Source organism: Lontra canadensis, unplaced genomic scaffold, assembly GCF_010015895.1.
Source record: "Lontra canadensis isolate GAN:19392208 unplaced genomic scaffold, GSC_riverotter_1.0 scaffold197, whole genome shotgun sequence".
NCBI classification, from domain to species: Eukaryota; Metazoa; Chordata; class Mammalia; order Carnivora; family Mustelidae; genus Lontra; species Lontra canadensis.
In genome coordinates, this window is record NW_022631191.1 from 1 (window position 1) to 72,089 (window position 72,089).

Genomic DNA, 72,089 nt, shown 5'->3' on the forward strand with positions numbered 1-72,089 from the left:
GTATGTTTTAGACTGAGCCACCCAGGTACTCCATCTTTTTTTTTTTTATTGTGTTATGTTAGTCACCATACTATTAGTTTTTGATGTAATGTTCAAAACGAGGCTGGCAGCCAGGACAGTTCTCTGGCCTAGAGAGCCTGAGATGGTATCCTCAAGGGCAGCCTGCACTTCACACTGTTTTCCCATTGCCCTTGCATTCTCAGTGGTCATTTGAGGAATGTAGTTGTGGCTTCTGCCACCCTTAGTGGTATAAATATCAAAGGTTATAGATCAACCTATTCTGTCATTCCCTCATACACACTTACTTACTGATTCATTCATCATTTATTCATGTTACATCATCCACTCCAGCCTTTACTCAGACATTCATACTTTCCATTTTCATTCACATTCTCTCTGTGTCAATCAGAATGCTATAAAAAAAAACAGATGGCACACTCAGTGGTAACTGAGGATAAATTAGTGAAGACATAATTCAGAGGTGGGTAGCATTAAGGGAACGTACAAGGGATGGCCAGATACCCAAGGACTAATCAGCTAAAAGTCATTTCCACTCCAAAAAATTGAAGGATCAAGGGAATAGGTTATAAGAAAGAGGTGAATTTTATAAATGGGGACATGGGCTGCCCACAGGAGTTTATGGCCGTTGTTAGGGGGGACTCAGACAAGTCAAGAGACAACCCAGTGGGTAGGAATACGTGAGAATAAATACTTTAAATTCTCTGATCATCCTCCATCTCATGCCAATGTGTCTTCTTTGCAGAACAAGGGAGCCGGAAGGATCAATCAAGAAAAGTCATTATCCTAGGGCACAGAATGGGATAGACATGGTTCAAGAGGAGCAAATGGGAAATAATGAAGAGAGCCCAGTACCATAATCTCCTGAGCTGCCTTTGTTCCTGATTAGGGAGGTCCAGTAATCTGTTCTACATCAAGATCTTCTAGTGAGCTCACATTACCTGGTGAACTGAGTGCAGGATCACATCCAGTGCCACAAAGTCTACTATATTAGGAACACCCAAGTTACACGGACTCCATCAACTTATGCCAGCATGGTAAGAGTGAGGTCAACTTCAGAGTTCACGTCAGAGGTGACTCTGGCCTCTCAGCTCAGAGCAAGCAGGTAGGAAGGACCACATGCACCACAAGGCATTGGCTGAGCTGGCCCAGGTAGGCTGTGGGTGGGTGGTACAGCCACTGCCTAAGGATGGGAGGACCCAGTGACAGGGTAAAATCAGGTTCTGGTCTCACCTGCTTTTCCACCTAATCAGTCGCTCTATCTTGATCTATCCTTGAAAGGCTCCCATGTGCTAACAGCATCTGCACTTCTGTTTAGCTTGGTGTTGGCACTTCAGGTTGCCCAGGTCTGGCTGCTCCTCCAGCCCCATTACAGTGAGCACCCCTCACCCCTGCCTGACTGGTTCCCCTCCTCTGTCTCTCACAATTCTGTGCCTTTTCTTGTGCAATTTCCCCCACCTAGGCTGCCCTCCTCTGTCAGCTAGTGACCATCACATGCCCTGACAGCTGCCCTGATATGCCCCATCCTTGAATCTATTTTCTCCCTTACTCAGGGCTGATGTCACAGCCCCCACTCCCACTTCAGGCCGTCCCACTGTCAGCACTTGTCACCCACCAGTTACTGCTCTTTTCCTGCCCTCTCTCCCTTACCCCCTTCTATGGCCCAGCTCCTGCATGGTTTGGTCTAGGAAGCTTTCCCCTGTCCTCTTTTGCCTTCCCAGACCGGTCACTGTGCCTTGTGCTCCATCTTTCCCAGTTCTGGCCCATCTCTGACTATGGCATGAATCTCTTCTTTCCAGCCAAGCATAGTAACCTGAACATTATGGTTATAAAATAAAATAAGGCACACATTTTCCTTAGTGTTGTCCCTGTGCCTGGGCTTGTCAACACAGGTATTGTTCTTGCTGGGAGGATGGCTTGGGTAGAACCAATGGGAAATGGGGTGCAGGAAGAAGGGAGCACTCTCTTTTATTGGGCAAATGTGCACAGTCACAGCACCATCTGCTTCCACAAGTGTGGCCTCACTCAATCTTCACAACAGCTTTGTGGGGTGGGCATTACCATTAACGGTTTATGAAACCTGAGGAAGCTGAGGCCCAGGGAGGAGAAAAGAGCAGCCCCAGGTCATGTAACCAGTAAAAAAGAGCTAGGATTGAAAACCAGGCTTTCCTGCCTGCCCCTCATCATCCCCCACTGCAGAAGTGGTAGTGTCTTAAGCAAGGCACTGCACTGGAAGGCCTGGTACTCATGGCTCCCTTTCTCTTACCTTCAGACTGGCAGGCTCCCCTTAAGGTGGACTCAGACCTTTGACTCCCACCCGTCTTACTCCTCAGAGCAGAATAGAGGGTACTGGTGACATCACCCTTTCCCTATGACACCACCTGTTGCCAGGGGTCTCTTGGTTGGGGCCAGCTATGGCTTTGCCCACACAGCTCAATACCCAGTTTGGACACATGGCCATCTCCACAATGCATACTGCCCTTGCACACAAATGTGTGCATGTACAGGTAAATGCCTGGCACCAACCTTCATACTTATGTGCACAGTGCACAATGCAGCTTACAAAACACTTTCCCATTGAGTGTCACCAATAATTAATCACAGAAGATATCACCCAGTGTGGATCAGGGAGCACTCTAGGTGCTTCTTTTCATCCACTATCCAACTTCTCATCCACTATCACACAGGACCAGGCTGTGTGAGCTAATGTTGTTTACACCTTACAGGTAGGAGATCCAAGCTGAGAGAGAAGAAGGGATGTGTCTTAGGTACATAGGGACCATGTAAGGAAGCTAGAACAGTTTAACCCCTGTTGCCTACTTCCCAATCAAGGGCTCGACCCACCAGAGGACACTGACTGCTGACTCATAATCAGAACATGTGTACATAATACCCATATTTAAACATGTATGCTTATGTCTATGCATTTGTGCTGATGTTCATCACACACCATCTGTGACTAATAATAACATGCCTTTGCAAAAGAAGAGTGAATCACTTGCTCATTTGGACTCATAGCTCTTCATGGTTTCTTTTGGTGCTGTCATTTTTTCCCTCACTGGACTGGTTGTGTGTTGAAAATGGGACGCTCTGAGACCCATGAATACTGTAGTCTCTAATGCATGTTTGTTTAATAAACAAGTAAATGTCTGAGTGAGTTGAGTGGGTGTCTGTGACAGATTGGGATGCTATATGGAGCCTCTGACAAACCCCAACAGGAAAATCAAAGCACAAGCCTCTAGAGTGTTGAAGCAAAAGTCATGCACTTTGTCAAATAATACTCTCCATTTAAGAAACAACTCCTAGCACCTGATGACTAATTTAGCAAAGTTAAATTACTGGTCCTGGTAGAGCTTGAATACCTAACCTTGGGATCCCAAGTGACCATGCAAACTGAGCTGCCCATCTTGGGCGTGGTGCCATCTGATCCACCAAGCCAAAAATTTGGGCAGGCAATAACAACACTCCATCAGCAAAGGACAGTGGTATAAACAAAACCAGTCTGGAGGAGCACCTGAGTGGCTCAGTGGGTTAAAGCCTCTGCCTTCGGCTCAGGTCATGATCTCAGGGTCTTGGGATTGAGCCCCGCATCGGGCTCTCTGCTCAGCAGAAAGCCTGCTTCCCTTCCTCTCTCTCTCTCTGCCTGCCTCTCTGCCTACTTGTGATCTCTTTCTGTCAAATAAATAAAATCTTTAAAACAAACAAACAAACAAACAAACCAGTCTGGAGAAGGTCCTGAAAGAACAAATGAGTTACAGGAGGTTTGCACTCCCATAACACCGACTCCTGCCACACTGCTTGCTCTCTGTCAGTTCAGACCTAGATCTTTGTGGGTAGTTCCCAATAACCAGTTTACTGAAGAAGAAAAAATCCAAAAGCATGTGGTTTGCAGGTGCTGCTGCTGGTTAAGGAGGAACTAGGTGGAAGTTGACAGCTGTAGTGTTAATTGCTCCATTCAGGCATGACCCTAATGGGAAGTAAGGAAGATAAATCCTCTTAGAAGGCAAAATGATGTATCGTATGGTGACTAACATAACACAATAAAAAAAAAACTGCTTAAGAATAAATCTGGGGGAAAAAGACACTTAAAATTATGGATTATACTTGAAATCCTCATATTTGATAGACCCAATTTTGCATTTAACATCAAATAGATCTATTGACATCTTAATAAAAGCTGATTTTGTAAATGAAATGCTTTAAAGACATTAGACAGGATTCATTAATTGAAAATGTGTGCCATGTTTCTCTTGCATTGGGTTTCCTCCTTGGAATGATGGCATAAATTATAAGGAAATGTAGACAAATTATGTGAACACTCTTGATGTGCTAATAGGACCATTAAAGTGAGGAGTAAGGAAGACAAATGGCACATAGCATGTAACGGTCACATACCAGCACTCTAAACAAAGGGCCTTGTCAATTAAAACCTCTTTTTGTCAAATAATGCTAATCCATATTTCATAATAAAACTAAATAATACAAGATTTTAAAACTATAAGATTATAAATAAATTGTTCTTGTCAGAAGAAGAAGGAGGAAGAGGAGGAGGAGGGGGAGGGGAAGAATGTGGTGGTGGCAAAACTCGGAGCCATGCATCTGGTTGATCTCTTTATCCACAAAGTGACCTGGCCAGGCACACAATCAATACCAGTAACACTCTGGTCAGATGGTCCAAGACTGGGAAGGAACAAGACTAGAGAACTGATAGCAATAACAATAATGCAATAAAATACTTAGAGAGTACTGAAATTAGGCTAGTTTCAGTAACAAAGACTATAACCATCCTCTTTACTTCCTTTTTTGCTCTCTCTCTCTCTGTGTAATTTATTTCCATCCTCTTCATCTTTGCCCTATTGTAGAACATAGTGTGTGCATGGTGGCTCAACCTACAATTTAGTTCATAGCTTGTACCATATCTAGAAAGTGTTGCAAGGTAACTAGAATAGGAAAGGATATTATCCAAGATTACCGGACTTGGAGCTGGAGATAATGGGTGATAAGATTTGTGGTAATCTCCTTTTGGAGAAGGGGTGAGTGTTTATACATGATTTAGTAGCATTATGTTGAATAAAGGCATTTTTGAGAGTGTAAGTTTGGGGAAAAGTTTGCTATCCATTTTGTTCTCACAAATGCTTGATCTCTAGTAGATGTTTCTGGTTTTCTCTCTCTCAATCTCTCTCTCTCTCCCCCCAACCCCCCTTTCCTGGGTACCCAGAATTCATTCTACCTTGCTTTATTCATTCCAAAGGAAATATTACTCTAGGGCTTGCATTTTCAATGTGGGGGGGAGGGGGAGGGGTGGCGAGTCATCAGCCCCAAAGGGGTGAAAATTGGCTCTTGGGGAGGCAACAATAATCAACTATTGTAATAGTTTGTGACCCTCTAAAGCTCAAACCTACCGGATAAAAATCTTATTCCTCAGTTTTAAATTTCTCTTACTGGATTTTCTTGGCTATCACATGAGCAGCAATGCTGAAGTCATGAAAGATACACAAAACGTATGCAAGGTTAGCGTTACAAAATCTCAGGGAATAGATGGCTGTGACTGGAGGACTTTCAATCCATTGCTACTATGCAGTCATACAGTGAGAAGTGGCCTGGAATGCCTGTTGGCTGCCATTGACTGCCTTTGATCCTCAGGGCCCTTACGTTATTTGGGCTTTGAGAATTAAATTAGAATAGTTTCTATTTAATTCTACAAAAGTTATTCAAACCATCATTAATTATGTCAGGTACTGAAAAGAAAAACTGTTAATACCTGAGTGAATATCGAGCAGCTACTTATTTTCTCGTATCAAGCAACACTTAAAAATTAAGTTCACTAAAAATAGTTATAAATTAAATTTCCAATTGTTTTACTTTTGCTAGAAAAATAAGTTGTGAATAACTTTTTTAAAAAATGTATTACACTGCTATCATATCTGTTGTTAAAATGGCTGAAAAAAATAAAAATGAAAATGGCTAATATTCAGGGGTACCTGGCTGGCTCGGTTGGTAGAACGTGTGACTCTTGATCTCAAGGTCATGAGTTCAAACCTCACATTGGGTGTGGAGCCTACTTAAAATAAATGGCTTATTTTTAGATGTAATTTGATATGTTACCATGTAAATTACATTATAATGTAAAAAAAATTGCATTTAAAGTTTTTAGCAAATACAGATGACTAGGTGGCTCATTCTGTTAAGAGTCTGCCTTAGGCTCAGATCATGATCCCAGGGTCCTGGGATTGAATACTACATCAGGCTCTCTGCTCAGTGGGGAGCCTCCTTCTCCCTCTTCCTCTGCCTGCGGCTCCCCCTGCTTGTGCATGCTCTCTCTGGTTCTCTCTGACAAATAAATAAATAAAAATCTTTTAAAAAATATTTTAAAATATTTAAAACAACAAGAGTTGTTCGGCAAATAGTTATAAAGTTAAATGTTAATAGCTTTTATGATTTTTAAACTTTTAACTTACACATTTTAGTCACCACTAATCCTGTATTTAATAAAAATATTTTGTGTATAAAGCACAAGTATGAAATTATTAAATATATATACAATGTATCTGTGGTATTGAAATTTAATGAATTGCTATTCATGCAATAGCAATTAGGACAAAAATGTCTAAAAACCCTTCTTAAGGAGTGATAATGAAAAACAGGTAGAGAAACTGCTCTAGGAGGTCTTCCATCTCTTAGCCAAGGGGAAGACATACAATATAATCCAGACTTATTTGGAATTTAATATGTACTGAAACAAAGAATGAAAATTGTGGGAATTCATTCATTGCAGTAATGGCCTCCAAGCTGACAACTGGCAAAAATATGAACTGGAGTCTATCTCCATTTCCTCTTCCCTGCTCTGGCTACTCCCCACTTGCCTGGAACCAGACTTCATCTCTTCCCCCACCTGCCCTACATGCCTTCAGTCCTTACATTTGGGAAGGAATAAGCCAACCGCTTGTCCTCTCAAATTGTAGGCCTTGCATTGAGGGAGAAGAGATGGAGAGCCCTGCAAGCCCCAGTGATCTGCCCAGGGAAGTGGAAAGGGTGGAGTTCTCCCATGACTACGATATACCCTTATCTCTATCAAGCACTATTAACTTAATTATTAGAATTATAATCCCCAAGTTCCTTGCCAGCTCCCATCACTGCCCCATTCTATTTTCAAATGGACATTACCTGAGAATCTGAGGGGGGCCCTGGACACAGTATCCATCCACTAGAGTCCTTCCTAAGCCTAAGCTGTCCCTGACTTTGTCTACCTCTTCCAGGTACTACCCAGCCCCCGAGGAAACCAGGGTCTATGAACTCAATGGAAGAACCTCTGCTTCCTGTGAAGAACACCTCAAGAGCAAAAGCAAGTCTGGATTCATGGCCATAGGCAAGGAGCTGCCTTGCTTTAAATGGAAGTGGTGGTTTTTGTTTGTTTGTTTTTAGATCTTTTATTGCTTAGTCTATAGGAGGTAAGAGGCAGCTATTACTAGGTCCACCATAAGATTCTGTCCCAGTGATTAGGGGTCTGGTATTGGAGGATTAGATGCTGGGGGCTTCCTGGAGAGAAAGGTCCAGGGAAACACTCCCCAAAATAGGGTGAAGGTTAATCTCTGATCACCTGCAGGCCCTATGTCTTAGTGGGCAATGTAGCTGAGAGGACACCTTCAACCACACAAGTATACTTGGGCATCTGGTTCCAAATGTTCCTCTCTACCCCAACTCCTACCACCATCCTTAGTGATTTCACTGTCCACATGGATAACCCAACCAACACCCTGGCACCCCAGGCTATTGACCCTTCATCTCCAGAAAATGCCATCTTCTCTCCCCTTTACACACCCAATCCTTGGACCTTATACCACTCAGAGTTCTCTCCACTCTGTCTTCTTAAATACAATTGTCCCACTGTCTGACCATATGACTAGTCCCCCAGACCATCTTTCCAGTTTTCTCAATACCCCTTCCCAGATCCCTAGAACACTGCCAGACATAGAGCAGGTACTTGGTATATTTACTTAACATTTTGTCCTGTTCAGACTTCACTGAGACTCCTGCCCATAAACTTCTACAGTCTCCCAATTCATCACACAATTTCCTCATCTGCCTCCCCAAGCCTGCCTGGGTCCCATGATCTATCTCTTCCACTATTCTGTGTATCTACTATGTCAGATACTATGCACACAGTAATGAAGATGCAGACCCACATACTCAGTGCCCTCAATCTAATTTCCTTATTTCAGAACCAAAATCTTAGGATAAATTAATTCATCTTCTTGATTCCAAGATTGCTGGCACCTTACTATGGGGGAAAGGTCTCCCAAAAATCAAGAACTCCATCCTATATTGGAGCATCCCCTCTGCCTGACATCTTTCCACAGTCCTCTTTCCAAATCCTTTCTGGATAGTCTATTCTCCCAGGCCTTACCCTCCCACCTTCTCAGGGCTACCCGATTCAATCTTTGACATCTCCCTTTTTATTGGCTTCTGCCTGCTCAAGCCTTTCTCTCCTTTCCCAGGAAAATCATCATTTGTTCCTATATCTCCCATTAGCTACCTCTCTCTCCTCCCATTCTCATCCAAATTTCTCAAAACGAGAGTCTGTATTTGATGTCCAGTCTGCTTTCTGCTTGATTTGCCCACCTCAGGGCTCTTCAAAGTGTGTCCTCTGTGCTCAGAATCTTCATGACTCCCCACCCTACTGCAATGCTGCCTACATTGCAGACTAGAGATGTGGACCAAGCTATCCCAGAGAGATGCTAATCTTGCTCCCCTGAATCTAGTAAACACAGATTTATTTTTAAATGTGATACCAAAATATGACAGCCCACCAAAAAAAAAGAGCAATAAACTCAGAAATGGCAAATAGATTTAATGTAGAATATTAACTGCAATTGATTGATAGTGGCTGCCCAGAGGTGCTGTGTTGAGTAGGTTTCTGAGGATGCACCCTGGCTTGAAGAGAAGAACTGCTGGGATTAGGAATATCTGAAAACACAAGTAAAAGAAATGCAAAAAGTCAACTGAGAGTCACCAAAAGGGAAGGGACAAAATGCCAAGAGTGGGGTTTTCCCACATGCTCCATATGGTCCTGCAACCTTGGCCTTCCTATAACCAGCCAGCTCCTTACCCCAACCCTATAAGCCCCAGCTGTCCCAACCCAGTCTAAGTAGATACCTGAAATCTCACTTATAGGAGAAACCACAGGCACCAGAGCTGCCACTTGTGCTGGCACCCGCTCCGCTGAGGCCCGCAAAAAGCCCAAACGTGAGAGTGGCAGTCAGGCTGGCACTGGCACTGAAGCCACCGCTGGCACTAGTACTGGCAGTAGCCCCAGAGCTAGCACCACCACTCTCTTGGCCTTTGGCTTTAGCTTCAGCTCCTGCCTGGATCCGGGCTTTGGCCCAGGGTCCAATATCAGCTTCGTCCCAGTTGCAGGGCCCAGCAGCATTTTCAGAGCCAAGCCCAATGCCCATTCGAGCTCTGATCTCAGCTCTCGCCTTGGCTTCAGCTGCAGCCTCAGCAGCAGCCTTCATATCTGCTTCCATTGCCTCTCGGTACTGAGCTGCCCATTCTTTGGGATCCTTCTTTTGTACCTGAAACAGAAATAACCACCATCAGAGGGATCAGAATCCAAGAACTGAGCACCTAACTATGCCAGGCACCATGCTGCATGCTCTACACAATAGTAATGATATAATAAATACTACTAATAGTTATGTACTTTATTCCATCCCTGTTCTGACACTTATTAGCTCTGGGACCTTGGACACTTTACCTAACAACCTCTCTGAGCCTGATTGTTCTAATCTGGTCTAGGGAAAGGACGTGTTAGTTGTACAATCAGCTAAACATTTGGCCCAGAAGCAGAGGCTTCAGAATGTTCACATGTGAGCTGCAAGTGGCTCTATGCACAGCCTGCCCTAGCCAGCAGCACCCTATGCGCTTGCTATGCCAAGCTTGGGCAGCTATCCAATTACCTTGCAGGCAAACTTGAGGACTTTCATCTTGCTGGTCTCATAGTAAGAGCGTAGGCCCCAGAAGAACTCATACTCAGGTGGATTGCTATTAGGGACTCTGGCATAGTCCAAGTACCTTGAAAAGAGAAGTTAAAAGCCTTTATGTCTAAGACAACCATAGCTCACCCATGTATGGACTGGATAGGTTTTAAGTGGCAACCTCTCCCACTAAGTACTATAGCTTTTCTTCCAATATTGAGCCCTGTCCCATTGGTCCTGTCCAGAAGCCATTTGGAGGTGTGGGGTGGGACATGTGTAGGCTATATATTCATAAGAAGGCTACAAGTTTTGTGTCCCTTGTCACAATGGACCCAGATTCTTGTTGGGTGTGTTATAAACAGAAGACCCATTTGTTTAGGCCCCCTGCTCTAAGCACACCCTACCACTGGGGAGTGTCCATGACCTGATGAGCCCTGCGACAATCTACCATAGAAAATGACTGTAAAGGGAAGAAACAGTCCACCAAGAGTAGCGTACTTTGTGCATATTTCCGACTGCATGCATGTGAGCATGTGGCATGTGCTAAGGATAAAGGGTATGGTAGGCCCTGGCCAAAAAGCCAGGAGGGCTCCATGACCAAATTGGCCCCTTACCAGCCAGGGCCATAATCAGACTTCCACTCTCTGAGACCCAGGTCCCTCAACTAAAAGTGGGGATGGGATGGCAGTACCTATTCTACGGGATAGTTACAAAAATGAAATGAGATACACAAGTCAAGTCCCCAGCACAGTACCTGGCTGCCTAAATCTGTCACTCTACAGCGTTTCTTTATGGAGATTAATTTCTATAAAGCCCTGGTTGGCATGGTAAAAAAAAAAAAAAACCCTAGGCATTGGGGCCAGGATCTAAATATAACTCGCCCATTTGCTACCTATGTAGCAATTTACTTGAGCAAATTACTTCACTGCTCTGAACCTCAGTTTACTAATATGGACAACACTGGTGATGACAATTCCTACCTTGAAAAACTGCCCCAAAAGCATATATGAAAGTACATGTAGGTCAGGAAATGTGTCCTTCTGTTCCCTCTCACTATGTCAGGAATAAGCTACCTACCACCTGCGCATGCGCATGCACGTGCGCACGCGCATACACACACATACCCCATAGATTACTCAGTTCTGAAATAAGCAAAACATGTGGAACACACCATCATGACACATACTTACTTCTGCTTCACAAACTCATCAGTAATAAGCTTCTTCACATCCCCAAAAAGTGAGTGATGTATCCTGACAGCAGAGAAAGAAAAATCCATCAATCTATCAGTCAATCAATCAATCATATATGGCACTTCCCAGATGTATACAGAGACATTTTCAACATGGAAAAGAAGTTACCAGCACAAGAGGAAAACTCCATAGAAGCCCAAGAGATAGTGAAACAGGGGGAAAAGTTTGGGATCATTTCCCCATCCAACTAGGTGGGAACCCTGGACCCTTTACCAGCACCCCCACCCATTCCACCAGACCACCAGACTGATGCAATCCTGGAACCATCCTTTCTTTCCAAACGACAACATGGACAGCAAGCACTGAGAGAGCCCAATCATACCCAGGGCGCAGCCCCAGCTTGCGCAGCACCTCCCAGATGACAGCTGCAAGAGGAGGCAAGAGGAGACAGGGACAGAAAATGAGCATGTGGAATTCCAACTGTGGCCACCCATTCAGCTGCATGCCTACCCACTCACCCTCACTGGACCGATTTCCATTCATAAAGATGATGCTAAGAAGCACCATGAGGAGACCTAGCTTTGGTGAATCCTTAGTCCTAGGGAAATAACAGAGTAGAGAAAAGGTTTATGTCCAGCAGCCATCTGCAAAAAAACACACCAGCCAGATCACTAGGCTATCCTCTCCCAGATTCCTGAGACATGCCTGAATTCTGCCTAGTCTATGCTTCAAGCTCTACGTGACCCTGAGCAAAGCGCTTAGACTCTTGAGTCTCTGTCTCCTATAGAGCAGAATGGGAAAATCTAATCCTCCACCCCAGGTTGCCAAGAGGTTGGAAGAAGAATGCCTGTCAACCTAGGACAACCCAGGGACCCAGCCAAAGTGAAAACCTTCTTTCTCTGCTAGACCCCTCTACCCCAAAAGAATTCTAGACAAAGCCCCAGTGATACTGCTGTCCTTCAAGCATCATGATTCACCCACACCAGGAAGTCCTTCTTTGAGAAGCATTCTACCAAAGCCAGTAGAAAGAGACAAGCAATGACAGGTCTGCTTTCCTGGGAAGTTTCTGAAGAAACAGAAAACCTGATAGGAAGAATGCACTGCTCCAGGATGCTACACCCTTCAGTCAATCATAATAAAGCACCGTTAGCATGTGCAGGGTTCCAACTATGTGACAAAACTGGAACAGGGACTTTTTAAGTCCTGTCTTCCTACCTCTCCAAGGGACCATGGGGAGAGATGACAGGAATGGGGTAGTGCCATAGACAAAAGCAGAGTCTCCCACCCCAGCTCCTTCCCAGCTTACGTTCCCAGTATGCCTGCATCAGTGGGCTCTAAGGTGCTGAGAAGAATGTACAAGTGGTCATTCTTATCGATTTCCTTCAACTGAATCCCAAATACCTAGGATGGAGAAAACAGCTTGTTAAGATCACAAATTCAGCTTCCTGAGCATCCCACAGCTCCCATGTACTTAGGTGTGTATGGGTGTGGATGCGGGTGTGGTTGTGAGTGTGTATTGTGTGAGGGGAGGTTGGTAAGTGAGATAATGTAGATAAACCTAAGTGGTTGGCACACAGCAAACAGGTAAGAAATCTACTATTGTTCTCAGCATCATCTCTGTGATTAGTGGAAATCTAAGGAGACAAAGAATGGGGAATGGAAGGAAGATGAGAGCATGTAAAATACATTACAGGACATCTCCAGCAGCAGACAGAAGCAGGACTAAGTTGGGTGGCTTGGGTCCTAGCTGTGCTTTTAAGAGACTTGCTATGTGACCCTGGACTAGTCTATGTCCCTCCTTAGGCACTCTGGTTATGGGGAGGCTCCTTCCTGTCTATCCATTCACACAGTGATAGGGCTGAATTAGTGAGTCTCCGTGGTCCCACCCCAGAACAGACATGTACACTTGTTCAGTTTGATGCTTCCCCACTGCATCCATCCCCCATGGCTGCCCCTTCACCTTCTCCAAAGAATAGCCTGCTCGTTCAATGATTTCAGGGTACACATCAGTGTATTCTTTGATGATGTCCTTCAGCATGTCTGCAAGGGGAGAGTGTTGCAAGCACCTGAGCTGAAGTGAAGCCAGGTGGCCCCAAATCCAAGCTAAAGACCCTCTGCCAACCCTGGTGTGGGTGGCACAAACAGGCTCTGAAGTAATGAACAGAGATGCTAGCACTACCAAATTAGAACTCTGGGAGTACAAAGGTAGGAGCATAAGGGCAAGGAATGTCCTCAGCACATGGGAAAGAGGGCAGTGGAGGGCACAGCTTAGGGGGAGGGTTAGCAGGACTCTACCTGAGCGTTTGATGGGAATCTTCGTCTGGTCTTTAACCAAGAGATACTTCACCAAATCATTTGCCTGGGAAAGGGAAAAAAAAAGGTAGAAAGATCAAAATATGTTTGCAGAACATTTAAGAAGACAGAAAAGACAGGCAAGGAAGTAAATAAGGCAGAATGGAGAAAACAGGGTTCTTACCCTCCCCTGCAAAAGGGCCACATCCCGAGGTGGTGGTGCTTCAGGCTCTTGGGATGACTGGAGCTTGGCAGCTCGACGGCGAGCCTTGCCCCTACGGGCCTTAGGTGATCTCAGGGAGAGCAAAGCTCTCCGGGCCCAAGCAGCCAACCGAGTCCTTGATGCCCTGCGGGCCCAAAAGGCTATGGGGCCCCTTGAAGCCCTGCGGGCCATTGAGGCCATTAGGGCCTTTGAGACCCTTCGGCCAGCTGTGGTTCCAGAAGCCTGACTCTGATCACTGTTTCCGTCATCTTCGCCATTCAGATGTTTCACCTGCATCAACAGAGAGGAAGTTCAATATTGTCAGATGAAGTAGATGGTCCTTTTCCCTCATCTTATCTCTTCTAGAAGGCCCCTTAATCCCACCCCTAGAGTAACACCTTGACTAGACACTGGCCACGTTGAGTCTTGGCTTTGTTTTTCACTGACTCCCATGCAGGAATTTCATCTCTCCACCAGGCCTGGAGGAACCTAAGGGTGGGGCCCGAGGATTCTCCTCTTCCTATGTCTACCACTGGCTCTGCTTGTACCACCCTTGAAAAGTCACCCCACTTCTCTGGGACTCAGCTTCCTTTTCTATAAAACTGGATTACTTCCAGGATTTAATGAAATAACCCGTATGAATGCGTCTAGCTCAAGGTCTAACACATGGTAGCTACTATGGAAATATAAACTGCTTTACTTTCACATTGCAGCTACGTGTACTATCTCAATTCTCTATGAGTCTCTGAACTCTGCAGAAAGAAAGTACATCACATTCCTCTTGTTGTTCCCCCCCACCAGCCTTAATGAGCACAGGGAACTTTCGAAATGTTTGCAGAACAAATGAACCAACTGAAAGAAGCAGAAAGAAAAGACTGGTGATTATAGAGGTCTTACCTTTCTGGCTTTCTTGGCCTTGACCTTGGGCCGAGTATCCTGATTCTCCTGAGCCTGAGCAGCTGCACCCTCAGGCTTGGGTTCATCTGCCAAAGCCTGAGAGGCAGGAGCCTCAGTATCCAGGGCCTTTGTAACCACCTTCGTATCAGCCACACAGCTGACCTTTTTGGTCTCAGTGGCAGGCATTGTCACAGGCTGAGGGTCAGCACTCTGCATCTTGGTGTCAGCTGCTGGACTCTTCTTTTCAACTGCCAGAACCTGGGTATCAGTCAGCTTAGTGGTAGGTAAGGCCTGAGTGGCAGCTGCCTTCTGAGCCTCTGGGGCCTTTGAGACCTCTGTGGCCTTTGAGACTCCTGCAGCATTTGACACCTTCATGGCTTCTGAGACCTCTGGTGCCTTTGAAGTCTTCGGTGTCTCTGAGACCTCCAAGTTCTGGGTCACTGTCAGTAGGGTCTGTATCTTCAAGCCACTGTCCTTCTCTGAAGCTTCAGTCTGCATGAGGAAGCAGGAAAGCTCACAGACCTCCCCACCCCTAATTAGGCGAATGGCTCCAATATTCCAGGGCCTCACTCCTCTGACCTATACTAACTCCTCCTTACAGTGTGCTCTGCCCACCTAACCCCAACAAGGCCTCTCCTTCCTCTGAGCAGGTGGCGATGGCAGAAGAAGGGCAGGCCTGCCCTTCCTCCTTCTTTTCTCCATCCTTCATTCCTTCCTACTTTCCTCCCTCCCTCTACTGTGGCGGGGGGGGGGGGGGAGCACCCAGGCAGTTAAGTGGGTAAAGAAGGACAAGGATGGGAGGGGTGGTGCCAAGGGAACTAAGGCAGGAACAGGGGCTGAAGAAAAGTAGCAAGGGAGAGGAGAGAAAGAAGCCTTACCTGGAAGCGGGTTGGACCCGTAGCTCTCTCGCTTGTGTCAGACATGTCTCAAGTTGGCCTGGCAAGAGCTGAGCCTGAGGAGAGAAGGCCTGTGTCAAAGTGGGGGGGGGGGCTGGCTCCTGATCGTCCTCTCCTGTTCTGCCTGGAAGCTGATCCTCACTTTCCCCAGGGCCCCAATCCCAAACCCTTCCCCCAGCCCCAATGACTCCGTTCTCAGATTCAGTAATCCAAAGCGTCTAGATCCCAATTCTCCGCAGCCGCACCCTCCCCTTCTCCAGGAAGATGTGCCAGCGCGGCAGCTCTAAGGACCCCGCCCCTTTTCCTAGTGCAACCCCCATCCCCCAGCCGCAGGCCAACAATGCGCATGCGCGTTCGCTGCAGGGCCCACCTCACCCCTCAAGCCCGCTCTCCCAGCACAGGCTTTCTTTTGATGTCCACCGTGCACATGCGCATTCGGCAGCTGCCCCGTCTCTATGCCGTCTTTTCTCTACACGCCCCTTCTTAGCGATCCACAGTACGCATGCGCAGGGGTCCGGACTCGGTCCACCACCCCTTCCAACACACTCCCTGCTCCAGGTCCACAGTACCATTCAGTCCCGCCCCCTCCCCCACATGGCTCCCTCTAAAATCTTCGCAGAGTCTGGTGGTCTTGGCCCCTCCCCTCCTCACACCCACCCCAAATCCACACTACAGCCCGGTCCCGCCCTTTTTCACAACACGCCCCCTCCAGCCAGGGGCAAAGCGCATCTTGGTTCCGCCCCTTCTTTAATACACCCCCTCCTCAAATCAGAATGGAGCCAGTGATTCCATCTTGGGCTCAGCCAAACCGGGTTCAGCACCCTCCCTTCCCATCCGGATGGATCCGGTATGATCCGGTCCCTACAGCAGGTTTTCTCCAGATCCCAAAGGGTGGGGCCGATCCCTACTGGGCTGTAATCCAGAGCCGGGCCCCGCAGCTCACCTCCTTCTCCTTAATTTTCAGAGTGCGTCCACTCTCCGAGCCCCTCCAAAACTCCTAGACTGCCCTCCCCACTCCAGACCGGAAGTGGTCCCGCCCCTTTCCGCCTCCCTAGGGGGCCTCGGTTGTAGCCAGTCTGCCCTTCCCCCCTCTCTGCTCCTTATTCCTTATCGCCCTCCCTGTATTCCCTCTGCCTTGCTCCCTGCTCCCTGTTACCCCTCGCATTATCTATTTTACCTCACAGAATTCTTTATTCTCCTTCCTTACATCCTCCCGTGTTACCTGTGCACCCCTTTCCCTAGCATTTCTTAACCCTTCTCTGCATTCTCTATTTTCTTCTCTGGATTCCACTTTTCCTCAGTATTCCCCTCCCCCTCCCAGTCCGCCGCCCACAAACTTGGTTCCTCTCCTCCCCCACTAGTCTCTGATTTCCAGTCCTTACCGCCTCCTACCCTCTGTAGTCCTCGTTGCCTACATCCCGCTCCAGGTCATCTCTCCCTCAGCTGCAGTGGTGCAGTAAGTATTGCCCACCTGCCTGGCTATAGGTTCGAGGGGACTGAAATCACTGTCTGGCTGCCAGGAAACCCAAATCTCAACGCCCCTCACCTTGTCCTCGAGCAAGTCCGGGATGAGTCCGCCCTTTCTCAATGCCTCTCGAAGTCTCAGCCTCCAGAACTAGAGCTGCAGCCAGCCCAGCCCAGCCCCTTTCCGCAGCCCCCTGCCACCCCCCTCCTTCCTTGGGGGTGGGGCAATGGGGCCCCACTCAGGGCTGTCTGACGCCAAAGCCCATGTTTATGCCACTGTACCAGGCTCAGTCTGCAGCCCTTCCAACTAAAATCACCCTCTCAAAGCGATTCATTCATTGAATGTATTTATTTTTATATATTTTTTTCCTTATTACAAAGGTAATGTTATGAAAATTCAAATAATGCAGAGATATGTAACATACCAATAAAAGGCCACCGTTATCTCATTTCCCAGAAATAACCACTACTAACATTTTGATATACATCCCTCCAGATTTTTTCGATTCATATACTATTTGGGTTTTCTCCCCACAAATGGTATCCAACACCTACTATTCTGTGACCTGCTTTTTCCCCATTATATATTCTAAACAGCTTTCCATAGTGCACATTTTTCTTAACCGCTGAATAATTTTTTCTTGTATAGATGGCCCATAATTAATTTAACCAGTCCAGGATACACGGATATGGACACTTAGATTGTTTCTCTTTCTCTGCTTCATGCTTAAAGATGCTTTCCACACTCCTATATTACAATCCCTATTTTTTCAAGCACTTTTATGACTTCCACATCTACATTTAAATATTTGATTATTCCAAAATCTGTTTTGTAAGTATTCAGCTTAATTATTTTCCAAAATCACAGTTTCTTATCCTTATACCATGTGTGAATCTCTTTTTCCCACTGATGTGAAATGACACCTTTATCACCTAATAAATTTGCATAAGTAATTGGGTCTATTCAAAAGAGCAAAATAAGATGAGACAAAATTATCATTAGTTGTTGAGTAATATGAATGCAGACCTAGACAACCCAAGACCATCAACTAAAAAGTTATTAGAAACCATAATAAAATTCAGCACAGTGGTCAGTTACAGAAATTCAATGCCTTTCTGACACTCAAAAGTAATTCAAATCATCATACATCTTCTGTTTTATGAGGTCCCCTTTTCCTTTACTAAGCTAATAAAACATCAATACCTTCATTTTATAGATAATTCATACACACACACACACACACACATACACACACACACATTTCCCACACATTTAAGATAGGCCTCTGTTCTCCTGACTCCTCTCTTTCTCTGAATTGTTGCTCCCTCCAAGTTTCTATCAGTTTGCCACTTTCTTGCCTCCTAGGTTCCCTTCCCCATCCACAGGGCTTTATTTCATGCTAGACACATTCTTCCTTGTCTTCCAGCTCTAGTACCCAAATTCTCATTGCTTCTAAATCATGGAAAGCCTTGAATGCCAAGATAAGGACTTTGGCCTTGATCTTGAGAGCACTGAGAGGTTTTTTGAAGGGTTTTAGGTTTTGATACAATGCAGATTTGTGTTTTAGAGACAACACCCTATCTGCCTAATCCATAAGGAGTATAGATTAGATGTCTACCTGGAAAGAGGGTGAGTAGTCATCTAGGTAAGCAATGATTGTGGTTTGGCCTAGAGTGGTAGGAATGGAGGTAGTGAGAAATAATTGAATTCAGAATACATTAAAGAAGTAAAAAAGCAAAAAGACTATGAATAATTGGGTGTGGGGAAAGGGGTGAGAAGGAGAGAAGTATCAAAGGGAACTCTTAGGGATCTGATTTGAGAGACATAATGTGTCAGTGGTAACCCATTTCACTGAGATATGGAATACTAACAGAGGGGAACTAGGCATCGATATTGAGATACCTGTGGGGCATCCAAGAAGAAATATTCCATAGGCAGTTGAATATACATGTCTGAAGCTTAGGAAAGAGGTCTGGACTGAAGTTACAGATTTAGAAGTCATCAGTATATAAATGGTTCTGTAAGCTAGCACTTTTAGCACCTGAGAAGACTGTGCAGCCCTAGAAGAGATGGGGCATAGGGAAGAGCCCTGGAGACCAGCAGTGACTATGGCATAGGTGGGGGAAACGGAGCCCAGGAGAGAGAAGGTTGGTAGTGACCAAAGAGATAGGGAGAAAAGCAGGAGAAAGTAGTGTCACAAAACCAAGGGAAAAGATTATTTCAAAAGGAGGAAGGGGTCAATATTGTTGAATGCTATCAAGAGGTCAAGAAAAGTCCTGAAAATATGTCTAGGGATTATAACAATCAGGTGGTAGTCGGTCTCTGGTGACCTTGGAGGGGATAATTTCAGTACAGACATTTATGGCATTCTTATCTTCTTCCTTAGTAATAAAACATCTTGAGTTTTAGCTGGACATGGCCTCCTTGAATAAAGGCCATGAAGACTAGGGTTAAATCCTAAGGATAGTGGAGCAGTAAACTAAAAAGAACCTGAGTCTCTTAACAATTTCACAGTGCCACCATACTGGCTTTGGACTGCCTACCCTCTAGATTTCTTTTGGGTGAAATAAATATATGTATGTCTTATTTAAGCCATTTTTACTTGGAAGTCCATGCCATGCAGTAGCTTCATGATTACAGTGAGCTGAGATGAGGTACACAAGACAATGAGTATAAACTACTCTTTCAAGAAATACCTGAGCCTGATTTGAAGGTTCTCCCAAAATCTAGCCCTAACTAGTTTTTCAGCCTTTTTCTTGTTGTTTTTCTGAACACTACCTATATTCCAACCAAATAAAACACTTACTGTTACCAGATAAGCCCTGCTTTCTCTTGCTTAGGAGCCTTTGTACAATTTCTTCCCCACAGAACACCCTCTGTTACATATCCTCTGTTACAACTTCCACCATTTTAAATTCCAGAGCATTTTAAGTCCTAGTTGTGGTCTTTGGGATCCTGGAGTAACTTTAAAGGAATACACAGTTGAAAGCTTAGGAGATACTGGATTCAAGCAAGGAACTCAAGCAAAATCTCAGTTCAGGTCCATTGGTGAGGCATTCCCAAAGCTTTTTGAAGCCAAACTTCCCCAGTCCACTCTCAATACCACCATCTTCCTAACCTAATACCATAGCCACCCTTATCTTATGACCTGGAGAATCAGAGGACAGGAAGAAACCTTATCAGAAGAGAAAAGACAAATTCATTCACAATCTTCACCCTTTGATCAGAGGGATTTCTTTTAATCTTCTCCTTGTGAACACTTGAGATATTTTGATCTTTGGCACCTACCCATAAAACTGAGATCCAAGGTCACTGAGTCCCAGACAAATTTCCAGCACCCATACATCAGCAGGCAAATACCTGAGATCATATGGGTCCTACATATCACCTAGGGACAAAGATGGAAAGGTGAGTTATTACCAGCAGCTCTGTTCAGGAGATAAGGAAAGGCAGGCTAAAGATGGCTTAGTGCAGAACGTCAGAGGATGAAACTGCCTAATCCAGGAACATCTAAGATTTCACATCGCTGAGGATTAAATTGGAAACCCAGAATATCCTTAACCACCAACCCTCTCCTAACATATTTTCCTTTCCCCAAACTATGCAAAATAAGTACCTCTGAATTTTGCAAAATTTTGGAAAATTTAGAGATAAGTCTGGAAGTGGGTGGCAAAGGTTTCTTTCCAAGGATACCTAGCATGTCTTTAGTCATCTAAATCCACATAGCCTAGCAATCAGCTTAAAACTGGACATCAGACTTTCCTGTTCTTCACACTTTTTTTTCAGTCATTTCCATCACTAGGAAAGGCCTACTAACGATCCCTTCTCCTGGTCCCCACTCCTCATTGCTGCTGGGCCCTTTCTGTCCTTCAGCCTCTGGAGGGGGCAACTCTTCTACTTCCAATTTTCAGATTCCTATGTCCCCTATCATGAGCTGCTGGTGGAATCTCTCTTTTTCTTCCTTTTAAGTGCAGGACAATTTATTATTATTATTTTTTAATTTTAAAGGTTTTTATTTATTTATTTGACAGACAGAGATCACAAGCAGGCAGAGAGGCGGGCAGAGAGAGAGAAGGGGAAGCAGGCTCCCTGCTGAGCAGAGAGCCCAATGCGGGGCTCGATCCCAAGACCCTGGGATCATGACCTGAGCCAAAGGCAGAGGCTTTAACCCACTGAGCCACCCAGGCACCCCGGACAATTTATTTTGTAATACTCTACGCCCAGAAAGCCATCTACCCACAATCACAATGACCTCATTTTATTAAACCAAGGACAGATTTCCCATAGATGAGGAAACTGGCTACCCACTTTTGGACTCTTTTTCCCCTGCTCTTTGCACATTGAATCCTTTCTCAGCATAAGTCTGTGAAGCAGGTTCAGGCCATTCAATAGCCACTGAGCACCAACTGTATATTAAGCCTCTCTATAGAGGTAGTCCTTGCTCTTGAGGGACTTTCAGTTCTACTGTATGAGCATTAGCCTCATTTTACAGAGGAAAAATTTGGTGGTAAGGGAAGTAACTTGCCCATGGCAAAGCAACTAACAACTAGTGAACGGCAGAGAGAGGACTTGAATCCAAGTCGGTACAATGCCAAATACCAGAGCCTTCACCAATGTGCTGTACTACCTCCAGTGTTTTAGGTCTGAGAATATCCTTTCCAACTCTCATCATAAACATATGTGTGGTGCGTTACAGTATGCTTGTCTTCCGTGGAGGTGAATCTTACTAGATCTTCATATACCCACTTTGAAACAATCATAAAGTATCATAGGATATATAATTATTTTGTTGTTATGAGATCAACATAAAGTTTTTAGAATTTTATTTTTATTAAAGTAATGCAGAGGGGTGCCTGGGTGGCTCAGTCATTAAGCGTCTGCCTTTGACACAGGTCATGATCCCAGCATCTTGGGATTGAGCACAGCATCAGGTTCCCTGCTCCGGGGGAAGCCTGCTTCTCCCTCTCCCACTCCTGCTGCTTGTGTTCCCTCTCTCGCTGTCTCTTTCTGTTAAATAAATAAATAAAATCTAAAAAAGAAAATAAAGTAATGCATGAACAAGGCAACAAATCAAATACTACAGAAGAGCATATGATCAAAACCAATAGTCTCTTGCCTCAACCCTCCCCATCTCCATCTCACTCCCTCTAAGCAAACTTAAACAATAACAACAAGGAAAAAAAAAACCATTGCTGTTGTTGTTGTTCTGTTGGTAGTTCCCTTTATAACTGTAGATAATATGTATATAGCTGTTTCTTGGTTTATAAAATTTAGACAATATCCTGTTGTCTCCCCATTATGACAATGAGGATTTTGTGTATGTACATACGCTGCCTCACTTTTCCGTCCACTCCCCTGCATTTTTAAACATTGATATTCCTTTTTTTTTGTTCTTGCTTAATTTTATAACTTGAAAAAATATAGCCTCCATTCCTTATTCCATCCATTTTTGACAGATAATTTCAACTGCCTACATTTTAGTACAAGGATATTAGGGTCACTACCCTCCCCTTGCCCATTCAATGACTCACTTGTCAGTTTCATCTTTCCTCTACATTGTTCAGGTTATTAACATTTACATTCTGTTCTGCAGCCACGACCAGGTCTTTTATGTTTTGTCCCCAAGTTGGCTCTAAAACCTGAAAACCAATAAATAACATTTGCGTTATCATGACTATGTAAATATTTTTCAAAACCCAGCTGGGTACTGAGCCAAGAATACACTTCCTTCTGTACAAGTCCAAAGACACAGTCTTTGGGCCTCTCAAAGAAGAATGTTTCTACTATCAAGGTAGAAGAGAGTCTCCCTTATATTCTGTCAGTGGCTTATAATCATGTTATACTTTATTTTGCTTTATATATGGACCATGATTTTCTCAGCTATACACTACACACACACACACACACACACACACACACACACTTTCTAATAGCCTTTCCTTTTCCCTTGAGTCATTTGCCTTTATCATATTCATTCATTCAACAAATATTTTTTGAATGTCTACTATGTGCCATACACTGTTTTAGATGCTGAGGTTACACAGTGGTGAAGATATTCTAGTGAGAGCAAGAGAGAAAAATAATCAGATAAAGAAGTAAAATATACAACAAGTTAAAATGTGGTAGGTGTTATGGGGGGAAAATAAATCATGGTAAAAAGAAATGCGGAATGCCAGGGAGGGTGGGAGATTATTGTAGTTTTAAATAGGTTGGTCAGAGAAAGACTCACTGAAAAGGTCAAATATGAGCAAAGACTTGCATAACATGAGAGAGCTAACCAAGTGGACACCTGCGGAAAGAACATTTCAAATGAAAGAACAGTCAGCGTAAAGGCCCTGGAACAGGACAGTGTCTACCATTTTTTCCTCCTGCCTGACATTTTTAGAGAGCATAAAGGTCAAAGTTGCTAGAGTGGTGGAGGAAGGCAGAGAGGAAAATAATATGAGGTCAGATAGATAACAGGGCTTAATCTTATCAGGTCCTGTAAGCCACAGTGGGATCCATAGGAGACTTTTGAGCAGAGGTAGGAGAGGACCTGACTTTGGTTTTATGAGGATCCCTCAGACTATTCAGAATACATACTGGTGGTGGAGGGGAGGGGTGAAAGGGAAGATGACAAATGGGGGAAGCAAGAAGACGGGTGAGGAGGCTACAGTAATCCCTTGGGTGGGAGTAACCACTTCCTGGGTTCACTGTTCTGGGCATCTGTTCTGGAAGTCCTTCAGTTTTGGAAAATTAACTCCTAATATGTTTTTAACTATTATTCTTTCATTTTTTTCTGTTCTCTCTATCTAGAACTCCTATTATTCAGATGTTGAAACTGCTGATCTCTCTTAAAATTTCTCTCATACCTTGTGTTTCTTTGTTTTTTTTTTGTTTTTGTTTTTGTTTTTTGTCCCCTACATTCTGGGAACTTCCCTCAATTTTATTTCACAGTCCTGTTGACTTTTTTTTTTTATTTCAACAACTGATTTTCCATTTCTAAGGGGTCTTTCTTTTCTCTGATTGTTCCTGTTTTGTGGTATCTAGCTCTTGTTTTATTCATGCTGTATCTTCTTGAATTTTACTGAGAATATTATCATTTTTTCCTTGCAGTTCTTTCTTGTTTCCAAAATTCCCAACTTGCTCTGGGATCAGTAGTTTTATTTGTTTACTTTAGTCTTTTTCTTTCATGCTGCAGTTTCTTTTAATTTGCTTGAGGATCCTTGGTTATCTATTCTTAGTTACGGGATAGGACTGGTAGCTGGTTTCTCTGTTGTACAAGCAGGGCTGTTTTCTAAATAGGGTTCTCCTTCATGAGGAAATTCTGACAGGAAACTTTGTGTGAACTTGGGGGAGGTATCAACTGACAGGCTATGAGTGGTCCAAATATCAAAATGAGGAGGCTTTGTTCTGTGGCACCTAATGCCATAGGACAAGTCAGAGTGTTCCCTACAGAGTTTGTAAAATGATGTTAGAGATTTTGCCTGAAGCTAAGGACTGGAGCCGCATGTTCTCTACATGGGTGGAAAGGGCAGGGAGACAGGGGTTCTGGCTGATATTGACATCCCATGTGCAGACCTTCAGGTAATCTTTTTATCACCTCTACTTCTCACTGTCATCCTCTGCTATACCTGCAGACACAGTCCAGAGCATCTCCAGGTTCCCCCAAACTGACTGATGCCTACCAATTCAGCTCCCCAGACTTCCTCCACCTAGGTCTCCAGAGGGACAGGGAGCTTCCCATACTTTTCATCTCAGTCTGGTCTCATCCCACTCTAGTTCTAGCAGTTAATATTTACTGAACACTAATCTTGTTCCAAGCATTCCAAAACTACAGTGTCACTTAATCTTTATTACAACTTTACCACAACCTTATGAAGTAGGTGTTATTATTATCTTCATTTTATAGGAAGAAATGGAGGCTATAGAGTGGTCAATTAACTTAATACTATTAAATAGTAATTATTAATATTATTATCTCAATGTTACATCTTCAGTTAGTGACAGAACTGAGCTTTAAACCCAGATGATCTGAATCCACTAGTTCTATTTTAAACTACTGTGTTATATTTTCACTCTCTCCCTAGCCTGTCTTGGCCTCTGACTATTCTGGATATTGTAAGTCTCATGTCTGTGGAAATTCTAATTAGTTATGGGGCCCTAAGTAAGCCTTTCTTGTCTCAAAGTTAAAGTTAGTGCCAGAAGGGACCAGGATTGGGGCCTTGCACTACCAACCCCTCTCTCATAACTGCAACATTTTTAAGATGATCCATCCTAAGTGACCTTTCTCTGGCCTGAGTTTCTGGTCTCCTCTAGATGTTTATAGGAAAGAAAAACTCCACCTTGAGCCAACATAGCAAACAGACAGACCCACAACTCTAGTATGTTTAGCTTTTATTCATCTACAGCTGGATGAGGGGGAAAACGGAGGCATGGAACTGGCCCCTCTCCAGGCAAGATGACAACCCCAGCTCTTGGACAATCCTGGATTATATGGGCCTCAATGCCACATTCAGAGTCTTCCCCACCCTTCAGGATAGTTCCTCTCTTTCAAGAGAAGGGATACCTGGAAGTGTAAGAAAGCAAGAATTTGGGGATTGACCAAGCCAGAGGTGAGGTATCTGGGTGGAGATGCTCATCTGTGTCAGCTTTTTGCTGACCATCCTCCTTGAAATGACATACCGGGGACCTCCAGGCCCACCTCATCAAGCACAAAGGTTAGTTCTGGGATGAGGAAACAAAGTCTGGGATTTTTGAGAAAATTAGCTCTTTGAAGGGGAATAGGGAAAAGTTACTGGATCTGTTTTCTCAGTCCTACAACTCAGAAGCTAGGGGCAGAGAAAAGAGTTATTATTGCTAAGCACATGTCAGGTGCTGCACCAGAGATTTTAGAGTTACTCTTTCACTTAGTCCTCACAGTGTCACCGTGACCTAAGCTCTATTATTATCCCCATCAAATAGAGGAAGAAACAGAGGCTCAGAGGTTAAGACCTAGTTAGGAAGTGGTGGAACTAAAATTTGAACCTAGGTCTATCTGATCCCAAATACGTTCATTTCCCACTGCCCAACACTGAGAATGAACTAGGTGTATATGTGGGTAAATGGAAGGATCATGGCTTCAGAAAAGGTGAGGAAGAAGATCAATATCTTAATTGTAAGTGACCTCAATCTCTGGGCCCAGTTAATGTGGACTAGAGTAGTATCTAGCTCACAGAGTCAATTCGAGACTTAAATAAGATCATGGGTGCCAGATGCTTATCATGCTTTCAGTGCATGATGGCATTTATCAGATGTAATTTTTTATACCTGAGATCTTGAAGAGGAAGAAAATATATATGTTTATCACAGTGCCTTGCATAGAGTAGGGCTCAATGAATGACAGCCACTCTATTATACTCTAAAGCTTTGCTACTCAAAGTCAAATCCATGTACTAGCAGCATCAGCATCACCTGGGAGCTTTTCAGAAAAGACACAATCACAGGCCCCAGCCCAGACTTGCTGAATCAAAATCTGCATTTTAACAAGATCTCCAGGAGATTCATGCGCACATTGAAGTTGCTGAAACACTTGTACAGAAGTCCCTTAATTTGTGACCTCCTGAAAATCTGGCTCTGAGACTTGATAAAATTCCCAGAATATTAAGCAGATTTATGAAATGGATGACAAAGGCAGTTTTCCCTCTCTGGTCTTCAGCTTCTCCACCTGTTCCCTGTGGTCTGTTCAGGAGTTCTGGGTTCCCAAGTACATGTTCCTAAGCACATGTAGGCCCATGGTAGAGTCTACTTAACCCATCTCCCTGTCTTCTCTCTCAGCTGTTGATGACAAGTTATTGTGTACACTCTACTGTGGTTTCCCACTGTACTCACACCTTGGTCACCTCTGTCCTGTTCAATCTACATGCTGAGGCCCATAAAACCACCTTTGACCTGCATCTGCCTCACCTTCCCTTTATCTCCAATTTCACTTATGTATGCCTGCTTCCAAACTTATTGTTTTATTCATTCGTGTGGACATTTGTTCATTCTTTTGTCCATTTTTTTCAGTAGAGCATAGTGATAAAGAGCATGCATTATGAATTCAGATTTCTTGAGTTTGAATCCTGGCTTTGCCAATTTTGGGACTCAGGACAAGTTACTTCACTTCTCAGGGTCTCATTTTACACATCTGTAGAATGGAGATAAAATTAGGACCCACCTACAAGAATTAAATGAGTTTACATTTGTGAAAATGTCTGCTAAAATCAGTGCCAGGCACATAAGTCCCTGATAATATTAGCTTGATTATTCTTTTAGCAAACATTTTCTGATACCGACTGTGTGACTTGCACTGTGCTGGATACTATGGAAAGAGGAAGATAAATCATACACAGTCCCAGATCCCAAAGAGTTCACAGTCTAATGGGGGACAGGAAAAAGGAAGCAGATAGTTTTAATAATATGCTGGGAGAAAAGAGAAGTGTGAATGCAGGATTATGGGAATGGTGAGGCCTACCAGGAGACAGTGGTTAGTTCACCCATCCTCAGGCAGTCAGAGAAAACCTTACAGAGATGAAACATAAATTGAGGCTTGAAATATGAGATATTCACCAGGTGAGTAAGGAGAAGGCAGGGCTGGGGAATTTCAATATGCATGTGCCCATCACTTTAGAAATAACTGCAGTCCAGGGCACCTAAGTGGCACAGTTGGTTAAGCATCCTACTCTTGATTTCAGCTCATGATCTTATGCTCCTGAGATCAAGCTTCCCCTCCCCCATTAGTGGGGAGTATGCTTGGATGCTCTCTCTCCCTCTCCCTCTGCCCTTCCAACTCATACTCTCTCTCTCTCTCAGATAAATAAATCTTTAAAAAACAAAGAAATAACTGTGGCCCATAATGAGGAGACATGGCAAGGTTTTAAGCAAGATGTGACAATAATGAAATGGGGTGGGCTGGAGGGGCCAACTGGGAAACAGAGAGCTTAGTAAGAAAACTGAAGGATGCTGAGGGCTGGAGCAGTACAGTGTTGGTGGAATTAGAGACCATAAACAGGGAGAAACAATCTGATGTATGTGAAAAGTAAGTAATACAGAGGTGCCAACCTGATTTCAGCTTGTCTGACCTGGTAGAAGACAGTGCCTTCTTTGAGATGATAAAAATGGGAGAAGGAGCAGGTCAAGGGGAGCTTACTAGGGACTCATTAGCCCATATAACACCTTAGGGTGAACTAGAAAAGTCCCCCCCCTCTCAGGGAGAGGACTCAGATTTAGTAGTTGAGTAAGGCCAGCACTGGCAGTTTCAGTCTTTGCTCTGACCTCCTTCACCAGAGGGGGTCCCTGTACTGCAAATGACCTGCAAGCCTCAGCAATAGCCCTGGGCTTTGTCATCTGGAACCTTCTGGTTTTGATGAGCAGATGGCACTCCCTAGGTTAAGGAAAGTTTGGAGGATGTAAGATGTGTGCCCCTGGCAAGGGAGTTCACAGGAGAGGTGCTGAGGCAATTAAAGTGGGCTTCCTAGAACCATGATTTTCCATATAGGTAAGATTTGAAGGGACCAGAATCATTGCATGTGAGGAACCAGAGAAAGGAGAGAGGAACAAAGGCAAAACAGCTGGTATGAATTTGTAGTATGAAGGCTAACCAGAGAGGTTGCTGGTCAAATGATGCAAGGGCCAAGTAGTGGGGGAGAATTTGGATTTTTACTTCAATAAGAAAAAAAAAAAAAAAACCACCAAAAGTTTTTTTTTTTTTTTTTAATTAGGCAAAGTAGGCTGGAGGAAATGTTCTTGGGCAGACTCTATGGAAAGTATGCTTGTTGGAGGCAGCACATACACAGAGGCCCCAGTGTGCTGCTGCCTGACCAGCTCCACCCTACACCCCCATACCTCCCAGAAGACCTTGGGGGCATTGCCAGTCCAGCCCACCTCCAACACAAGTGCAGCAATAGTCTGTTTCAACTGCCTAGAAACACTTCCCTCCTGAGTGGTCTCTTCTGCAAGCTGCATATCTTCCTCAAGTGTTCCTGTCAGACACTGCTTTGCTCAAATAACTTCACCCATGCTTCACCCCATATCTGTGCCTCAGTTTCTCCATATGTAAATGGAGATTGTTGCTTCTTCCTTTTACAGAGTTTCATGAATATTCTATAGGACACTGAACTATCTATCACACCTTAAAGGACAGCTCTGACCCATCCCTTCCCTTTTCAAGATTTATCCCTAACTCCCTATTCTCCAAAGCAAAAGTCTTCACTGCCATGTGAGCTCCTTGATTCTAGTATTCAAATCTCTTTATTCTCTAGGCCTACCCAAATACTCCAAATTTTCCTCCATGTCTTCTTTACCTGCACCTCTGCTCTAACTAAATACTTGCTGTTCCTTGAAGTACATTCTGTGTTTTTATGCTGTCTATCCAGAATGGCCATTATACATATAATTGTTGAGTACCTGTTGTGTGCCAGGCCATATTCCATGCACTGTGTATATAGCAGAAAATGAGACAGACAAAATCCCTGCACTAAAGGAGCTCATAGTCCACTGGAGAAGACAGACAAGGAAAAATTAAACATAGATGTATATGTCAGTTTATGGATAAGAAGTGTTACAAAGAAATAGAAAGTAGAACAAGGGAGATACAGAGTGAATAGGAAGGTGCTATTTTAGAGTAATCAAGGACGTCCCTCTGATGAAATGACATTTGAACAAAGACCTGAAAGAAGATAGTGTAAAACTTGCAAAGATCAAGAGGAAGAGTGTTCCAAACTAAGGGAAAAGTCATTGCAGATACTCTGAGACAGGAGTATGCTGAACAAATTCAAGGAATAGCAATGAGGGAAGTGTGGATGGAGCAGAATAAGTGAGGGAAAGAATAGGAGATTATGGGGTTAAAGAGGTGACAGTGAGCCAGACTGTGAAGGGTCATGGGGCCCTTGGTGAGAACTTTGGCTTTTACTCTAAGTATAGATAGTCACAGAGAGTTTTGAGTAAAAAAGGGACATGGCCTCACTTAGGATTAAATGACTTCTCTCACTGTTGTGAAGAGAACAGATACTAAAGAGGCAGAGCTTTACAGAGGGAAGCCAGTTAATAAGTCATTTGTCCAAGCAAGAGATGTTGGTAGTTTGAACTTGGGTAGTAATTGTAGGAGTGGTAAGAATTAGATTGTGGATGTATCTAAAGATAGAGCCAAAATTCCCTGATGGATTAGATGTGGAATGTGAGAGGAAGAGGGGGGTCAGGCATGACTCTAAAAATTTTCAGCCAAACAACTATTTCCTGAGATAAGGAGGACTGGGGAGGAACAGACTGTGGAGGTGAGGGTGATACCAAGAACTAAGTTTGGGTTATGTTAGGCTTTAGGTATCTATTCGACATTCTAGTGGAAATGTCAAGTAAGCAATTAGATATGTACCTCTGGATTTCATGGGACAGGTAAACAAGAGAGAGACAGATTTGGGAGTCATCTACATATAAATGATATTTAGAGCCATGGGAATAGATGACATCACCTAGAGAGGGACGGTAGAAAGAACAGAGGAGGGGAAGAGGAAGTTAAAAACAGAGTCTAGGAGCGTCCCAAAGAGTTAGATGCCAGGAAGAAAAAAAGCCAACAAAGGAAACTAAAAAGGCATGGCCAGTAAAAAACATGTATCCAAAGTCTCTCTGTTTTTCAGGCCTAGCACTAAGGCCACCTCCTCTAGAACCCTTTCCTAAAAGCTTGGGAAAAAAGTGATCCCTCTCTTCTTTGAAATTTATACTCTATTAGCTTCTTAGAGCAATGGAAAAAATTGAGGGAGGTGCAGTGGTAAGCAGTCTTACTTGTATTCCATTAGTCTGTGAGTTCTCTGAGGTCAAGACCCCCTCCCTATTCAGGCCAGATGCCTTAGCAGGGATTTGCATTTTGCTTTCACAATTTTTATCACATGTACCACCCACCATATTATTCACTTAATATAGTTTTTTAAAAAATAGATATACTTTTTAAGATTACCTAAATTAGTCTTATCTTAAGCAGCAATATTTGTGAGTTCATGGGTTCAATGTGCTAGTTATATTTTAATACATATTACAGTAGACACATAACAGTTACAATAAAAATGTTCAGTTGTGTCCCATAACTTCATGTGCCAAAACATGGAATTCATTCAACACTTTGAGAAATGAAAAAGTCCCAGCACCAGGTCTACCATATGCCAACTGTGTGGTCTCTATTTCCCCACCTGACAAATGGAGATAATGATAATTGCTTCACTTGATTTTATCTACCTGGACTCCCCTCTCTTCTGTTGTTCCTTTTCTCACCCTAGTTTTATGGTACGATTTTGCTCTTTCCCTCTCCCCATCCTCCACCTTTCTCTTCCTCCTTCTTTTTTTGTTTGTATCTTCTATTTCTAACCACCTCTTTTTTTCCTTTGTCTATTTCTGTCTCTCTCATTCCTCATCTCTCAGGACAATCAACAATAAAGTCTGTGTTGTGGAAGTCAAAGAGAAGCACCAGGCAAAGAAAATCTGTGAGAAAGCCCATCAGCAGGGAAATGCAGTTGCTCATGTGGGCATCAGATAAGGCTTCATCCAGTCTGAAATGTGACCAATTTCATCTTAACTGTGTGATCAGGAACTTACACGTGTTTTCCCAGGGCCTCAGTTCCCACCTCCATGAAACGGAGATAATATTCTTTACTCCATAAGATTATATGAAGATGACATAAATTAATTAATATTCAAACTTGTAAGAAAGTAGGTGTTCAAAAAATGGGAGTTTACATCCCCATTTCCACTTTCCTCCTCCCAGCAGGATATGGCTCATTTAAGAACTGGCACCTTCTAGTAAGGTTATATTCAGGTAAGATTTTTCTAAATTGAATCCTATTTCCTAAATGAGTTTCATTCTACCGGCAGAAATGTAAAGTCTTCCTTCAGTGTTTCCTCCCAGCTTCCAAAAGAGTTTCATCAAGCACATAAACTTTAGGTTTGGCTACTACATACTGAGGAATTCATGGCATATAAAGAAGTTTACTCTAAAGCATGGGAAGAGGATGGGTGTGAGGGGCTATTTGATGGGAAAGAAGCATTGTGTGTAAATGGGAAACATTTTTCATAAAACAAAACATTAGCCAATTATTGTTCTATTCTATATTCATATTTTCACCCACAGAGTTTCTTTGTGTGTAAGCTGCCTGTGAATCAATTTCTCAGGCACAATATTTAGGAGTGTGAATGAGGGAGAGAGATTAATGAGCAGATGACAAACTATGGGTGAGGGATTTAGTTGAACTAGAAGCCCAGTCGGGTCTCCTAGGGCCAGGGTGGGCATGTGCAGAACTGGGCCATCTATCCATTTTCTTCCCCCTTATGAGATCTCATCCTCTTTCCACCCTCCTCCCTTTCATGCTCAGGGACTAGAAGAAGAGAACTTCAGAATCTCTACTAGCCCAGCAGCAGGTCTGTAGGTGACTTTTCCCTGGTCTATGAGGGGCTGCTATAATGGCTCCAGGGCCAGTGCCTGGCAGTGGTTAGCTTGAAGCTTGGCCAGTTGGTCACAAGGCTGACTGTGGAGGTCACAGTGTCAGAAAGAATGGGAACTGGCTAGGTTCACATACCACCTCTGAAGGCCAGCCACCTGTGTACCAACACCCACAGGGGAATGTCAGCAGCACTATGTGTCAACCATCATAATGGCCTTCCCAAAATCAGAAACTGCACTTGGGATTCCCTTTAATACCACTTCTGGCCTGACCTCACTGCCAAGATCCCTCTGCATTCAAGCGACAAGGGGTAATGCTTAGACTTCAAGATATTTGTGCCATAACTTTAGTCTGACCCATGCAAGCTGTATGAAATTAGCAAGTACAATAACTTTACAGTTGTGTTTTCTTTTATGAAAAAATAAAATTTGCAGTAGGGGGTGCTGGGTGGGCTCCATTATCATGTGGTGATAATACTGAATTTGCAGAAGCGAACCTAGACAAACCTGGCAATACTCAAATGACCACTGAGAATGCAAGGGCAATGGGAAAACAGTGTGAAGTGCAGGCTGCCCTTGAGGATACCATCTCAGGCTCTCTAGGCCAGAGAACTGTCCTGGCTGCCAGCCTCATTTTGAACATTACATCAAAAACTAATAGTATGGTAACTAACATAACACAATAAAAAAAAAAAAAAGATGGAGTACCTGGGTGGCTCAGTCTAAAACATACAAACAAACAAAAATAATGATGTACCGTATGGTGAAAAACATAACAAAATATAAAAAATTTGATCTACAGGTGTTTGAAGTCCAGACTGGCTACATCAGAATCACTATGTGAGCTGTTAGAAGTACAGATTCCTGGACCCCACCCACCCTTCTGGATTTTGCTTCAGTAGGTTGGGGAGGGGCCCAGGAATCTATGTTCTTAACCCATTTGCAGGTGAAATTGGTATCCAGCCAGATTGGAAAACCACTGAGCTGGCCTACCCACCTCCTCTGGGAGATGAATGGACAGGTGCAGAGAAACCACTCATGCCATGTGGCCACACTCACCAAGCTGTTTAGCTTGGAGGCCTTGCCTCATTTGAGCCTACTGACTCAGAGAGGCAGGGTGGTATACATACATAAAGGAGAGAGACAGACACACACAGACCTGGGTTCTGAACCCAGCTTTGACCTTTTCCTAAGGTGGGACCACAGGCAAATGACTCCACTGCTCCGCTTCACTATTCCCACCAGTACAATCTGGAGATGCCATCCACAGCCCAGGACCATTGTGAGAATTTGAGAAAATGCCTTCCTTCAAATCACTGGTGCAGAGTCTCATGAAGATGTGATGATAACTGTAATTGTTAGCGTTATTGAGCACGTACTAAGAACCAAGTATGGTTCCAAGTGCTTTATGTAAATGGTCTCATTTAATCCCCACAAACGCTGTCTATGAAATAGGAGCTATTATAATTCCCATGCTACGGATGAGGAGACTGAGGCTTAGAGAGTGTGAATAACTTGTCCAGGGGCCCACAGGGAGCATCTGAGTCCTTGCAGCCTGCACTCTTAAGCCCTAGGCTATAAATGGCAGCTCCCTCCCCCTTCTCCTTAAAGGTTAAAGCAGAGGGTAGAGCCAATCCTGTGGGGAAAAAACAGAACAAAGACCTCTGAAAGGAAGGAAGCCAAGGGAATGTATGTAAGCAGAAGTCTCAGAGAGTATGGGGGCTCAGTTTGCCCCTAAGCTTCCTGACAGCTGTAGCAGGAAGAAGGGGGGAAGCAGAATTCCCAAGGTTCCATTTTCTGGAAAAAGGGAGGCACAGAGACATGTCTAAATGGACATTTGTCTTGGGCTGGAATTCCAGAAGAGCTGATCTTGTGGCCTGCTCAGCAAACATCCGGGACCAGAAAATCATCTGTGATTTCATGAGGCGCTAAAAGCCTTCTTCACACACGTGATTCTGAGAGTCAGAAGGCAGGGTGGCGGGCTGTGAGTGTCAGAAAACACATGAAATTCTACCCCAGAGGAGAACCTTGCTAGACTGCAATTTTCCACAGCAGTAAGGGGCATGGGAGGGGACCTAGGCCCCGTTTCCATGTTTGTCTCTCTCCACAGCACACACCACACAGCCTCTGTGGGAGGAGACCCAGGTCTCTGGTCTAGGTGGGGACATGACACTCCTCCAGAGACTGGGCCCAGGGACGGATGGCAAGTGAGCCAGGGCAAGGTTGTGGGTGAGGGTCAGACTTCTAGAGCCTGGGAGCTGTGGGGAGGGCTGGGTGGGTCAGCCTGGGCCTGCTGGAAGAGGCAGAGCAGGAGGAGCTAGCTGTGGGATTTGGAGAGGATTATAGCACTGGGGCAAGTGGAAGGGTGCTGTAAGCAGGAGGAGCAGCGGGTGGTGCAGGGTTTGCTTTTCCCCATGCTCAGATATTGCCCCTTTTGATGTCATCCCTTTCTGCCTGGTGAGCCCTCCATGCCACCCATCTCAATCCTTCCCACCCATACAGGTGAGGCTGACTCGTCCCCATCTACCAGGATTGAGAGGGGAGAGACCTGTGTCTGAATCACCTTCTGCCCAGCACTGCAAGACCAGTCTGCCTTTTCCAGCTCAGGCACCATGGTCCACTTTGTGGTCCAGCACATGGAGTCATGGAGGGCATCGCTGGAGATGTGCAGGTGAGGGGGAATGGAAATGGAAATGGAATGGAAAGAGTCTGGCTCTGGAGTCAGACAGGCCTGGCCAGTAATCTGGCTTCTGCAAATTGCTCATCTGTTTTTCCCTAGAGATCAGTGAGGACAAGTGAACACAGACAGAATGATGTATAGGGACACATGATTTCACACCATAGGAGACACATGTGCTTCCTCTAAGTGTTGGAGACTCAGAACTGCATAAATTGAATAAAACTCCAAATGAACCCATTCCTTTTTTTTTTTTTTTCTTAAGACTCCACTTATTTGAGAGAGAGAGAGAGCGAGCGAATGAGCACAGGAGGAGGGGCGGGGTGGGGGGCAGAGGGAGAGGCAGAAGGAGAAGCAGAGGGAGAAGCAGACTCCCCACTGAGCAGGAAGCCCAACACAGGGCTCCATCCCAGGACCCTGGCATCATGACCCGAGCCGAAGGCAGATGCTTAACCCACTGAAGCACCCAGGCACCCTGAAATGAATCCACTCTTGGTTGAAGTAAGTTATAGCCCACTCTTAACCAGTCCTTTTGGAAAGTGAACCATTGGCCAGTAATTGGTCTCTCACACTCATGGGGCTCTCACACTTTCTGCAGCTCTGATACTCTCATGTTCCCTCACACTTTCGTGCCGTCTCTAAGTTTTAAAAATTCTTTTTGCCTCACCTGAGCCATCTGCCTAAACAGGGAGCCCTTAATTCTGAGCTCACACATTCATGAAGAATATGCAGAGATCTCATGCTCTGCCAGAGGGTTCCAGCATGGATCCAAGACCCTTGGCTTGACAACAATGATTGCATGACTGCCTGAGATGTCTGGTCCCAGCCTTCCTTTCTTGCCATATCTCTCACCACCTGCAGCACACGAACCACCCTCCAGCTGCCCCACACCACACCACACCACACCACACCACACCACACCACACCACACCACACACCACATGCCTTTCTTTAAAAACACCTGAATTTGCCACTCATCTGTGCCTGAGTATTTGCTCATACTCTCTGCTTGCCCTGGGAATGTCTTTTCCCTCCTTTTTCCATTGGTCCTCGTCCTTGAAGACCCTGCTCAAATGCTACCTCTCTGATGAGCCCAGCCCATTGACAATTTTCCCGTCTGCTCTGGGCTAATATAGTGCTTTGGTAACACCTCTCCCCCTGCACATATTTACTCATTCATTCATATGTGGATACATCACCACCAAGCAGAGCTAAGCTACTCTAGCCCAGTCCTGTCCTCATTGATTCTGGGAACTCAGAAATGAGGTGGACACAACCCCTAGTCTTCCTTTGGAACATCCTAGCCCCTAAGCAGCCAGATACATAGACCTGTGGCAGTCATAAACAGTTCTAAATGCTGCACATAAATCTGCAATGAGTTATGCACAGATACCACTGAGGAGGGTTCCAGGAAAGCCTTCCTAAAGGAGTTGGCCTTTAAATTAGCCTGGGAAAAATATGAAGAGACTCTACCTCTGCCGGGGTCGTTGGGGTGAAGGGAATAGCAGATGCAGAGAGATGTAGGGGACAGTGTGTGCAGAGGCACAGAGGTATGGTATAGCCTGTTGTGGAGGGGGAATAAAATAAGTCTCCCTCTCCAAATAAGAGCTGAGGGTACCCTGCCAGTAGGTGGCAGCAGGGGCCTTAACCTGGTGTTCTATCCTGTGGGTGTGTTAATTGAGGTATTTGTCTGCGTCCTCATTCTTTACCTTTTTGACCATTGTCTGGAGCAGAAACATAATCAGAACAGATGGAATGAGGCACTAAATAGCAAGACAGATACTCCCATTTACTGCGTGCCCTGGCTCCTGCATCCCCTACCAAGAACCCCTCCACTGGCCTCCCATTCCTGCTTGAGTATGCCCATCTTTCAAAGTCCTGCACATTCACCCCTTCATTCACTCAGTTGGCACTCCCTGGGTACCTAATCTGCTTCATGCCCGCTGCTGGCTGATGCTGGGAACCCTGAAGTGAATCACACGGAGATCCTATTCACTGTCTCTGGGTGAAACACACACACACACACACACACACACACACGCATGCATGCACACACACGATGAAAAGTTCTCTGTCAATGACAACACAAGCTGGGACGGATGTCATCATGAGGGAAGAAGGTGGTCGGGGGGGCTCCCTGGCAGAAGTGAAGACTAAGCTGGGTGAAAGAATGCAAAAATGGATGCCAAGTTGGGAGAGAGGCTGTGAAATGGGAAAGACATTCTAGCCAACCGAGGCCTGCACGATACAGAGAATGAAGGCTGGAAATATCCAGGAGTGTTTAGGGAGCCTCACGTAGGCTGGAGTTTCTGGAGCATTGATTTGAGACACAAGAAATGGTAAGAGGTGAGACCGAAGGCTACGAGTGCTGCAGGGGTGTGATGAGGAACATGGACTAAGTCTTGAAGGTGACAAGGGAGCCATGAAAGGGAATGACATTATGGGGTTTGAGTTTAGGAAGACCTGACTGAGCAGCTGCTGCAAAGATGCATGGATCGGAGGGGCCGCAAAAAAAGGAGCAGAACCAAAGAGAAAGAAGTCTTGAATTTGGGTTTTGTTAGTCTGGAATGGAGAGGAGGGGTGGGCCTGGGATATATCCAGCAGATTAAACCAGCAGGAATTGGTGGCTGGTTGGATGTGGGGAGTGAGGAGCACAGGAAGATTTAAGGGTGATGCTCAGGTTTGTATCTGGAGTGACCATGTGGATGATAGGGTCTGTAAAGGACAAAGGCACACAAAGGCAGGATGGGGGAAATATAGCAATTTATTGTTTGGGCAAAATACGTTGGAAGCATCTTCAGACATCCAAGGGAATGGGTCCAACAGTGATCAGGTAGGCAGTTGTGGAGGGGGAAGAGTGGAGCGCATTGGACAGGAGAAAGATGTGGTACTGGGTCATCATGGAGATTCAGGGACTGACAGTACAAGAGCTAGGGAAGTGACCCAGGGAGAATGTGTTGAGCCAGAAGAGCAGATCCACAATGGCAACTGCTAAGGTCCAGCAGCCACTGATCTCCTCAGCTCTCTGGGTGTCTAGCTCCACCAGCTGCCAGCAGTCTGCTCAGAGCTCTATATCCCCACCACTTCCCTCCATTGTGTTACACAAGCATAATCATTCTCTTTGCTTGCCATGACTGAAAAAAAAAATCGGAAAGCACTGCTTAAGGGACAGGGGGAGAAAATGGAACGCATGTAAGAGACTGAATCAAACGGGCCAGAGAACTGGTCGGAGAGTAAGGAGAGTTTGCCATCTGAGTTTCCCAGGACAGAAGATTCTTCTTGGGACCAAAAGTGATCGCCAGTTGTGAAATACATCAGGGAGATGCAGTCTGATAAGAATCAAAATACACGCACGTGCACCTGAATGTTTATAGCAGCCATGTCCACAATAGCCAAACTATGGAAAGAACCTAGATGTCCATCAACAGATGAATGGATAAAGAAAATATGGTATATATATACAATGGAATACTATGCAGCCATCAAAGGAAATGAAATCTTGCCATTTGCGAAGACGTGGATGGAACTTGAGGGTACTATGCTTAGTGAAATAAGTCAATCGGAGAAAGACAACTATCATATGATCTCCCTGATATGAGGAAGTGGAGATGCCACGTGGGGGGTTTGGGGGGTAGGAAAAGAATAAATGAAACAAGATGGGATCGGGAGGGAGACAAACCATAAGAGACTCTTAATGTCACAAAACAAACTGAGGGTGGTGGTGGGGAGGGGGGGTAGGGAGAGGGTGGTGGGGTTATGGACATTGGGGAGGGTATGTGATATGGTGAGTGCTGTGAAGTGTGTAAACCTGGCGATTCACAGACCTGTACCCCTGGGGCTAATAATACATTATATGTTTATAAAAAATTAAAAATAAATTTAAAAAAAGAATCGAAATACACCTATTGAGTTTGGAAACCAACCAGGTACTGTTGCCTTTAGTGAGAGAGGAGTCAGTGTGTGGTGGGGGCTGAAGCCAGTATGTGGTGTGGAGAGGAATAAACTGGATGTGAGCAGACCACTGTAGGAGATGATTCCATTACCTTGGTATGCTGCAGGGAGGAGAGAAGATGGTTTGAAGTTTTGATGGGGCTGGGATCAGTGGGGTTGTCTTAGTGGATGGAAAAGACACAACACTTTCCATATCTTAAAGAAGACGCAGGAGCTTGTGTGGGGCAGGTTGGAGAGAAGGGTCTGACTGGCGGAGGAGGTGCTGGAGCCTGGGAGGGCATGGGGTCCAGGACAAGACTGTTTTGTCCTTAATAGAGGAAGAGGTGCATGGGTGTGTGAACCCTGTGCAAGGGTGGGGTGGGCAGTCCAAGGGACATGGCCTGGTGCCATTAATTTTCTTCATTAGGAAGGAAAGGAAACATTTCCTCCAAGTGAGGTGGCATAGCAGCTGAGGGGAGCGTGAGAGGGTGGTGACCTGGGTCATGCCTCTGGCTTATAGGATGTGAGATGTGAGGCCACCAGGGAGCCTGGGACCATGAGGAGATAGGAATGTGATTTTCCCAGAAACTCTCACCTGCCCAGGTTATGGGAAGAATCTCAGGACAGCTGGGCTCTGCCTTGGGCCTGGGCAGTGGCATGGTAGATGACCCAGGCCTTTGAGAACTGCTGTAGAGCGTCAGGAGAAAGTGGAGACAGAGCCCCCACATGCACGTGTGAATTATCTCAAAGGCTGGAGTGGAGGGAAAGAGCAAGATGTCCTCCCTTATCCTCCTTTCCCCCTGAGAGAGGAGGAGATAGTGTGTCCAGGCTTGTGATCAGAGAGTGCCTGAATGGCAGAGAGGAGAGTAAAGCTGGCTGTTCCAAGGCAGAGCTTACTTCAGGTTACTGAGCAGCACAGACCCTCAGCAAGCCCATACTTCCCTAGGCTGAGCTGACACTGACCCTGGGGGCCCTCCCAGCATCCCCCCCTCTCCACTTCCCTCAGCTGTTCCAGTCCCCAAGCTCTGCAGAGGGGAGATGGAGTGGGGGAAGGGGGTCAGCAGCCAATCACATCCTTGGCAGCCCAAGGCATCTGCACCTGGTCTAACCAATCCCCTCTGAACAAACAGCTCACTCAGCCTCTGCTCCCTCCTTCCCTGCCTACTCTGCCCAGCAACAGCAGAAAGGAGGCTTAAGGAAGAGAGGGAGGCCCTGCAAACTCCCAGCCCCTGGCAGCAATGGAGCTGGGCCCCTGGCTCACTCTATAGAGGGAGGTTAAAACAATACTTACGGTTCCTGGAGCCCAGGCAAAATGTCCCCAGGGGCCCTCAGGGCTGTGCAAGTCAGCTCTCTTGAACAGGAACTCACATATTACAGAGATCCTGATCCTTGGAGCCTTGGGCCACAAGCCAGCCTCATTCACTCCACAGTTCTGGGGCAGGCCCTGGGCTGACAGCCTGAACAGCAGAGACACAGCTCTGGTAGAGGAGGTGGACATTGAAACAAACAATCGCACAGATGCCTGTTTAACTAGAAGCAGAGAGAAGGCCTAGGAAGGAAAAAGGCACAGGGTGTTATGCCGGAGAATAAGAGGGGACCTGATTTAGACTGCCTTTCCTACTTCTTGTTGGTTTCACTTCTTTTTGTCCAGATTTACGAGGGCGATTTTATTCATTATTTTGCCCCCAGAAGCCTCCCACCTGTCAAGAAAAGCATGGTATTCATTGTTGATATAAGCGGCTGGCTCTATGTTTGGCACCACGATGAAGCAGGTAACAAGGACCCACCAGACCTGTTATAGCTCTTGTTTTAGAAGGCTCAGAAAGCAGAGAGTGCAGGAACAGTGGTCCCCTGGGACCAGAGACTCTACCTCCCATGACCCTGGGATCTTAGAGGCCAAGGCCTACCTTGGGGTCCTGATACCTTGCACATTCAGGAGCCACGTAGACCTGAAACCACAGAATACTGGCAACATTGAAACACTGGACAAGGGGGCTGTAACCATCAAGACCCTTAACCACAAAACTTCAGATCACCAAGGGGCCCAGAGTCATAGAACCTTCAAGCTGGAGAACTCTGGTGTCATAAAACCCGAGTCAACACATAAAAAGGAAACCATAGTCAATTTAGACTCTGAACCTTCCAGAGGCCATTTTGTTTATTTTACCTCAAAGCCAGAAAAATATAGTGCACTGGCATTGTAGTGTTTAGAGACTACAAAGTTCTGGATCCATCTAGATTTAAAATATTGTTGCCCTTCTACCAGAGCACCCTCAACATGGAATAGTGGGGCCATAGGCCAAAGAGATTTTGAGTTTAGAGCCTGAATCCATAAAGTTCCGGAAGCAGTATTTTGAACTACAATACTCTGGGACTCTAGAATGATAAAGTCCAAGCGACCTGGAGCAGTACAGTCTATGGGCCTTAAAGTTCTGAACCATAGAGCCCATGGGGCCCAAGTCTACTAACTTGTATTATACCAGAGTGTAACCAAACTGGGGGAAGGGAAATACTGAGAGCTGTCTTTTGTAGTCTCAAGTGTAGGGGAAAGGCTATACCCAACTCCAAACTTTTCTAGCCTACCCATCCCAACTAAGGTCAGGAAAAAGCTGAGGAGCACTTGTGGAGGTCATATTTCAGGGACATAGTTGCCCTCAGTCTTTTAGACTGAGACCTGAGCATGGAACTATGAAATGCCTCTCCTTCCCCGACACAATATCACCACATGCACTGCACTCCTGCATAACAACAGGAGATTATAGCTGATGGAACTGGAAGCTTAGAGTCTTTAAGAAAGACTATCCCAAGCAACCCAAGACAATAGAGGAGTCAAAAACAAGGATCCTAAAAGAAATTTTTGCCTCCGACACATGCAACTGTTAGCACCTAGCAAGCACAACCTAATTCCTGGCCGGATAAACATAGAATCTCCCACCAAAGGCCTATTTACCTAGGATCCTTTTACGTGATACATCATGTCTGCTTTCACCAAAAACTTACAAGCTATGCTAAAATGAAAACAAACCAAAACAAAACAAAACACAGTCCAAAAAGGTGAATCAACCATCAGAACCAGACTGATATGGCAGAGAAATTATTAGACCTGGAATTTAAAGTGGCCATGACTAATATGCTAAGGGCTCTAATGGGAAAAGTGGATAACATGCAAGAATAGACAGGTAATGCAAGCAGAGATGGATACCCTAAGAAAAGAAAAAGTAAATGCTAGAAATATAAAACACCATAACAGGAATGAAAAATGCCTTTGGTGGGCTCATTAGGAGACCGAACATGGGCAAAGAACAAGTCAATAAGCCTGAGGATATGTTAATAGAAACTTCCCAAACTGAAAAGCAAAGAGAAGAAAGAATGTAAAACAAAATAAGAAAAAAGGGAATATCCAAGGACTGTATACAATTACAAAAGTATCACATATGTGTAATGGGAACACCAGGAGGAGAAGAAAGAAAATAACACAAGAAATATTTGAAGGACTACTGGGTACAGATTCTCCAAAATAAATGACAGCCACTAAACCACAGGTCTAGGAAGCTCAGAGAGCACCATGCAGGATAAAAAAAAAAAAAAAAATCTACACAATCTACACATAGGCATATCCTATTCCAACTGCAGAAAATCAAAGAGAAATTTCTTAAAAAAAAAAAAAAAGCCCATGGAAAATATCACCTTACTTATACAGGAACAAGAATCGGAATTACATTGGACTTCTCTTGAGAAATCATGCAACAAAAAGAGAGTGAAATGAAATATTTACCATGTTGAAGAGAAACAAAACAAAACAAGGAACCCCAAAAACTACCAGCCTAGAATTCTGTATACAGCAAAATTGTCTTTCCAGCGTGAATGAGATAGGAAAACTTTATTAGCCAAACAAAAATCGAGGGACTTTTTGCCAGTAGACCTGCCTTGCACAGGTAAATGTTTAAAGAAGTTCTTCAGAGAGAAGGGAAATGGTGTAGTTCATATACTTGGGTCTCCATAAAGAAAGGAAGAGTGTTAGGAAAGGAAAGAATTATGATAAAAGAAACTCTTTTCTTTTTTAATTAATAGATCTAACAAAAAGAGTTTGCTGAAAATACTAAGAGAAATAATGTGTTCAGTGAATACAGCTTATAGGTAAGTGAAATTAATGACAGCAATGTTATATAAGAGGCAGGAGGGATGAATTGGAAATATTCTTTCATGAGGTACTTGAAGCTGTATAGTGTTTTCTGAAAGTGGACTTGGATTAGTTGTAAAAGCACATTGCACACTCTAGGGCAATCAATAAGAAAAAAAAATTAAAACCATAATGGCTCTGCTAAAAGACAAGAGAAAATGGGATCATATCAAACACTCAATTAAAACCACAGAAGACAGAAAAATAGTATAAGACCGAGAAAAGGAAGGAAGGAAGGAAGGAAGGAGAGATGGAAGGAAAGAAAGAAGGAAGGAAGGAAAGGAGAGAGGGAGGGAGGAAGGAAAAGAAAAGAAAATCAAGGGTAGCAAATAGAAAACAGTTAAAAACATGGCAAATATTAATCTATCCATAACAGTAATCACTTTAACCATGAATGGTCTAAATACACGTATTAAATGACAGAGACTATCAGTGTTGATTAAAACAAAACAGAACCTAACAAAAACAAACAAACAAAACCAGACCCAGCTCTGTGTTGTCTACAAGAAACCCATTTTAAATAAAAAGACACAGATAGACTAAAAGCCATGGTATGGGAAAAAAAAGATATCCCATTCTGAACACTAATCACAAAAAATCTGGAGCAGCTATATTAATTTCAGATGAAACAGACTTTAGAGCAAGTAAGTCATCAGGGATAAGGAGATGTGTTGTTTAAAGAAACAAAGCAAATTTCCCTGACAGATAACACACTGGTTGATCTCTTGGTAAATATGGCATTGTTTGCATGGAGGATCTGATTCACAAGACCTACAGTATTACTGTAAAGTATTTCAAAGAACCAAAAAACTTCCAGGGGCCCTGCAAATCATCTTCTCCATGAAGTGGAATGAAGAAAAGGATCACCCATTTTGTGGGAGGCGCAGTTGCTGGCAATAGGGAAGACCAGATGAGCAGCTTATTAGAAGGATAAACTAAGGTATCTGCCATCACTATTTCGGCAGTTTGGCCAGTTAATAAACCATGACTGCTTTCAGACTGAAAAAAAAAATCTTATATAACTATAATTATATACTGGCTCTCCAAGAAGACACAGCAATCCTTAATGTGTAATGCACCTAACAATAGACCGTCAAAAGACATGTGGCAAAAACTGTTAGAACTGCAAGGAGAAATAGATAAAACCACTGTTATAGTTAGAGACTTCAGCTCCCTTCTATCACAAATGGACAGATCCAGCAGGCACAAAATCAGTGAGGACATAGTTAACAGAACAGCACCATTAATCAGTTGAATAATTGACATCTACACAGTACTTCATCCAACAGCAGCACAATACACATCCATCTCAAGCTCACATGGAATGTTTGCCAAAATAGACTACATCATGGGCCATAAAACACGCCTTAACAAAGTAAAAGAGTATAAATCATAAAATAAATATATGCTCTCAGACCATGTGGAATAAACTAGAAATCAGTAACAGACAGATAGCTGGAAACTCTCAATAGATTAAATGACATACTTCTAAAAACACGATTTGTCTCTGGTTAGCGGGAGATTCTCAGGAAGGGCCATCATGCTCTCTGTTTCAGTCCTCTGAATGAAAGCAAGAATGAGTGGCTAAATCCTTAAAACCATGCAACATTTAGGCCTTAGTACCTTGTATAGAAATAACCTTTCAGTCTTGAGGAAGACCTCAGCTCCCTATTCCAGAACGTGTGACCTCTACCCTGAGCTCATCCTGTGGCAGGAAAGACTCTGATCCCCTTGAAAGCATTCAAGGCATCTTCTATCAGTTTAAGGTGTAGAGAAAGGTGGGTCACAAGTGGTATTCCCTGTGGTCTCTGAAATCTATAACAATATAAAACTTGGAAGGCATAATGTTTAACACCTCCAAAATATGGATTTGCATCCGTGGTTCATCAGTGACTAGTTGTGTGACCTTGAGCAAGTCACTCTGCCTCTCTGAGCCTCGGTGTTGTCACTGATAAAATGGGTATAATATCAGTACCTTTTCCATTGTGTTGCTATGACGATTAAATGAGCTGATGCATCTAAGTATTTGGCACAGTGCCTGAAACATAACAAGTGCCCTGTAAGAGGTACCTAATACTAGGACTTACATTCCCTGTTCCCTGAAACTCTTATGTGCCTAGCCCTATGCTAGGTATTGTTATGGAGAAGGGAGCCAAAAGGAAGAAGTATTCAAAGCCCTGTTCTCAGAGGGCTCAATATCAGTGTGGAAAATGAAAACATTCTACATATGACAGCCAGCAATCCATCTGGGACAGGGACTATCTGGGTACAAGGGGCATGGGTCAGAGTAAGCAATCAAGGAAGGGCTGCCCAGAGAAGGAGCAGTGAAGATATGAATAAGTAAAGGGGAAGTGGAAGGGTCTGTTACCTAAAGGGCACAATAAGAGCAAAGTTTGGGGGGGGGGGCGGGGAATGGGATCTGGGTTATCTGGGGACTGAGGAGAGGATCCGCCTGATGGTGTGGAAGGTGGTAAAATGTGGAAGGTGAGGTAAAAGAACAGATTACATAGGGCAGAACCAGAGCTTGCAAAGTCACTTAAAGGAAGTTATAAAGACCCAGAATCATAAAGCTCTTAAGCTTTATGGTCCTGGAATCACTGAATCCTGGGTCGTCGGGTCCGGGAACCATGGAACACACAGGGTCCTAGCACCCTGAAAGCATGGAGCTTGAACCTTCTAGACCACCACTGTCAAATAGAACTATCTTGATGATGGAAATGTTCTAAAGTTCTGAGGTGTCCCATACAGTAGTAGCCACTGCTCTGCAATAACCCTCGTGTGGTTATTGGGCACTTGAAATGTGGCTACTGCAAGTAAAGGAACAGTTTATTTATCATTTTTCCTTTCATTTTAACTAGCTTACATTTAAGTAGCTACATGTGGCTAGCAGTTTCCATTGGACAGTGCAGTTCTAGGCTTAGATCCATAGGGCCTGTAGCATTTTGACCCCGAGAATTCTAGACTTACAGAGTGCCGGAGTCAGAGAGTCTTAAAACCATACCACACTTAGGCCTTAGTACCTTGTATAGAAATAACTTTTCAGTCTTGAGCAAGACCTCCAGCCTTGGTCCATCTCCTTCATTTCACCCATATCCCACAGACTGAAAAGGCCATGAACGTGATCCTGGGTGGCGTCAACGACCACTTCTAAATCATCACCTTTTCTGACTCGGTTAGCATCTAGCTAGCATCCAGAACATCCACAGCACCAAGGACTACCTGGGTCACATGGAAGCTGGTGGTTGTAAGTGTAGACCTACCCACTCAAATGGATGGGCTGTGGTAATGTGGGGAATTCCTTTTTATTTATTTATTTATTTATTTATTTTTCTATTTTAGGTAGGCCCCATGCCCAACATGGGCCCCGAACTCATGACCCTGAGATTAAGAGTCACGTGCTCTACTGCCTGAGCCAGCCGGGTGCCCCAGATATGGGGAATTTTTGAAATGCTCCCTTTGTTCCCCCATCCACCTCACCTCTCACAATACCTGAAACATCACTATTATATTTTATAAAAATATGTCCCTTCATCCTTCTGCGTCCCCTTTCCTAGTTGAAAGAACATAGCACTCTGTATTTTAGGGCACATTCTTCTTTGGCCCTGAGTTTCTTTAAAGCACGTACTCAGAAAAATTTGCCAAAACTTTTAAAAATCAATAATCTATGTATGTATTTCCAAGCACTTGGTCAAGCTGTTGCCCTGATTCTGGCTTTTGATCAATCATCTCTCAGAGAAGTACTGAAGTCTCCCCCACCCACCACCTCTGGTAAACTCAGCCCTTCCTTCCCCTATAGCATGGAGGTGGGGTTGCTATCATTGGGGAGATGCCCGTCTGACTAGAGAATTAGATATCCCCCCAGGAAACAGGCAAATCGTAGTCTGAGACAGGGAGTGATAAAAGCCAAGGACATGTGGGCCCCACTGTCAGATCTCAGGGAACCCGAGTGGGGGCAGGGGTGTTGGGAAGGATAAGCAGCAGAAACAGTCTGAGCAAAGATGAGAAATGACTGAGCCTGAGAGGTTGGTGAGGTGTCTAAGGTGTCTGCAATGGGGATAGAAATAACTAGAAAAGACGGTCTCACGGTCTGCTTCCCAATTAGGGACCAACATCAGTGCAGCTCTGCTACAGCATAGCATTGCTAAACCACAGCATTCCGGAGACTGGTCGGGGCTGCAATGTGGGGAGGATCCGTCTCATCATCTTCCTGACAGATGGGGAGCCCACAGCCAGTGTGATGACCCCTAGGGTGATCCTCTCCAACATCCGTCAGGCACTGGGCAACAGGGTGTCCCTTTTCAGTTTGGCCTTCAGGGATGAGGCTGACTTCCCATTGCTGTGTCACCTGCCCCTGGAGAACCAGGGAGAAGCCTGGTGCATGTATGAGGGCACTGATGCAGCCCCACAGCTGAAGGGCCTCTATGAGGAGATCTCCATTCCTCTGCTGGCAGATGTGCATTCTTGAAGGGAGAGCCTCCCCTCCTCTGGGAGGCTTGGTTGGGGCCTCCCCTTGGACCTTTTCCCCATTATTTTGGTGGCTCAGAACAGGTGGCGGCAGGACAGGCACAGGCAGGCAGGTAGGAAAGCAGGAACTTGGCATCCACCTGGCAGCCTGTGGTCCCAAGAGTCAGCTTCTTGTGGCCTGTCACAGTGAGGCAGCCACCAGCAGAGCCAGAAGAACTCTGGTGTCCCAGGGGAGTGGGCCTACAACGTAGCCCACTTCACCTGCTGCCTCTGGGCCTACACCACCAGTGGAGAGTTGCTGAGGGATGCTTCCAAGCCTGTGACACTACCACTCGCCGCCTGCTGGCCACCAAAGTCCTCAACCTGTCCCTTGAATACAATGTTGTCATGGTGCAGCCCAAGGAGGCAAGTGGGAAGGTCAGATCACAGATTTCCACTGCAGCTGTGCTAGGCACCATTATGCCTTCATCCGCCAGCAGACGTGGCCTCGCGACAGGCACAGCCCAGTCAGCGTTGTTACCCAAGGTCTCTCCCAAATTAGGGCTTGTGAAACCAAGGTCCTACTTATCCTCAACGGCTCCTGCTTCTACAGAAATTATGTCCAGTTCCAAGGAGTTGGAGCCACTGGGTCAGGACACTAAGTACCCTATCCACCCCAGCACAAGCCAAATCCCCAAATCCTACACAACAGGATTCTGGCACTTTGGTTCAGCCAACTCTCAGAACAAAAACTGCTGCCTTTGGGCCCTCAAACTCTGGTGCCCTATTGCTTCTGAAGCCCAGCGTGCCATCACACCAGAATCCTGGTACCCTATTACCCATGACTGCCAAGACATAAGTCCCACTTCTGAATCCTAGCACCCCATCCCAGCCCAAAGCTGGCATTGTGAAACATGATATTCCACTGTCCTCCAAACCTGGTGTTCCATCACAACCCAAACTGGATGCTCTATCACATTCCCAACTTGGGGTACTCACATCACAGTCACCCAAAAGCTTGCCACAGGCCAATCCTGGAGTCTCCATGCTTCAGATCTTCAAACACCTATAACAAAACTAGACCAAAGTTCCTGCTCACAAGACCCCAATCTGTCACACTCTAAACCCAGCATCCTCTTAACTTAACATTCCTAAAATCCTAACACCTCTTTTTTTTTTTTAAAGATACCATTTATTTATTTGACAGACAGAGATCACAAGTAGGCAGAGAGTCAGGCAGAGAGAGATGGAGGAAGCAGGCTCCCCGCTGAGCAGAGAGCCCGATGCAGGGCTCGATCCCAGGACCCTGAGTTCATGACCTGAGCCGAAGGCAGAGACTTTAACCCACTGAGCCACCCAGGCACCCCAGTCCCAACACCTCTTAACTCTAATACCCCAACTCCCCAAAATTACCCAAGCTTATCATTTTCTAAACCTTGGACCCCAATCCCCAATAAACCCAAAACCCCATTAACCCCAGACCTGCCAGACCAATGCCCCTACCTCCTCAGGATCCAAACACATTCACAAGCACAACCTCAAGTCCTGCAAGTCCCAGCAAGACCATGACCACCTCTGTCTTTGGAGTACCCCTCCCAATTCCCTTTGACTCCACCTTGCCCTTTCTGCTGCCCTGAGAAAGCTCTGGCTTCAGCAGGATCTGCTGCTGGGGCCCCAAAACACCAGGCAAATTCTGGGACTACCTGTGTCAGAAGTCCCAACAATGGGCCTCTCCAGCAGCTCCAGGCCTATGCCAGAAGGCAGCCCCCAAATGTGCCAGTCTTGCTGCCTTCTAGCATCCTCCCTGAGGTGGCCAGCCTGCTCCATCTCCCTGAGGAGCTAGAGCTGCTGTCTAAGTCAATGGTGGAGTCCATGATCATGGAGTCCTTGAACACACCAGCTTTCTATACCTTCCTCACTCCTGATGAAGGTGGTGAGTGCCACGGGCAAGAGGTCAAGCCATGAGGAGGGGGTAAGAATGGAGAGCTCCGGGAACTAGGAATGTACAAAGCTTCTGCAGATTCTAGTGATGACAGTTGCCTGTTTGCTTGCTTTGAGACTTTGAATCAGCTACTTAACCTCTCTGGGCCTTAGAACCTAAGCACAGAATTAGAGGCCCTGAGAGAGGAGGGATATTAAGACTGGGAAAGCGAAACAGAAAGAAACTGGTCAAGCTGTGGTTTTGACATTTGCTTTGTTGGACAAGAGAATTGCTCATGTTTCCCAGACAGGGTAGGGATACAGGGTTCTAAGTGGAGGCATCACTGGGTAAGGCAGGTCTGATTAGTTCTTTTGTGCTCTATATACAGCCCTGCTTAAGGAGAGGGGTACACAAATTGGAAAAGATAACAATTATCCTTAAATTTCCTAAAGACTGTGAAGTAACAAAGGTTAACATTTTTTAGTCCTTCGTATGTGCAGGTACTTGTCTATATATTACTCTTTTAGTCCCTCATTTAATACATACACACACTCACACACACACAACCTGTGGATACCTGCATTTTACTCATGGGGAAACTGAAGTGCAGGGAACTGAAGTAACTTATTCCATGTCACACAACTAGTAAGAGATTTGGGCCTACATCATTTGGTTGCAGACTGAATGTGCTCCACCACTCCATTGTTCTCTCTTCCTAAGGAGAGCAACATTTCTTGGGAGACATTATAGGACAGGATTAGAACCAGTTGGTGGTGGCAGTAAGTCACAGGGATACAAATTTGGGCATGAGATCCTTGACATGCCCCTTCCCTTCACCACCCGCCAATATCCCATCCATCTTCAATTCTTGGCAATGTTGCCTCTGACATATTTGCCAAATGCACCCAGTTTTCACCACCCCAGCTGTCACTATCTTAGGGCAGACTACAATCATGTCTACCCTAGAAAACGGTTCCAGTCTCCTCACTGGTCTCCCTGCTCCCTCTCTCGGGATAATCTTTTCATTCTTTCTTTCTTTCTTTTTTTCTTTCTTTCTTTCTTTCTTTCTTTCTTTCTTTCTTTCTTTCATTCTTGTTTTCTTGCTTTCTTTCCTTCCTTCCTTTCTTTTCTTCCTTTCTTCCTTCCTTTCTTCTTTTTTTTTTTGCCATCCTTCCTCAACAGCAAAAGGATTATTTAAAAACAAAGATTACTTCATGTCCCGCTCCCACTTAACCCCCCTCAAGAGTTTCCCATCTTACCTAGAATGAAGCCCAAAGTTCTTTTTATACCTGACAAGGCCCTACGTGATCTGCCCTCTATCCTATACCCCTCTGACCTCACTTTTTCCCACTCACTCTCTGAACTCTATCCACCCCCTGACCCTGGCCTCCTCTCCGTTCCCTAATGGTTGAGGCCCTGCCTCAACCCCATCTCCACTAAGGGACCTCTCTCAAGTTGTTCTATTTGATAATCGCTCTGACCTTACCTGCCCTGGCCCCTGTCTACCATGCTCATCTTTTGCATTGCCACTCAAATTCTAGATCACAACTTAGATCTTGGCTCAGATGTCCTTCCCACCCTCCTCCAACCACTCCAGACTTCATCAAATATCTGTAATTCCCTCAGTCATTTAAGTAGTTTTTCTGGGGCTCCTGGCTGGTTCACTCAGTAGAGCACGTGACACTTGATCTCGGGATTGTGAGTTCAAGCCCCATGTTGGGATGTAGAGATGATCTCAAAAACAAAACAAAACAAACAAACAAAAACTAGGTGTTGTATGTAAGTGATGAATCACTGAAATCTATTCCTGAAACCAATATTGCACTGCATGTTAACTGACTAGAATTTAAATAAAAATTCAAAAAGAAAAGAAAAGAAAATTTTCCTTGAACTACTGAAAAAAAAAAAAAGTCTTAAGAAGAGAGAAAGTGAGCAAGAGAGAGAGACAGAGATATTCACAAAGACCAGACACAGAAGCAGAGGAGACGAGACACACAGTGACACATAGAGACACAGGGACACAGAAGTAACCAGGGAGACATAGGTCAAAACCATAGCCCAATACACCAAGGTTGAAGAAGTAGAGGCATAGAGACATGCTGACATGGTAACTTACAGAAATGGGATAGGAGATGGGAGAAGAAAACAGAGACACAAGACCACAGATCTACAAAGTCATAGAAACAGAGATGTTACTTATACCAAGACTTGGTAACAAAGACCCAAAGACATGGGCGCATGCAGAGGAGCACACCAAGAGTCAAACTGGAGCACAAATTTATAAACTCAGAGATCCAGTGACAAAAGCATGGGAATGCAGACACCCAAACTGTGACAAACACCAGCCAAGACATAAGGGTTAGGGTTAGGTTAGGTAACAGAGAGGCATAAAGACAGGCAAGCTGGAGGCCCAGGTACAATGGAGACACTGTGATATAGGGACACAAGAATTTAGAAAAGGAGTGAGAGAAAGACACACACACACACACACACACACACACACACATTCCAGAATAAGTAGACATGGGGATGTGAACCCACAAACACAGCCATATGGATACAAGTTAGAAATGGGAACAGATACACAGGATCATGTCTGGAAGGATCAAGATAGGAACAAAGAAACCTAGACACATAGGAACGGACACACAGAACATAAACAAATGGGCAGAGACACAGTGACAAGGAAATCTATCCAGAGATGCAGGGAGGCAAAGACACAGAATAAAAATAAACCTGGGGATACCCAGAAACAGAAACACACAAATAGGCAGGCAAGGCCAAAAATGAAGAGATGGGGACAGTGAATCAGGCACAGGGACACAGAGAGTGGCTCAAAAATAAAAAAAGCCATGAGTAGGAGAAGACAAGATGACAGCAGAGTAGGGGAATGCTGTGCTCACCTCGCACACAATCAGAACTAGATAATTATCAAATCATCCTATATACCCCAGAAAGAGACCTGAAGACTGACAGAACAAACTCCACAACTAAAGGGGGAAAAGAGGCCACATCAAAAAAGGTAAGGAAGTGGGGATCCATGGATTAGGGGAGAAAAGAATCCTGGGTGCTGCAGAAGGGAGGGAGCTATGGTCACAGAGAAGGGTAAGAGAGAGGAGCATGCAGGGGAACGCATAAAGAGAATGCATCCCCAAAGCCACTGGCCTGGAAAATGAGAGTGGCTGAATTTCGTGAGTTCTTGCAACCAAGGGGGCTTAAAGGCTGAAGTTCTAGAGGTCAGTGGGCTTGGCTGGAATAGACTTGGTGGGCACTGCCCTGCTCCTGAAGAGAAGGCAAGCAAAGGACCTGAAGGCAGACAGTGTAGAAACAGTGATCTGAGAAGCACCTGGGACACACAGTGGGAGGGTTTGTTTGTTCTTCTCCTAGTGTGTCCCTGAGAGCCAGTATTCGTGGAGATGCTGCTCTGGGGACAAAGAAGCTGGATGGAGCTATTTCCCTCCCCTGACCCACAGCATAAATACAGAGCCACCTGCAGGAAGCAGCACAGCACCCACACTGGCTGCCTAACCTGCTTACACCAAGCCCCACACCCCTGCACACTGGAGAGACTATCCTTCTCAGTCAAACTTGCTCCAGTCCCAGTGCAGACGGCCCCTTCCCAGAAGACCAGGAGAACCCCCTGCCCACACCACATCTCCCAGCCAGAGAGTTCTTCAGGGCTTCAGTTCCAGTTCAGGTAGTGTCAGGTCTCATCTAACAAGCAGGCTAGAGCACACGTACTTAAAACTCACCACATTCTGGCAAAGGACCACACACTGACCACTGCAGGCAGAGAGAGCCTCTGCAGACAACTACCCTGAAGGACAGATCAGCCAAAACACTCCAGCAGAGTGCACACAACACACACCAGAGACACTCACTGAAGTGCCAGGCCCTGGATACTACATGACCTCTTCTTCATAAAGCCATTGCTCTCAGAAGCAGGAATCATAACTGGCTATCTATTCTCACATACAGATGAAGGCAGAGACCTAGACAAAATGTCACATGGAGGAATTCATCCCAAATGCAAAAAAAAACAAGATAAGGTTGTGGCCAGAGATCGAAGCAAAACAGATATAAGTAACATGAGTGAGGGAGAATTTAAAGCAACAAGCATAAGAATACTCACTGGGCTAGGGAAAGAGTGGAAGAGTTCAGGGGACCCTTACCCCAGAGATAAAAGAGTTAAAAGCCAACCTGACAGAAATGAAAAAAGACAATAACTGAGATTCAAAACCGGCTGGATGGAATGACCACAAGGATGGAAGAAGCAGAGGAATGAATGAGTGGTATAAAGATAGAATGATGGAATATAATGAAGCTGAGCAAAAGAGAGAAAGATGAACCATGGATCATGAGAAAAGGCTTTGGGAATTCAGTGACAGCATTGAACATAATAACACTTGTATCATAGGAATCCCAGGAGAGGAAGTGAGAGAAAAAGGGACAGGAAGTTTATTTGAGAAAATAATAGCTAAAAACTTCCCCAATCTGGGGACGAAAACAACCGTTCAGAACCAGGAGACACAGAGAACTCCCATCAAAATCAACAAAAGCCGGCCAACACCAAGACATATTGTAATTACATTTGAAAAATAGAGTGATTAGTTAAAAATGTTAAAAGCAGCAAGACAAAAGAAGTCCTTAACTTACAAGGGAAGGTACATCAGGCTAGGTGCAGATTTCTCAACAGAAATGTGGTAAGCCAGAAGGGAGTGGCATCATATATTCAAAGAGCTGAATGGAAAAATCTGCCACCTAGAATACTCTACAGCAAGGCTATCAGAATAGAAAGAAAGATACAGAGTTGCCCAGACAAACAAAAACTACAGGATATCATGACCAATAACACAGCCCTGGAAGAAGTACTAAAGGGACTCTTTGCAAAGGAGAGATGAACAGTGATAATGACAAGAAAGGATCAAAGAAAATCTCCAGAAATGACAAAAACAAGTAACAAATTGGCAATAAGTACATACCTATGAATAATTATTCTGAGTGTAAATGGACTAAATGGTCCAATTAAAAGACACAGGGTGTCAGAGTGGATGAGAAAAAACAAACAAACAAACAAACCAAAAAACAAATGAGGTTCATCTATATACTTCGTACAAGAAACACATTTCAGACCTAAAGACACCTGCAGATTGAAAGTGAGGGGCTAGAGAAACATTTTTCACACAAAAAAATGTCAAATGAAAGCCAGCATATTGATTCTTGTATCAGACCAAGTAGACTTTAAACCAGACTGTAACAAGAGAAGAATGACACGATTCATAATAAAGGGGACAATATAGCAAGAAGATCTAACAATTGGAAACATTTATGTACCCAACACAGGAGCCCCAATGAAACAATTAATAACAAACATAAAGGACCTCATTGACAATAATACAATAATAGTAAGGGACTTTAACACTCCACTTACAGCAATGGACAGATCATCTAAGCAGAGAATCAACAAGAAAACAACGGCTTTGAATGACACACTGGACTAGAGGGACTTTACAGATGTATTCAGAACATTTCCTCTTAAAACAGCAGAATACACATTCCTTTCATGTGCACATGGAACATTCTCTGGAATAGATCACATACTAGGTCACAAATCATGCCTCAACAAATACAAAAAGATTAGGATCATACCATGCACTTTTTCCGGCCACAACACTATGAAACCACAAGTCAACCAGAAGAAAAAAAAAATGGAGAGATCACAAGTACATGAAGGTTAAACAACATGCTACTAATGAGTGAATGGGTCAAGAAACTAAAAAATACATGGAAACAAATGAAAATGAAAACACAATAGGGCAAAACCTTTGGGATGCAGTAAAAGTGGTCATAAGAAGGAAGAATATAGCAATACAGGCCTACATTAAGAGGCAAGAAAAATCTCAAATAAACAACCTAACCTTATACTTAAGGGAGCTAGAAAAATAACAACAAACAAAGCCTAAAATCAGCAGAAGGAAGGAAATAATAGAACAGATTTAAATGACATAGATACAACAACAACAAAAAACCAATAGAGCAGATCAATGAAACCAGGAGCTGGTTCTTTGAAAAAAATTAATAAAGTCAGTAAACCCCTATCTAGACTTTTATAAAAAAGAAATGAGAAAGGACCCAAATAAATAAAGTCACAGTTGAGAGAGGAGAAATGACAACCAACACCACAGAAATATGGACAATTATAAGAGAATATTATAAAAACACCAACAACAACAATATACCAACAACCTAGAAAAACAACCTGGATAAATTCTTAAAAACATACAATCTACCCAAAGATACAGATGTAGTGAAAAGAAGGGCCATATGTTCATAGCAGCAATGTCCACAATCACCACACTGTGGGAAGAGCCAAGATGCCCTTCAACAGATGAATGGATAAAGAAGATATGATCCACATAGACAATGGAGTATTACACAGCCATCAGAAAGGATGAATACCCAACTTCTGTATCAACATGGACGGGACTGGAGGAGATTATGCTGAGTGAAATAAGTCAAGCAGAGAAAGTCAATTATCATATGGTTTCACTTACTTGTGGAACATAAGGAATAAAGTGGAGGACATTAGGAGAAGGAAAGGAAAAGTGAATTGGGGGAAGTCAGTGGGGGAGCTGAGTCATGAGAGACTGTGGACTCTGAGAAACAAACTGGGGGTTTTGGAGGGGAGGGGGATGGGGGGATGGGTGACCCTGGTAGTGGGTATTGAGGAGGGCATATATTGCGTGGCGCACTGGGTGTGGTGCGTAAACAATGAATGCTAGAACACTGAAAAGAAATAAAATCAAAATTAAGATGTTAAAAAAATATATTATCTACCAAATCTGAAACAGAAAGAAACAGACAATTTGAACAGACTGATTACCAGCAAAGAAATTGAGTCAGTAATAAAACAAACAGACAAACAAACAAAAAAACTTCCAAGAAACAAGAGTCCAAGGCCACACGGCTTCACAGGGGAATTCTACCAAACATTTAAAGAAGACTTAATACCTATTCTTCTCAAACGATTCTAGAAAATGGAAAAGGAAGGAAAACTTCCTCATTCGTTGTATGAAGCCAGCACTACCCTGATACCAAAACTGGACAAAGATTCCAGCAAAAAAGAGAGCTACAGGCCAATATCCCTGATGAACACGGGTGCAAAAATTCTCAAGAAAATACTAGCAAACCTAATCCAACAATACATTAAAAGAATCTTTTACTGCGATCAAGTGGGACTTATTCCTGAGCTGTGACCATGCTTCACTTTTTGCAAATCAATCAATGTGATACGCCACATTAATAAAAGAAAGGTGAAGAACCACATGATCCTCTCAACAGATGCACAAAAAGCATTTGACAAAGTAGGACATCCGTTCATTACAAAAACTCTCAACAAACTAAGGTAGAGGGAACATAACCTAATAAAGGCCAAATACAAAAAGTCCACAGCCACTGTCATCCTCAATGGGCAAAAACGGAGAGCTCTTCCTCTACAATCAGGAACAAGACAGGGATGTCCACTCTCACCACTGTTATTTGACATAGTTTTGGAAGTGCTAGCCACAACAATCGGACAACAAAAAGAAATAAAAAGCCGCCAAACCAGGATAGAGGAAGTATAACTTTCACTATTTGCAGATGACATGGTGTAATATAGAAAACCTAAAAGACTCCATCAAAAGATTGCTAGAACTGATGCACAAATTCAGAAAAGTTGCAGGATACAAAATCAACATACAGAACTCTGTTGCACTTCTATACCTCAATAATGAAGCAGCACCAAGAGAAATCAAGGTATCGATCCCATTTACACTTGCAGGAAAAACTGTAAGATACCTAGCGATAAACCTAACCATAAAGGTAAAAGAGATGTTCCCTGTAAACTCTAAGGCACTGATGGGAGACCCAAGATGGCAGCATAGTAGGAGGACCCTAGAATTGCCTCATCCTTTGAACACAGCTAGATAACTATCAAATCATTCTGAATACCCAAGAAATCAACCTGAGGTTTGATAGAACAGACTACACCGCTAGAGGGAGAGAAGAGGCCACACTGAAGAAGGTAGGAAATACAGAGATGTGGTTTGTGGAAGAAAGGGGGCATGGCAGCTGCAGAGGGGAGGGTGCCCTGGCTGCAGAGAAAGGCAGGAAAGAGTGGAGCACACAGGGATATACATGAAGAGGACACTTCTCCAAAGCCATTGACAGGTAAGCAATCCTGGGACAGACTGTACGATCTGTGGATCATCTCAGGTGCATGGGGAGGGACAATTTGTACGTTTTTGGAGCGCATCCACAAAAGGTGGCATGGCCTCTCTGGGGACAAAAGAACTGGCAGGCACCACTTCTCTCCCCAGCCCTTCAGCATAGGTGCAGAGACACCTGCTGAGGGCAGCAAACCCAGACACTAGCTGTTTAGCCTGCGTTGTTCCAAATCCCATGCCCCTGTGCTCTGGCATGACTGCCCTTCTGGGTCACACCTGCGTCAGTCCCACCACTGTGACACTCTTCCCCAGAGGACCAGCATGGGTCCCTGCCACATCAGGTCCCTGAGGTTTGGAATTTTAAAAATCATCAGGTGTGGCTGAGATAGAGCCCAAGGTGCACTGCACTGCTCCAGGCAGACAAGCAACCCAGAGACAGACAGTGTGGAAGCAGTGATCTGAAAAAAAAAAAAAAAAGGCAAAAAAAAAAAAAAAAAGCCTGGGATGCATGAGGAGAGATCATTCGCTCCTCTGAAAGTGCTGTCCTGAGAGCAGCAGGCATGGGCTCTCAGACTCCTGTCTCTGGGGACAAAGGAGCTGGCTGGCACCATTTCTCTATCCCGCCCCTCAGCATAAACTAACTTCAGTAAACACCGTAGTGCCAACACTGGCTGCCTTACCTACTTCTACCAAGTCCTGCCTCCCTGTGCTCTGCCAATACTACTGCCATTCTTGGGCAAGTGTGCTTAAAGACCAGCTCAGTGGGCCACATCCCCAGAAGACCAATGAGAGCCCCTGCACACAGGATGTCTACGGACCACAGAATTCTGTAAATGTTCCGTTCTAGTGGAAAAAGCATCAGGTCCCTTTTAACAAGCAGACCAGAGCACAACTAGTTAAAACTCGCCATACTCTGGCCAAGGTCCAAACATCCCCCACTGCAGGCAAGGAGAACCTCTGCAGACCACTGGCCTGAGGGATAGAGCAGCCAAAACACAGCACCAGAGGGCACACAGCACATGCCAGAGACACTTCCTGAAGCACCAGGCCCTGGACCTTATATGAACCCTTCTCTGTAAAACCATTACTTGCAGGAGCATGAACCACAGCAGACTTTTCTAACATGCAGAAGAAGACAGAAACCTAGGCAAAATGCTAAGATGGAGGAATTCACCCCAAAAGAAAGAACAAGATGTAATGAGCACAAGGATGGAAGAAGCAGAGGAATGACTACGTGATACAGAAGATAGCATTATGGAAAACAATAAAGCTGAACAGAAAAGAGAAGGAAACATTTTGGATCACAACAGTAGACTGAGGGAACTCAGTGATTCCATCAAACATAATAACATTCATATCATAGAAGTCCCAGAATAAGAAGAGAGAAAGGGGGACAGAAGGTTTATTTGAGGAATTAATTGCCCCAAACTTCCCTAATCCGGGGAAGGAAACGGACATCCAGTTCTGGGGGTCACAGAGAACTCCCAACAAAATCAACAAAAGCAGGCCAACACCAAGACGATATTGGAGTGAAATTTGCAAAAGATAGTGATGAAGAAAAAAAATCCCCAAAGCAGCAAGACAAAAGAAATCCCTAACCTACAAGGGAGGACCCATCCAGCTAGTAGTAGATCTCTCCACAGAAACTTGGCAGGCCAGGAAGGAATAGCATGATATATTCAACATGCTGAATGGGAAAAATGTGCAGCCAAGAATTCTCTATCTAGCAAGGCTATCATTCAGAATAGAAGGAGGGATAAAGAGTTTCCCAGGCAAACAAAAACCAAAGGAGATTGTGACCATTAAAACAACCCTGCAAGAAATATTAAAGGGGACACTTCGAGTGGGAAGGGAAGACCAAAAGTGACAAAGACAAGAAAGGAACAGAGGAAATGTCCGGAAACAATGACAAAACAAGCAACAAAAGGGCACCAAATACATATCTATGAATAATTAGTCTGCACTTAAATGGATGGAATGCTCCAATCAAAAGACATAGGGTGTCAGAATGGATAAAACCCCAAGACCCATCTATGTGCTGTCTACAAGAGATTCACTGTAGACCTAGAGACACCTTCAGATTGAAAGTGAGGGTATGGGGAAACATTTATCATGCAAATGGACATCCAAAGAAAGCCGGAGTAACAATACTTATATCAGACAAACTACATTTTAAGCCAAAGACTGTAACAAGAGATGAAGAAGGGCGCTATGTCATAGTAAGGGGGACTATCCATCAAGAAGATCTAACAGTTGTAAATATTTATACCCCCAACTTGGGAGCACCCAAATATATACAACAATTAACAACAAACATAAAGGAACTCATTGATAATAACACAGTAATAGTAGGAGACTTTAACACCCCTACACTTACAGCAATGGACAGATCACCTAAGCAGAAGATCAACAAGGAAAGACTGGCTTTGAATGACGCCCTGGACCAGACGGACTTAACAGATATATTCAGGACATTTCATCGCAAACAGCAGAATACACATTCTTTTGGAGTCACATGGAACATTCTCCAGAATAGCTCACATATTGGGTCACGAATTAGGCCTCAAGAAGTGCCAAATGATCAAGATCATACCATGCATCTTTTCTGATCACAACAGTATGAAACTTGAAGTCAACCAGAAGAAAACATTTGGAAAGACCACAGATAGATGGAGGTTAAACAGCATGCTCCTAAGCAGTAATTGGACCAACCAGGAAATTAAATAAGAAATTTTAAAAATACATGGAAACAAATGAAAATGAAAACATGACGGTTCTAGACCTTTGGGATGCTGCAAAAGTGGTCATAAGAGGCAAGTATATAGCAATACAGGCCTACCTTAAGAAGCAAGAGGGACACCTGCGTGGCTCGGTGGGTTTAAAGCCTCTGCTTTCAGCTCAGGTCATGACCCCAGGGTCCTGGGATCGAGCCCCACATCGGGCTCTCTGCTCAGCGGGGAGCCTGCTTCCCTTCCTCTCTCTCTGCCTGCCTCTCTGCCTACTTGTGATCTCTGCCTGTCAAATAAATAAATTTTAAAAATCCCAAAAATAAAGAAGCAAGAAAAAAATCTCAAATAAACAGCCTAACCTTGCACCTAAAGGAGCTGGAGAAAGAACAACAAACAAAGCCTAAAGCTGGCAGAAGAAGGGAGGTAATAAAGATTAGAACAGAAATAACTGACCTAGAAACTAAAGAAACAGCAGAAGAGATTGATGAAATGAGGAGATGGTTCTTTGAAAAAAAAATCAATAAAATTGGTAAACCCTTATCTAGACTTATAAAAAAGAAATGAGAAAGGACCCAAATAGATAAAATCACAAATGAGAGAGGAGAAATGACAACCAACCCCACGGAAATACAAGTAAGTGTAAGAGATATTATGAAAAACAATATGACAACAAACTGGACAACCTGGAAGAAATGGATAAATTCCTAGAAACATATAAACTATCAAAACTGAAACTGGAAGAAATAGAAAACTCGAACAGACCAATAACCACCAAAGAAATGGAATCAGTAATAAAAAATCTCACAACAAACAAATGTTCAGGGCCAGATAGCCTCATAAGGGAACTCTACTAAACATGAAGACTTAATACCTATTCTTCTTCAACTAGTCCAAAAAATAGAAATGGAAGAAAAACTTCCAAGTCCATTCTATGAGGTCAGCATTACCCCGATTCCAAAACCAGTCAAAGACTCCAGGGGAAAAAAAAAAAAAAGATAACTACACGCCCATATCCCTGATGTATATGGATGTAACAATTCTCAAGAAAATACTAGCAAATTCAATCCCACAGTACATTAAAAGAATCATTCACCAGGATCAAGTGGGATTTATTCCTGGGCTGTACGAGTGGTTCAGTATTTGCAAGTCAACCAGCGTGATACACCACGTTAATAAAGGAAATGATAAGAAACATATGGTCCTCTCAATAGATGTAGAAAAAGCATCTGATAAAGTAGGACATCCATTCATGAAAAACACCATCAGCTGAGTAGAGGGAACATACCTGAACATACTAAAGATCATATATGAAAAACCCACAGCTGATATCCTCCATGGGCAAAACTGAGGGCTTTCCTTCTTCAGTCAGGAACAAGACAGGGGTGTCCACTCTTACTACCGTTATTTAACATAGTATTGGATGTCCTAGCCACAGCTGTCAGACAACAAAAAGAAGTAAAAGACATCCAAATCGTCAAGCAGTAAAACTTTCGCTATTTGCAAAAGACATGATACTCGATATCAAAAACCCAAGAGACTCCCCCCAGTGATTGCTTGGACTCATGCACGAATTCAGTCAATTCACAGGACATAAAAAAAAAAAATCAATATATGGGAATCTGTTGCATTTCTATACACCAGTAATGAATCAGCAGAGAGAGAAATCAAGGAATTGTCCCCATTTACAATTGCGCCAAAAAGCACAAGATACCTAGGAATAAGCCTAACGGAACACATGAAAGACCTGCGCTCTGAAAACTATGAAGCACTAATGACAGCAATTGAAGAGGACACAGAGAAATGGAAAGACTTTCCGTGCTCATGGGTTGGAAGGACACATATTGTTAAAATGTCTATACTACCCAAAGCAATTTACACATTTAATGCAATCCCTATCAAAATTCCAAGAGCATTTTTCACAGGGCTAGAACAAACAGTCCTAAAATTTGTATGGAACCACAAAAGACCCCAAAAAGCCAAAGCAATCTTGAAAAAGCAAAGCAAAGCTGGAGGCATCACAATTGTGGACTTCAAGTTGTAGTACAGAACTGTAGTGATCGAGCAAATATGGTACCGGCACAAAAACAGACACATAGATCAATGGGACTGAAATTAAAAACCCAGAAATGGACCCACAACTACATGGTCAACCAATCTTCAACAAAGCAGGAAAGAATATCCAATGGGAAAAAGAGAGTCTCTTCAAGAAATGGTGTTGGAAAAACTGGACAGCAACATGCAAAAGAATGAAGCTGGAGCACTTTCTCACACCATACACAAAATGGATCCATTGATCCATGTGAGACAGGAATCCATCAAATCCTACAGGAGAACAGAGGCAGTAACCTCCCTGACATTGGCCATAACAACTTCTTACTAGATATGTCTCCTGATGCAAGGGAAACAAAAGCACAAATAAACTATTGGGACTTCACCAAGATAAAACACTTCTGACCAGCGAAGGAAACAATCAACAAAACTAAAAAGCAACCTTCAGAATGGGAGAAGATCTTTGCAAATGGCATCTCTGATAAAGGGTTAGTGCCTAAAATCTATGAAGAACTTATAAATCTCCACACTCAAAAAGCAAATGATCCAGTTTAAAAAATAATAGGCAGAAGACATGAACAGACATTTTTTTTTTCAAAGAAGACATCCAGATGGCTAACAGACACATGAAAGATGCTCAACATCACTCATCGTCAGGGAAATACAAATGAAAACCTCAATGAGCTACACCCTCACATCTGTCAGAATGGCTAAAATTAAGAACACAGGAAATAGCAGGTGTTGGCGAGGATGCAGAGAAAGGGGAACCCTCTTACACAGTCAGTGGGAATGCTAACTGGTACAGTTACTCTGGAAAACAGTATGCAGTTTCCTCAAAAAGTTAAAAGGGTAACTACCCTATAATCCATCTAGTGCACTACTAGGTATTTACCCATGAAATCCAAAGATACTAATTCGAAGGGATATATGCACCCCAACGTTTATAGCAGCATTATCTACAATAGCCAACTTATGGAAACAGCCCAAGTGTCCATCGACTGATGAGTGGATAAAGAAGATGTGGTATACATATATATTGGAATATTACTCACCCATAAAAATGAAATCTTACCATTTGCAATGACATGGATGGGGCAACCGATCATTATGCTAAACGAAATAAGTCAGTCTGAGAAAGACAAACACCGTATGATTTCACTCATGTGGAATTTAAGAAACAAAACAAATGAACAAAAGGAAGGAAGGAGGGAGAGAGAGAGAGAGAGACCAAGAAACAGATTCTTCACTATAGAGTACAAACTGATGATTGCCAGGAGGTGGGGGTGGGTTATATAAGTGATGCGGATTAAGGAGAGCATTTTTTGTGATAAGCACCGGTGATGTATGGAAGTGTTGAATCACTATATTGTACACCTGAAAGTACTACTACACAGTATGTTATCAAACTGGAATTTTAATAGAAACTTAAAAAAAAAAAAGACATTGATCAGACACTAGACAGAAGCAGCAAGGCAGGAACAAGGAGGTGGTGAGTCGGATCAAAACAAATGCAGGGTCACAGCAAAAAGGTAAGAGAAATAGATGCAGAGAGGCACCCTGGAAAATAGACCCATAGAAACAAGAACACAGCCATGGGAACCTAGAGAAAATGATGCAGGGACTGAGAAATAGGGGTATTGAATCACAGAAGAACTTAAGGCACTGTCACAGCAACATCAAGAAATGAGTGCAGATGTGGTCCATATACACTATGGAGTATTATGCCTCCATCAGAAAAGATGAATACCCAACTTTTGTAGTAACATGGACGGGACTGGAAGAGATTATTCTGAGTGAAATAAGTCAAGCAGAGAGAGTCAATTATCATATGGTTTCACTTATTTGTGGAGCCTAACAAATAGCATGGAGGACAAGGGGAGTTAAAGAGGAGAAGGGAGTTGGGGGAAATTGGAAGGGGAGGTGAACCATGAGAGACTATGGACTCTGAAAAACAATCTGAGGGGTTTGAAGCGGCGGGGGGTGGAAGGTTGGGGGAACCAGGTGGTGGGTATTGGAGAGGGCACGGATTGCGTGGAGCACTGGGTGTGGTGCAAAAACAAGGAATACTGTTATGCTGAAAAAAAAATTATAAAAAAGAAAGAAATGAGTGCAGAGACATTGGCCAAAACTGGGGGGAGTAAATGGGGAATGGCAGTAAATACCAAATCACAGACATGGAGAACAAAGTTCCAGAGATGCACAGACTCAGAGACTCACCAACAAAAGGTACATGGAAGAAGCCTTATGCAGATCCAGGAGCACAGACACTGCAACACAGAGGCTCAGAGACACCCGGATGCAGGAAGGCAGAGACCCTGAGACACACTTCCAGTGGCTCACAGTGGTTCAGGGATATGCAAGGACTTGGGGATGCACAGAGATAGAAACTCCGAGACACTTGCCCTGGAACACAGAGCCTCATGGGCATCCAGATACAGAGATGCACAGATGCTAGTACACAGGCTAAGACTCAGGGACATGTAATGACTTAGGGACACGCCGACTCAAGGATGCATAATGACTCAAGTACACGCAAAGACTTGGGAACACGCAAAGATTCAAGGACATGTAAAGAATCAAGAATACACTAAACTCAGTGATGCACAGAAGAAGGGATGTACAAACACTCAATCAGAGAGAGTTGTTGGTTTCTCAGACACTGAGACACAGAGCTCTGTGGGTACACAGAGACAGGAAGACACAGACAGTAGATTGAAGAGGCTCTGGATATGCAGAAACTCAAGTACCTTCAAAGACAAGGATGCACACACACTAAAACATAGTGATGAGGGACGCACAGAGACAAGAACATAGAAGACGCAGAATACAGGCAGAGACTCAGGGACACTCAGAGATGGTGGTATACAGACGCTGAAACAGAGACTAATAGGATGTACAACACGGGGATGTGTGAAGAATAGGACACAGAAACTCACAGACTTACAGGGGGTCAAAGACATGCAGATACTGGACCACAATATAAAATGGAAGCCACAGACACCAGAGCACAGAGGCACTGGGACACAGAAACCTTGGGAAAATGAAATATGCAGACACTGGAACACAGCTGGATACTTGCTCATATAAATATTAAGAAACACACAGCCATGAAGAAACATGGGCAACCACTAACACACAGAGAGACACAGGTATACACACAAACACACAGACACTAGAACACATACACTAACACACAGACACTAGAATAGATGTCAGAGCACACAGAGGTGCTGGCACACAGAGATAATGGGACCAGACACTGCCACAGAGTTACTGGTACATACAGACACTGGGATACACAGAGAGACACATAGAACCTAAGATGGACACACACACTGGGATACACACACCTTTGAGACACAAGGAAACCGGGGTATGAAGACTGAAGCACACAGAAGCAGAAACTCAGAGACACACAGTAGCATGCCAATACTGGGACACACAGACGACAGGATACAGGCACTGAGGCACACAGACACGAGGACAGACAAAAACACTGAGACACACAAATAGTGGAACAAGCAAATACTGGAATATGCATACACTGAAGCGCAGTGGCATTGGGACATACAGAAACTGGAGCACACCCTGGGACATAGAGTTGTAGAGGCTTACACAGGCAGTGGTACATACAGCCATGGGGCTACACAGAACTGGCCCATACAGACTTTGTGATAGACAGACACTGGGCTATAGATACTGAAGTCCACAGAAACACTGAAACTAATAGACACATGTAACATGCAAATGGTCAAGTTACACAAACTGGGACATATAGAAACTGAGGCATGCAGACACTGGAACATGCACAGACACCAAGACACACAGACCCTAGAATGTACAGTCACTAAGACATAAACAGATACTGGCGACACCCAGACATTAGTGTAGAGAGAAACTATGATCTGCAGACACTGGGAAATACATAGACACTGTGACACACAGTCATTTTTGACACAGACACTGATGCACAGGCAGGGGTAGAGGCAGAAATTGGGATTTATAGACACTGAGGTTCACAGACACTAGGATACATAACACTTAGATATAGACAGACAGATACGTGAGGGGTGGGAGTATAAACACTGGGACACAGCTCCTGAGACACATAGACATTTGGATGTAGAGGCATTGAGGAATAAGTCACTGGGACATTCAAGCACAGGGAAACAAGGTGCACAGACAGAGACAAACGACCACTGGGACATACAGACACTGACACACATAGACATTGCAATGCGTAGGTAATGGAACACACAAACGCTGAGGTTCTCAGAAACTGGGAGGTACAGACACCAGAAAACATATAGACCATGAGATATACAAACACTGGTTGCAGACACTTAAACCTACAAATTCTGTGACACATAAACACTAGGACATACAGACACAGGGATATAGTCTCCGAGGCACACAGAAACACTGAAACTCAGACATACAACACCATGCTGACACAGGGACATCCTTAGTGAAACATACAGACATTAAGATACTCTGACCCAAACACACAGAAACTGTAGTACAGGCAGTAGAGCACACAAAACACCAAAACACATAAACACACTGCAACATGCTTACTTTGGAACACAGTCACTGGAACACACAAACACTGGAACATACAGACATTGACACCGATGCTGGAACATACAGGCATTGGGACATACGGTCAGAAGAACACATAGACACTGGAACTTACAGATGTGGGGATACAGTCACTGGGACACACAGACTCTTTTCACAGATATCAAGACACACAGAAAAACACTAGGGCACACAGACAAGGATAAAGACAATGAGGCACACAGAAACACTGAACTGAGATAACACAACCAACATGCTGGCATTGTGACACACAGACACTGGGGGCACACAGATGCTAATGCACTCACATACAGACATAAGGAGAAAATGAAATACAAAAGACATTGTGTTACAAAGACACTAAGACACATAAACACTTGGATATACAGAGACTGGGTGAATGATGGAGCCATTTCCTAAGACGGGGATACCTAGGAAAAGAAGGAGGCTTTCGTAGGGAGCTTACATTAGTTTAAGGTATCTGTGGGCCTCCAAAAACATTTATTCATTAATTAATCTCACTTCTTTCTCCAAAAGTCTTGAGATTTCATGCATAGATCTCTGTTACAATAATTTTGGATGTAAGTGGTAGAAAACCCAACTCAAACTATTTTAATAAAGGGGACTTATTGGTTCATGTAACTGAAAGAAATTCAAAAGCAGGGTAGGTTTAAGAACCAGTTCAGCTGTTCAATGATGTCACCAAGGTAACATTCAGCTCCTTTCTATCTCTTCACTGCCTTCCACAGTCACTCTATCCTAAGCTTGGCTCCCTTAACAACAGGGTGATAGCCAGCAGCAACAAACACTGATGGGAAGTCCAGAGTTTCAACTTGTGTACATTCCCACTTTCAAAACAGTTATTGTGTCCTAGGATATAGGGTCGTGTTAACTGGCTTAGACCAAACCCGTGCCCACTCTTGGATGTAAAGGTTGGGTCAGCCCCAACCAACTACATGGCTGCTACAGATTGTGTGAGGGGTAAAATGAATGTGGGATAGACCACCAAGCATGTCACTACATTAAAATAAGTGGTTTGGCTATAATAAACACTGCAGACCAGCTCAAAGGAGTAAGTGCTCAGTAATGGTGGGGTAGTAATTATACCAGAAGACCCATACTGGAGAAAGCTACTCCAACACAGCCCAAAAGCTTGAGCTTCCGAGCAACCGTGGTGCAAAATGACAACACAGTGATGATCTCTGAAGGTGTTCTTCAGATAGCTGTTTCTTCATAGTAGCAAACGACTACGACTGCCGTAAGAGTCACAGTCCCCTTTATCTTCTAGGTAAGTAGCGTAGAATCTACAGTTCAGCAATGCTACTATTAACAGAGGATAAGACAGAGGACAGGAGAGTGTGTGTGACCTACTTTGGAGGACAGAGCAAGTCAATGGCAGAGCCAGGACTAGAACCCCCACTCTTTCTTAGCTAGAAACAACAAAAATAAACTCTGGCTGATTAAAGCACAAAGAAATGTGTTAAACAGTTATTAGATCATTCACAGAGTCTGTGAGAACAGGAAAACCAGATGCAACGGCAACATAGCCAGGAATGATACCCAGAATCCCACCTCAGAACTTTTCCTGCAGAGATACTGATGCCATCATTTGCAGTCCCCACCTTACCAACTCTTCTACTGCTTCTGGAAATCAGATGTAGCCACTGCAGCTGCGTTCACCCACCAGCAAAGTGGATTGCATGTAGCCCCTGCTTCCTTAGGCTTAACTCCTGATTATAAGTCTAGGATAAGTTGATCTAATTACTGTAGTCTAGTCATGTGCCCAAGGCTTAGCTGCAAAGGAGTCTAGGCAAGCGAAGAGGTGGCTTTTTCAGCTTCTGTTGCGGGCAGGTAGGCTGGCTCTGCCTTATAAGGCAAGGGATTATCAAACACAGAAAAAGAGTCCTGGCTTACTGTCACCCTACCCAGGGCTTCAACAATGGAACCACTTATTCTGCAACCAGTTGTTCAATAAGCATTCCCCAACATGGTATAGTAGCAACACTAGGAGAAAAATGTAGGGTATAGGAGACACATGTCCCCCCTGCCCTCCTTCCAGGCTGCTTGGAGTGTTCTTCCCACACAGGAGTTCTTTGGTAAATAGCACCAAATACCCTTGAACAAGGTTTAAGACTGGAAAGGCTTCCAGGGGTACCTGGGTGGCTCAGCTGGTTAAGCATCTGACTCTTGATCTCAGCTCAGGTCTTGATTTCAGGGTTGTGAGTTCAAGCCTTGGACTGGGCTTCATTCTGGGCTTGAAGTTCACTTAAAAAAAAAACTGGAAAGGCTTCCAGAGGAAGTAAAACTTGGCCTGGACCTTCGAAGATGGGTGGACATCAGAGAGGAAAAGAAGAGGAGAAGAGCATTGCATCTAGGCTCCACTCTTTTCCTCTCCTTTTTCGTCTGCTCCCTACCTGGTTGCTGCCTGTCTGAGGACCTATGCACATGTGTAGAGGATGGTTGATCATCCCTGTTGCCTCTGGATTTGCAGGACTAGAGCTAAGGGCCACTCTGGGGCCAGCAGCAAACAGACATATGCTACAAATGGCTGGATGGTATAGAACAAATGAGGTCCAACAATGGTCTCCATTGTCACCCAGTGGGATGTGTGTGTTATCACACACACCATTTCCTTCTCCCCTTTCACTTGACGTCAAGTTGGTGAGGTTTTCCCTCTAAGTCTCAGTAGAAGGAAGAGAATCAGTCATATTTTGCAAGGCTATGAAGTGGAAATAAAAAAAAAAGGTGTATGTATGTATGTATGTATGTATTTACATACACATATATATACACCTTTACAGTACCCAGCTCAAGGCCTAACACATAAATGGTACTTGATGTTATTAGCATTCCTCATAGAAAGAGGTAAAAGGAGCTTTTTAAAAATTGCCCACTCTAACACTCATTTCTTAGAGTAAGTAGGGCCCAAAGCGGGTAAAAAACATTGCCTGGGATCACACAGGTTAATGGCAGAGAAAGAACCTTATCCCATTCTTCCCAACTCCTTCTCTATGGCTGTTTTTTTTAACCCTTTCTAGCTGAGTCATGTTGATTATAATCCACACTGTGGAAGTAAAGTCAATGAGTCACCCCTCCAATGGGTGTTGGCCTGTCCTTAAGTTAGAGGATTTATTAATCTAAGATGTAGAGAAAATTTATCTATGCCAGGTTATTGCCAGACAAGGTTAGGGACTAAAGAGGACTCAGACCTGATCCCTGCCCCTGAGATATTCCAAGACCTGAGAGAAGATGGTTATAAACACAGACAACTGCAAATAAACAATCAAATGAAAACTAGAGATTTGTGTGGGGGTCAGGTAGTGAAGGGACTAAAGGGTGACTTTAAGGGATATTAATGATATTAGCCTCCCCCCATATAAAATCCATCAACCAATCCACATCCATATCAAATAAATTAAATATTCTTTCTATGGACAATTAAAGCTTCTCAATCTTTTGTAAAGCGTGACTAAAATAATCGTGAGAGACTTCCAGCTATGGTTTATTGAGAAGATCGGCAAACGCTCACCTCAAAAAGTAACCATAAAGCAGACAAAATTGATTTTAAAAACCCTAACTGTATTGGAAACCAAAGGAATACAACAAATCTAAGAAGTTTTTATACTGTTGTGTGTGTGTGTGTGTGTGTGTGTGTGTGTGCGTGTGTGTGTGTGAATATCTCTATTTTTTCCAGGTTTATTGAGAAATAATTGGCAAACATCGCTCTACAAATTTAAGGCATACAGAGTGATTGATTTATATGTATTATGAAATTATTATCACAATAAGTTCATCTGATATCCATTTTCTCATACAGACACAATAAAAAGAACAGAAAAAAGAAAGGAGTAAAGGGAAAAAATTTCTCCTTGAAGTGAGAAGTCTTAAGATTTACTCTCTTGGATTAAGGACCTAAATGCGAGACCCGAAATCCTAAAAGCCCTACAAGAGAGCACAGGCAGTAATTTCTCCAGCATCAGCCATAGCAGCATTTTTTAAAGATATGTCTCCTGAGGCAAGGGAAACAAAAGCGAAAATAAACTTTTGGGGACCATATCAAAATAAAAGGCTTCTGCACAGCAAAGGAAACAATCAACAACACTAAAAGACAACGTACTGAAACTGGGAGAAGATATTCACAAATGACATACCAATAAAGGGTTAGTATCCAAAATACATAAGGAAGTTATACAACTCAATGCGAAAAAACCAAGTAGTCCAATTATATTTATGTATATATATAAAATGTATATCATATATATGTTTAATGAAAATAAATAAAAAATAAATTTTCAAAAACGGGCAGAACGCACGAACAGATATTTCTCCAAAGAAAACATACAGGTGACCAGTAGACACATTAAAAAAAAATTCACATCACTTAACGTCAGGTAAATGAAAAGCAAAACTATAATGAGCTATCACCTCACATTTGTTAGAATGGCTAAAGTCTAAAACTCAAGAAATAACAAGTGTTGACAAGGATGCAGAGAAATGGGGTGTACACTGTTAGTGGAAATGCAATCTGATACAGCCACTGTGGAAAACAGTATGGCGGTTCCTCAAAAAATTAAAAATAGAAGTACCATAGGATCCAGTAAATGCACTATTGGATATTTACACGAAGGATACGAAAATGCTAAATTGAAAAGGTATAAGCCCCCCCATGTTCACTGCAGCACTATTTATAATAGCCAAACCATGGAAGCAGCCCAAGTGTCCATTGATAGATGAATGGATAAAGAAGAAGGGATGCATAATGGGCATATGACTGAATATTATTCAGCCCTAGAAAAAAAAGACTGAAATCTTGCCATTTGCAACACGTGGATGGAGCTAGAGAGTATAATGTTAAATGACATAAGTCTGTGAGAGAAAGACAAATACCATATGATTTTATGCATTTGCGGACTTTAAGAAACAAAACAAATTCAACTAACGAATCATTGGACACCACGTCAAAAACTGATCATGTACTGGACCTTGGCTAGTTGAATTTAAATTAAAAAAGAAA

The 72,089-nt window shown here is 43.9% G+C and overlaps 2 protein-coding genes and 1 non-coding gene across 5 annotated transcripts; 1 reads left to right on the forward strand and 2 right to left on the reverse strand.

Annotated features, from left to right (window-relative positions):
- Positions 1 to 8,846: 8,846 nt before the first annotated feature.
- MAGED2 (MAGE family member D2) lies at positions 8,847 to 17,140 on the reverse strand. 3 transcript variants are annotated; one of them, XM_032847962.1, is made up of 13 exons: positions 17,019 to 17,140; positions 15,455 to 15,528; positions 14,577 to 15,068; positions 13,662 to 13,970; positions 13,481 to 13,544; positions 13,146 to 13,225; positions 12,492 to 12,586; positions 11,704 to 11,783; positions 11,568 to 11,610; positions 11,183 to 11,245; positions 9,975 to 10,089; positions 9,172 to 9,590; positions 8,847 to 8,982 (listed from the first exon to the last, which is right to left on the reverse strand). In XM_032847962.1, the coding sequence occupies exons 2-12, from the start codon at positions 15,497 to 15,499 to the stop codon at positions 9,180 to 9,182; spliced, it is 1,797 nt and encodes a 598-aa protein (XP_032703853.1). In that variant the 5' UTR covers positions 15,500 to 15,528; positions 17,019 to 17,140; the 3' UTR covers positions 8,847 to 8,982; positions 9,172 to 9,179. The 3 variants fall into 3 exon arrangements, with proteins under 3 accessions (XP_032703853.1, XP_032703854.1, XP_032703855.1); XM_032847963.1 differs by lacking the exon at positions 17,019 to 17,140 and adding an exon at positions 16,416 to 16,510; XM_032847964.1 differs by lacking the exon at positions 17,019 to 17,140 and having other exon boundaries at positions 15,455 to 15,543.
- LOC116861438 lies at positions 10,265 to 10,394 on the reverse strand. The gene has a single exon (XR_004381489.1). It is a non-coding gene; the product is annotated as a small nucleolar RNA SNORA11 (small nucleolar RNA).
- Positions 17,141 to 23,549: 6,409 nt separating the features above from the next.
- ITIH6 (inter-alpha-trypsin inhibitor heavy chain family member 6) lies at positions 23,550 to 49,553 on the forward strand. Its single transcript, XM_032847961.1, is given in 26 exon segments — positions 23,550 to 23,577; positions 25,526 to 25,549; positions 25,552 to 25,611; positions 25,614 to 25,636; positions 26,733 to 26,911; positions 31,344 to 31,459; positions 32,298 to 32,351; positions 32,354 to 32,554; positions 34,861 to 34,992; positions 34,995 to 35,029; positions 40,617 to 40,703; positions 40,705 to 40,737; positions 46,246 to 46,324; positions 46,327 to 46,389; positions 47,248 to 47,272; positions 47,274 to 47,604; positions 47,606 to 47,661; positions 47,663 to 47,717; positions 47,720 to 47,810; positions 47,813 to 47,908; positions 47,911 to 48,248; positions 48,250 to 48,659; positions 49,007 to 49,059; positions 49,062 to 49,210; positions 49,213 to 49,348; positions 49,351 to 49,553. Coding segments are annotated over 26 exon segments (3,057 nt in total).
- The last annotated feature ends 22,536 nt before the right edge of the window (positions 49,554 to 72,089 follow it).

Bases quoted from the DNA above. Each gene is read 5' to 3' on its own strand.
- MAGED2 (XM_032847962.1), bottom strand. From the start codon at position 15,499: ATGTCTGACACAAGCGAGAGAGCTACGGGTCCAACCCGCTTCCAG. The intron at 13,545-13,661 runs GTAAGAACCCTG...TCCCTTTCCCAG, and splicing joins TGGCCCTTTTGCAGGGGAGG to GCAAATGATTTGGTGAAGTA. The intron at 13,226-13,480 runs GTAGAGTCCTGC...CTCCCCTTGCAG, and splicing joins GATTCCCATCAAACGCTCAG to ACATGCTGAAGGACATCATC.